Below are 68,044 nucleotides of genomic sequence, written 5' to 3'. Positions count from 1 at the left end.
TATTCTCCATTCTCTGTATGTGATCAGCTGCTTCCATGACTTGTGTCCTGTCCAGCTGTTGATTACACTAGCTATCCATCCCTCTTTTCCTCTCTTCACGGGCTCGGTCCTTAGTAAACCCAGCTGCGAGCCTCGGAGGATTCCCGCAGAGGCGAGAAGGGGAGCTCGGGTGACTCACATCGACTTGTAAATACAACGAAAACACACTCATTACAACGGTATCACTGCTATTACTACGAAAATGTAACGGATTTGTGTAAATGACAGTTGGTTGCGAAAGTAGAGCATTTTATTTTAGAGTAGCCTACTCGCGAGTGCGACGTGCTACCGCCATTCTCCCATCAACAGCCGCTGTGAGTGAGAAAATGAATGTAGCCTAGGACTGTCACATCAGCGCACGTCCGATGAGCACACGCGATTAATCTGGCGCGGGAACCCACAAAAGCTCATTAATTTTCACCTCTGCTCTGTTGTGTTTGAGTGTCTGACTTCGAAGGTGTCTGACTTTTTGAGCTTCTGACTTCATGATGGATGAGTCAAGAAAATAATACCCCCCGCATGACATGAAGATGAAGTGAGTCTGCTGTACAATAAACTTGACTATATTCATATTTTAACAGAAGATAGAGGCCTATAAAGGAGATGTTGGCAGCTAGCTAGCTAGCAGTATGCTAGCAACAGTGGTAGCTAGCTGGCTAAACTCTATCTACTAGCTAACGTTAGCTAGCTAGATACTTTCCCAGAATAGCTAGCTGGCTAGACAGAGCTAATTTAATTAATTGGACACCCTCGTTTTATAAATGGTTCAAACAATAGATAAACAACAATTTCTCAACTTTTCCTAATAAGACTAGTAAGCCGGCCTGTCTAATTCCATTTCATAACTTATCCTAATTGTTCTGCTTATCAAAACGTTGGAAATGTGTGTTTTGTATTCATAGGCATTAGAAGTCTTCTGCCAAACATAATGGCAGTAGCTCACACAGAATACACCCCTTTTCTTTGAAACCCACTTCTATCTAATCAGTTGCTACCTCTCAGATGGGTCCCTTGCCAATAGACCTGTTATCCTCTGGCAAAATCCAGAAATCTAATTTCATCTCATACAATCTAATGAAGGTTACTACCAGGAAACCACAGTGATAGTTCCAAGAAACTCAGGAAGCAAAATATGATAATGTGCACAGAAGCCCCACTTTCCAAACCCTCTAATCCTTTGATAGGTTTGTGCTGCTAACAATCACAATAATAATAATAATATGCCATTTAGCAGACGCTTTTATCCAAAGCGACTTACAGTCATGCGTGCATAAATTTTTGTGTATGGGTGGTCCCGGGGATCGAACCCACTACCTTGGCACAAGACTTGTCAAATCAGTTATAATGGCTATGATAACATATTGTATTGCGGAATATCCATTGAATACCAATGATTTAATGTCTATTACCATATCAACTACATGAAATACGTCAGACATGTTTGTTAATAGCCACTCAGGGTGAATACATTGTCAGTGATGATCCACAATGGTGCACAATCTGCTGAGCAACTACAGTAGATTGCCTTGTTGTTTGCTCCCCTCATTGCTAGTCACAGAGAGAAGCCCCGCTCGCATGCAAGGCCTCTTGGTGGGGGAACGAGACCAGCACTGCAATAATGAACAGCTCCAGAAAGACAAACGCTTCCAGTCTGGGAGAAGTGAACCCTGTTCCCCCTACTGCCACTGGTCAGAGCTCCACAAGAGCTCCATTGTTTTGGTGCAGCTCCCCTTTGCCATGGTTCCGCTGCCAGTGCCAGCCGGTTAAAGCTACCTTTAGCCAGGAAACAACCAACAGAAGCTCGCCTGCCACCTTTGGAAGCAGAGCTGTGCTGTGGTTCAGTTTATTCGATGAAAGGCCTGCTTGACCGAGAGCTTTGGCGAGCACATTGGAAATTGTGTGGGCCAGCGGGGATGACGTCTGTGTAGTTAAGATGAACGACTCGTACCGAGATCCTATTCATCGCTCCCACCAGTGTCTCTCCAGATCGACACTACACGCTACTAGAGGGTCTTTAAGATACAGCGACGCTCTCGTTATAGGAAATTAGAAATTCAAATGAGCTGTGCAGGCCAGGTTATTAGCGGCAGCAGGGAAAAAACCAAGCTAGCGTTAATTTAATAATTTCTCCAAACCTCTCAGCTGCAGGAAATGTAAGACTCTCCAGCTTTTTGGGCTGGCATCCTCCACTCCTTTCCATCTCCCCTTCTTTCTTTAGGGCCTATTTCTTTCCTTCCTGATGTCTTTCAGATCCTATTTAATACAGTCTGGAGGACCGCAGTCATCTTACTTCTTAGTTCCTGTGCTCCATCATTGACTGGTTCTGTCCCTCTAGGGGGGAACGCCTGCTGTGTTGCAGTGGGATGGATGTGGATTAATTCTGTCTCTCTATCTTACAGTCTGATCCAGGGAGATAGCTTAAACCCTGCTCTGATAGAGGCTATGTCCGAGGCAGGACAGTCGAGAGCCTGCCAGGGATTGTGTTGATTCAAAGAGGCATAGCATGGAAGGAAATCTGGTCGCCCAAGCTTACATATTGTAAACATGCCCTATTGGAATAGGCCTACTTTAAAATTAATCCTTCCTTCCTTCTTTGAATGAATGATTGATCTGACATGACTGGATGGATGAAAGCTATGTAGTGGAACCCTTGCTTTCACCTGTCCAATTAGTCATTGCTTTCACCTATCCAATTAGTGATAACTTCAAGGAAGGAAGTTAGGAACGAAGGATGTGTTTTTAAAGTATTCAAACAGGGCCCTTGAACACTTTCTATGTTGGATCTTATTTAGGGCACAATAACATTTATCATCCATTTCCCTTTGTACTGTGTACTTAAACGCCATTAGAGAGATTGTCTACGGTGCTCGTTTGGCACAGAAACTGTGTCAGTTTCTCTTCAAGGTTTCAGCTCCATTTTTAATGAGTGCAGAGGTGAGAGCAGTAAGCCCTATCTCCTCCCTGAAGGCGCGCTACAGCCCATTAGCGCCGTTAGCTCCACAGTAAAGAGAGCTCTGGAGAGTGGAGGGAGAAATAGAGAGATCCACAAACACACTGCCTGTAAGATTAAGATCTCTTTATTGGTCAATTGCACACATGGTCCAATCGAAATTTGGCTTCCGCTTTTATCCCAATACCGCCGAAAGACACACATACACAGACATATACAGGTTTTGGAGCTAGCCCCCTGGGTAACCACAGAACAGGGACCAGTGCTCATCAGAGCTCCCTCGTAATTTTCTGCCTCATTTGAGGCTTTTAGAAAAGCAATGGACACTCATTCTGTAGGTCGACTGCAACAGGAGACAGTGTTGTTAGCTACAGTCACTTCCTGCTCTTTCCTGGTCTCACTACACTTTCATCTATAGTTCCAGTTACCTTATGGCTCAGTGCTGTGTTACACCTAAAAGCCTGAGGGCTGGCTTCTTGCACTTGTCAAATAAAAAGCTTTGTACGTCACAGGAGGCTGCTGAGGGGAGAACAGCTCATAAATAATTGGCCAGAACGGAGCAAATGGAATGGCATCAAACACCTAGAAACCATGTGTTTGATGTATTTGATACCATTCCACTGATGCCGCTCCAGTCATTACCACGAGCCTGTCCTCCCCAATGAATGTGCCACCAGCCTCCTGTGTTGTACGTAGCCACGTAGTATCTGTTTGAAGACCACTTACAGCTGTAACAATAACAAACAGTTAGCGCAGCACTGCAACTGCAAAACCGTAAAGACAATGTACTAGCGTGCCTCAGGAAACAAATGGACTCAGATTGTCGACTCAAGACTGCATTAGCCCATTGAGTTAAAGCCTAGGCGTTAGCTTTGGGAGTTATAACTCATCTTCATTTTCCAAGCAAGGCGACTCATCATGGAAGCTGAACCAGCTCCACTATACATGGAATAAGGGTGGCTGTCTGTGCAGCATGGCAGCAGGCTATATAAGGACAGTAGGCAGTTTATCTTATCCGCAGCGAGGCCCAGCGCCAGACAGAGCTCTTTAACAGAGCCAGCTGAGGGGTCTGGATGAACTTAATCAGATGGGCCAGGCTACAGAGGGACAGCCAGACCATGCAGTTATTGTACTGGGTTCAAACAGATTTCAGTAACACTTTTAGTCTGGATTGACTTCATATCACTTTTAGTCTGGATTGACTTCATATCAATCATATCATAGTCATAATCATATCATAGTCAATCATGTCATAATCATATCATAGTCATAATCATATCATAGTCAATCATGTCATAATCATATCATAGTCATAATCATATCATAGTCAATCATATCATAATCATATCATAGTCAATCATATCATAGTCATAATCTTATCATAGTCAATCATATCATAGTCATCATATCATAGTCAATCATAGTCATAATCATATCATAGTCAATCATGTCATAATCCCATCATAGTCATGATGGTATTAGTCAGGCAGACTAGAGATAGGGGCATCTAAAGGATATTTGGATCAGAAGAGGTTGGCACATTATTTTAACCCTCTTTCATAAAAGTGTTGTAATACTGACTTACCAGATGTGTTTTAATGAATACCCTAGACCAGGGCTCTCCAACCCTGTTCCTGGAGAGCTAGCCTCCTGTAGGTTTTTGCTCCAACCCCAATCTAGCGCACCTAATAATTAATAATAATAATAATAATAATATGCCATTTAGCAGACGCTTTTATCCAAAGCGACTTACAGTCATGCGTGCATACATTTTTTGTGTATGGGTGGTCCCGGGGATCGAACCCACTACCTTGGCGTTACAAGCGCCGTGCTCTACCAGCTGAGCTACAGAGGACCACAATTAGCTGGTTGATAAGCTGAATCAGGTTAGTTAGAACTGGGGTTGGAGTGAAACGCTACAGGAGGGTAGCTCTCCAGGAACAGGGTTAGAGTGAAAACCTACAGGAGGCTAGCTCTCCAGGAACAGGGTTGGTGAAAACCTACAGGAGGGTAGCTCTCCAGGAACACCGTTGAAAAGCCCTAGACACTGATATATTATGAAACTTAACATCAACAGAACAGAACAACAACTGGAACTGTACAGCACATATTGTAAAGCCTTGGCTCCTAACCTAGGCTATACTATGGTCAAATAGAATCAATCCTCTCATTTCCATGGTCATAGTAAAACCCACTCCCCATCTGTAGTCATGTATAGCAAACACAGACCAGCTTAACTTCTGCTGCCCAGAAGTCAAACAGTGATTAGAGAGGCTACAGCCGCCTTTCCCCTCCAGTAGCCATGTATCGATTATCACCTGCTACCTCGACACGCAAACTCCAGGAAACGGCTGCATATTTCAACAGGGGCATCGACGGAATCTCTGACTGGGGGGTTCTGGAGAACCAGACCCCCTGTAGATGATGGAAGAGCAGGCAGGCAGGTGTGTGATTTGGAATGTGATGCAGAAGAATCAGAAAGAGATTAAGCCCAGTACTCATTGGAAGCCAAATGTTCCAACTGTACTAATGTTCAATTCCATCGACTGACTGAGAGTTCCATTTGGCTATTCAGTCTAAGGAGAAATACAGGCCTAGCACAGGGGAGGAAGCAGCAGTCCCTCTCCAGGTCTAAATGAGACAGAAAATACTGAGGGAGCTCTGATGAACACTGGTCCCTTTTCTGTGGTTGCTCAGGGAGCTACATCATGTTTGTGGAAGTGTTTCTCTCTTTCTCCCTCCACTCTCCAGAGGTCTTTACTGTGGAGCCAGCGTCATTAATGGGCTGTAGGGAGGAGATATGGCTCACTGCTCCGATCTGCACTCATTCAAATGAAGCTGAAACTTTAAAGAGAACCAGACAGACACCATTTTTTAACAGCACACACCTTAGTGCAGTAAACTAAGCACACCGTATAGTGAGGTGTTGGTGCTTGGATCAAAGAGATACCATATGATTGCTTATGATCTGTAACAGTCTATCCGATATGTAAGTTGTTGCGTGAATGTAAAAGGTGCTCCTATCTGGCCTTTCCTGACCTTAAAAGTTTTCAAACACAAGATGTCATCGAGCAGCATACGCTCTGTTCCCGGTAGAGGTTAAATTACAGAATCTGAATCCCTTGAGTGTTATGGAACACTGAGAGCCTTAAAATATAAACATGAAGTTCCAATGAAAATCAGGAAGTGATAGGAACTTCCACCGACAGGCTATTGATGACAGAAAAGTAGCAGAAAATTCCAACTATGACCTTCAGTGACTACGGAACCACTAGTCTACACTATTTAACTGTTGTACACATTCTAATATTTTTCATGATGACATTTGTAGAGTAAGATATGAGTGAAACCACATTCCTTCTCTCACAGTGTTGTTTAAACAGTCTACCTTTCGATAGGCCTACACCATGAATGAAAAGAATCTTGAATGGGGCTGTATTCAGCCAAATCACTATAGAAACCTCAAAGTTCCACACGGTGCAGGAAGTCTGTTTGTTTCCATGCCTACTGTTCATGTGAGCCTTAACTACCATAGAACTGAAATGGGGCAGATCTAGAATGGTCATTCTCATTAATTGAATGCAGTGTTCTGTGTGGAAGTTTATAATTCAGTATGTTTTTCAGTGCAAGAATGTAGTTGGCTGACATTTTGGTAGGTCTGTGTTAAATCAAGTGGAATTTGTAGCCATGTCTGTTTTACCTATTTCTAGCCTCACCCCTCTCATTTTTGGCCTCTTTCCAGACCTGCTAAAGACCTGCCAGAAGCACCCCTGGGAGATAGAACTTCTGTAAGTATAACGTTTTAAAAACGTTCTATTTAAAGGATAGTTCACCTCAGTGGTGCCAATCTTTCCCATTCATTTGAATCCTGAGACATTTAGGCCACATTTGAGGCCTGACAAACTTTGGCTTTGGAGAATGAACTATCCCTTTAACTGGAAGCCACATAGGCCGTCCTATGAGAGTAAGGGAGGGGTGTGGAGATTGCACAGTGCTGTCAACCCAAACGCTGTTTCGCAGCCTGACCAGAGACGGAAGAGAGACATCCCACTCCCAAATCGTTTCTGGTTCATATACAGTCAATGAACTAAGCAGACCCAGCTGCTGTCGTATTGGTGTCTATGGGAGAGCCACCCCTTAAGCAGACTGGACTGTGACCATTTTTTTCAATGGTAAAGCCTGAGTAATACATCTTCTTTTATCCACAATCTTTGGCCTGACATGAAGTCTGGTAGGGACTGACAAAACTGGACTGTGCACTGACACAGAAAGCCCAAGCTTGGGGATTGTGACCTTATGACAGTTTTCTTTCCTTGTGTATGGATGTTGTGCACTGTCGTCTCAAGCGTCTTCCACTCCACAGACAGACTGGATGTGAAATGCCTACTTTGGTATTTTTTGTATTTTATTAGGATCCCCAATAGCTGTTGCAAAAGCAGCAGCTACTCTTCCTTTAGCAAGCTGGGTTAAATTGTAGTGTGCTCAGTCGGAGTGGGGAGTTATCAATTAAATCTTTTTGGTAGTAGACCGGTTTTCTGAACAGTAGGTAGCTTCGCTTCTTATTTCGATAAGTCTGGTTGCAGCTTTCGACAAACAGCCCTGTAGATAATGTAGCCTGCAGTAGATCTACATTTTCTTAGTTGTCAATGCTGCAGAAGTGGTTGTTCCTTTCACCATTTCTATGGCAGGTTCAGAGAAATCAGGAGTTCTCCTTCTCTTGGCCATGCCGTCAGAGGTGGGACTAGAGGTTCACCACTAGTGGGTGGATAAAAACCGTTTAGCTCCGTTCCCAACCCTCAAGCGTAGGATATTGGATTAGGCATTCCATAGCTACTTTTAAAAAAACACCCACCCACAGGAGAGCATTGCTACTGTAAACTTTATACAGTGGGTTTGAATTAAATATACAGTGAGGGAAAAAAGTATTTGATCACCTGCTGATTTTGTACGTTTGCCCACTGACAAAGACATGATCAGTCTATAATTTTAATGGTATGTTTATTTGAACAGTGAGAGACAGAATAACAACAAAGAAATCCAGAAAAACACATCAAAAATGTTATAAATTGATTTGCATTTTAATGAGGGAAATAAGTATTTGACCCCTCTGCAAAACATGACTTAGTACTTGGTGGCAAAACCCTTGTTGGCAATCACAGAGGTCAGACGTTTCTTGTAGTTGGCCACCAGGTTTGCACACATCTCAGGAGGGATTTTGTCCCACTCCTCTTTGCAGATCTTCTCCAAGTCATTAAGGTTTCGAGGCTGACGTTTGGCAACTCGAACCTTCAGCTCCCTCCACAGATTTTCTGTGGGATTAAGGTCTGGAGACTGGCTAGGCCACTCCAGGACCTTAATGTGCTTCTTCTTGAGCCACTCCTTTGTTGCCTTGGCCGTGTGTTTTGGGTCATTGTCATGCTGGAATACCCATCCACGACCCATTTTCAATGCCCTGGCTGAGAGGAGGTTGTTCTCATCCAAGATTTGACGGTACATGGCCCCGTCCATCGTCCCTTTGATGCAGTGAAGTTGTCCTGTCCCCTTAGCAGAAAAACACCCCCAAAGCATAATGTTTCCACCTCCAGGTTTGACGGTGGGGATGGTGTTCTTGGGGTCATAAGCAGCATTCCTCCTCCTCCAAACACGGCGAGTTGAGTTGATGCCAAAGAGCTCGATTTTGGTCTCATCTGACCACAACACTTTCACCCAGTTCTCCTCTGAATCATTCAGATGTCATTGGCAAACTTCAGACGGGCCTGTATATGTGCTTTCTTGAGCAGGGGGACCTGCAGGATTTCAGTCCTTCACGGCGTAGTGTGTTACCAATTGTTTTCTTGGTGACTATGGTCCCAGCTGCCTTGAGATCATTGACAAGATCCTCCCATGTAGTTCTGGGCTGATTCCTCACCATTCTCATGATCATTGCAACTCCACGAGGTGAGATCGGAGCCCCAGGCCGAGGGAGATTGACAGTTATTTTGTGTTTCTTCCATTTGCAAATAATCGCACCAACTGTTGTCACCGTCCCACCAAGCTGCTTGGCGATGGGCTTGTAGCCCATTTCAGCCTTGTGTAGGTCTACAATCTTGTCCCTGACATCATTGGAGAGCTCTTTGGTCTTGGCCATGGTGGAGAGTTTGGAATCTGATTGATTGATTGCTTCTGTGGACAGGTGTCTTTTATACAGGTAACAAGCTGAGATTATGAGCACTCCCTTTACCTGTATAAAAGACACCTGGGAGCCAGAAATCTTTCTGATTGAGAGGGGGGGTCAAATACTTATTTCCCTCATTAAAATGCAAATCAATTTATAACATTTTTGACATGCGTTTTTCTGGATTGTGTTGTTGTTATTCTGTCTCTCACTGTTCAAATAAACCTACCATTAAAATGATAGACTGATCATTTCTTTGTCAGTGGGCAAACGTACAAAATCAGCAGGGGATCAAATACTTTTTTCCCCTCACTGTACATATTAAGCCACAAGAATGTTATCAGCAGGGTTTTAATACTCAAGTGCTGCCAGTTGATAAGGCTTGCCTTGTGCTACTGATAGAAGTTTGTTCCCATAAGATGGATGAAGGTTGCTCTGACACAGGCTTGCTAGTGTGTGTAGATAGTGTTTAATGTCAGGCAGTAGATGGATAACAAAGTGTGATGTGAATGGGTCAAAAGGTGACATGAAATATGGTCTACATACAGTACTACAATGAGTGAACAACTAGCAGTGTTAGTTGACTCCATAATGAAAGCAGTGCTCATGGTTTAAACTGAGTGAGGAAGTGGAGAGAATCTCCAGGAAGGATAGGAAAATAATGACCTGAAGATCTGTTGATGCTGTGCTTATTCTGGCAAGTCTCCAAGTTACACTGAGCTCTGCTGTGCCAAAAAAAAAAAGTACAAGGAAACGTGCAAGCACACACACACAAACCATTGACACCAAAGTGGGAACTGACTGAAAGTTTATTTATATTACTGTTAAAAACATGTATAAAATTGGTCCTGTTCCAGAAACAAGGCACACAATGTCAATGTCTTGGTTCATCATTGCGATCTCAGGGTTTTAGTATCAAGCATTCCCTATATAAAAACACATCCAAATTTTACAGAACTTAAAATTCCGAGCAGCAAGACAACCATGCAAGAACTTGAGCGATGCAAACTGGATGCTTTCTAGTAGTACGTCTCCCTCTCCACCCAACCTAAAACAGAGAAGATAGAAAACAGGATTTAGAGATCAATTACCTCTGTCAAACAGGTGGACTAAGGAAGGCTATATCGTACATAAACAATGATCATGTTAACTATCAGTGTGTGGTTCAGATGATCACTGAGGAAGATAGTCAAGTGACCGACATCTTTAACATCAACTTCGTCTCTGATAGCATACCGGTTTAAATCACACCAAATGCATTTTATAAAGCCCTTTTTACGTCAGCAATTGTCACTGGAGTGGATTAGACTCCCAAACTTGTCCGTGTCCACTGTCTTGCACTGACTAGTGCATCGGAAAATTAAGCTGCTGCTTAAAGATTTAGACTTTGCTTGTTTGCCAGATAGGCTACCTAAATATGCAGCCTTACTATCTTCCTGAGAACAAGGGAAAAGCTTGTGGTTTTGAGAGCCAAACTGAGGACCTTAGGACTTGTATGAACAAGTACGGCAGATAGTCACAGTAATAACTAAAGGGATTTAGCCTCACCTCCTGGGCTGCGTCGGATGATCAGTTTTCGGATTTCATCATAAATAAAGATGAGGAGAGAGTATGGGAAGGCGCAGAACCACCAGCTGGGTCTAAGGAGAAAAGAAAAACACAACATAAAACAAAAATAACAGATCAGAAATGACTCCAGACCGGAATACACCAAGAACAGATGTTAGTATTTTAAGCAACACATAGATAAGCTTAATAGAAGTCCTAGGGTTTAGTCTTTATTGGAAAAATTGTTTTTGGTTGTACAAAAAAAACAAAAAGAGATGAAGTGTACCCAACTGTAGGGTCTTTACTTACTTGAGTGGGTACATTCTGAGAGCGATTCCCATTCCAGGACAGTAGGACAGGAAGGCGGCCAGGGCTGTCTCCTCAAACAGGCCAAAGATGAGAATCTTGTTCCTGAGGTGGACAGAAGCAGCATTTAAATCGTCCTTTCTTTGACAACAAAAACGAACAACAGCCGATGCTCTTCAAAATGGCCACTGAACTCACCTCATTCCCTGTTGGAAGACTGAGTTCCTCCTGGTCTTACAGATGATCAAGTCGGCCCACTGTACAACCACGATACTGGCGAAGAATGCTGTGTGGCAGGTGAACTCCACAATCTTTCTCTGTTCATAAGTCTGAGGGAAAGAAAGTCAGCAACAGAGGGAGAAACAGTCAAAACAGTCAGCTAATCATCTAGAAAATCAGACCAATCAACTAGGCTTGTGAAAACCACATTGTTGTCTGCATACTCACCCACTGCTGGCCATAGCTATCCTCCAGGTCGTTGCAAAATTTGTTGTCCCAGTCCACACGGATACCTAGCAGTCTGGAGGGTAAGAACCCGTTCTCAGCAAGGATCACAAAGTATGTGAAGAACCCAGCCAAGGCCTGGATCATACCTGTGGAGAGATGGGGAGACAGGATCAGATGGGTGCATTTGTATCAGATTCTGATTTTGCATTTGTATGTCATTCTGTCTGTTGGTTTTTCCATGTTGCACCAATCTCCATAAATAATTAAATAATTGATTGTCAGATACACCGGATAGGTGCAGTAGAATGTGATGTTTTACAGGGTCAGCCATAGTAGTACGGCGCCCCTAGAGCTAATTAGGGTTAACTGCCTCGCTCAAGGGTACGTCGAGAGGTTTTTCACCCTGTCGGCTCAGGTATTCGAACCAGCGACCTTTCAGTTACTGGCCCAACACTACAGTGATTACCAAGGAGTATCACATTGGTGGGAGACGTTCGCGACCCATGATATGATGCAACAGCAGTATGTGAATGCTGTCCATATCAGTGTTTCCTCTTAAGGAAAGTCCTGCTCACATGGAAACCTCTGAGTTAAACCTATTTTTGTCTCCATCAGCAAAGTGGGAAACTCTTTGAGCCAGAGACATCCCATCATCACTCAGAGACCCCTTCTCTTATCACCAGGGAGGCGATTTCTGACGCATACCCCACTCCCAGCTAATCCCAAAAACACCCAGTCAACTTAAAGAGTCTATAATCCACTTTGAGGTGTATGAGATGTTCATCTAAGAATGAAAATACTTTGTTTTGCGCAAGTCAGGCTTTGTGAAAAGGGGTCTTACCGATTTGACCATAGGCTATGCTGATAAGTCTTTCGTTCACCAGTTTGTCTGTTTTGGAGTTTCTGGGCTGTCTCTTCATGATGTCGCTCTCGGCAGCTTCGTAGGCCAGAGAGATAGCGGGGACCTGGAAAGTTGAGGAGGATTTTAAGAATTAGAATAAAGCAGAACGGTAAACAAAGAATTAGAAAAAAAATTCTTAAAAATTTACAAAATCCTCACCATGTCAGTTCCCAAGTCGATACAGAGGATGGTGACGGTTCCTAGGGGCAGTGGAATGTTGGCGATGATGAAGAAGAGGAAGGGTGTGATTTCTGGAATGTTACTGGTCAGGGTGTAGGCGATGGACTTCTTCAAGTTGTCAAAGATCAGACGACCTAGGAAAGGTACATAACGTTAGTGAAAATAATGCATAATAGACGGAACCCCAAAAATTCTAAATCCACTGAAATGCTGCGTCTACCTTCTTCGACACCAGTCACGATGGAGGCAAAGTTGTCATCTAGGAGGATCATGTCGGCAGCCTGCTTGGAGACATCCGATCCAGAGATACCCATAGCAACACCGATGTCAGCCTTCTTCAGAGCAGGAGAATCGTTCACACCGTCACCTGTCACAGCCACAATAGCGCCCTGTTGATAAGGAGGAAAGGTGTTTGAGTCTAAGGAGAGACAGGAGTCTAGAGAGAGAAAACTGGTAAACACATTTGTAATTTTAAAGGAATTTATCTACGCTACATTCACTCTGTTTACTTCTCTTGTGAGATAGGCCTAGTGTCTTTAAGTTGAGCTGAATATTACCTGGCGCTGGCAGCCCTCCACGATAATAAGCTTCTGCTGAGGAGAGGTTCTGGCAAACACAATCTCTGTGTGATATTTGAGGATGTCGTCCAACTGTTCAGCGCTCAGGTCCTTGAGGTCACCGCCATGGACCACACAGGCCTTGGCATCCCTGAGAAGAATTGACCCTTTATTTATGGGAAATCCCATTGAAATGAAGACATTTCTATAATGTCTACAAGAGCTCATGAGAAGGCCTTCAAAACGGAAAAATGTTGCGAAACTTTCCAACAACAGAACTTAAATACTTTTTTTGTATTACCTGGGGTCAACTTCGTTGACTGGAATGTTCAGACGAGCAGCGATGTCCTCAACAGTCTCGTTTCCTTCAGAGATGATGCCCACACCCTTGGCAATGGCCTTAGCAGTGATGGGATGATCACCAGTGACCATGATAACCTAAGGGAAGGAAGGGAAGAGGAGTGGTCTGATCACAGTGGCTGCTATGTGTATTGACTGAAGAGTCTTGTGTCACGTATTACATTACCATACCTTGATTCCAGCACTCCTGCACTTGCCCACAGCGTCAGGCACAGCAGCACGGGGAGGGTCAATCATGGACATTAGGCCAACGAAGCACAGATTCTCAGTTGGGAAGTTCACCTCTTCACAGTCAAACTGGAAGCCCTCAGCAAACTGGTCATCAGGGAGCTGGAAATGACAGAAACCTAGAAGGATACAAAATGGTAAAAATGTGAATTGAAAAAAGGAGCAAAAGCACAATTGTACAGCTCACATTGGATCATTTCACAACACAGATGGAATAACAAAAAATACAGTAGTATTGACTAGTGATGACTGAAATCAATGACTATTACCCAGCACTCGCTCTCCCAGACCACCCAGTTCCATGTAGGCGTTCTGGAAAGAGTCTTTCAACTCATCATCCAGAGGCTGTTCTTTGCCCTGGATCAAAATGGTGGAGCAGCGGTCCAGGATCCTCTCAGGGGCTCCCTTCATCACCAGCAGGTGCTTGGACTCACCCTCATTCTTGTTTAGGTGAACGGAGAGCTAAGGGATACAATTATAGGGGCAGCCATTTTAAAAACAGATTACCAGAATAGGGATAACCATTTTGATCTCTTTGCCAAAAGGAAGGGTGAAAGACTTACAGTGAAACATATATCCTTATTTAGTGTGGCAGGTTGCTACCCTGCCATTGACCTACCTGATATTTGTTGGTGGAGTTGAATGGGATCTCAGCGACCTTGGTGTACTGGTCTCTCATGCCTTGCACAGACCCACAGCACAGCTCGATACACTTCAGCAGGGCAGACTCTGAGGCATCACCAGCCACATCTCTCTGCGAGGGGGAAACAAGTAGGAAGATGAAGGGACGTGGTATGCTGCTGGTGCACACTCTCTTTCACACACTAGCACCTCCGAGGACCCGAAGTATCCTTCCATGCCCCAAGACATTAAAACGCTCTCCATCAATTTAAACAGATTTTATAAGAAGGACATCTTTGTAGATTGAGCCTGGTAGAAGAAGACAGACGGTGACAAAGAGAAACTGAAAGCAAGGGGTGGAATTAAGTGTGATAATCACAGCTAGTCCAAGGCGAGATGATTAACGGAGAGTGGAAATGAGAGGTTATATTCCAGGGGATTGCAAGGGCTGAGGCGATACGAGGCACTCAGGCGACACGGGGGACCCAAGGGACAGGGGAGGAATTACATAAGGTGAAAGACAACCCTGTTGTGCCTTTTCAGCAGCTTTACATGATGAACTCCTTTCGATAGCTCCATGTGTATACTGTTGTCAATTCACTCTGGGGAAATGGAACATTAAAAAAAGACTCACTTTAAGGATAGGAATACCGCTCTGTTCTGCCAGGAAGACGGCACGGTTACACAGGCCAGCGACTCTAGCCAGGGCAGCCCAGGTGGCAGAGCTCCTGTCGAAGGAGGTACCGCTCTGGTTCTCTGTGGTGTCAGCCTCATGGATCTGGTTGTCGAACCACATGTGAGCCACGGTCATTCTGTTCTGGGTCAGGGTTCCGGTCTTGTCAGAGCAAATGGTGGAAGTGGAGCCCAGGGTCTCCACAGCTTCAAGATTCTTCACAAGGCAGTTCTTCTTGGCCATACGCTTGGCAGTCAGAGTTAGACACACCTACAGAGAAAGGCAAAAGTCACTTAACATGACTGTCAAATAAAATTGGCAATGTACTGGTTTTTGGAGCCATATGTGAAGTGTTTGAAAAAAGCACTCCCGAAAGACAGTACTCACAGTTACAGTGGCCAGGAGACCCTCAGGCACGTTAGCGACAATGATTCCGATGAGGAAGATGACAGCCTCCAGCCAAGAGTATCCAAGGATGAGGGACAGGACGAAGAAAGACATGCCCAGGAAGACGGCCACACCAGTGATTATGTGGATGAAGTGCTCAATTTCAATGGAGATTGGGGTACGTCCGACTTCCAGGCCAGAGGCGAGGGTAGCAATACGACCCATAACAGTGCGGTCACCAGTGTTGATGACAATACCTCTGGCAGTTCCTGCAGGAAATAACAATCATATTTACTACTGTTGAACAGCACAGCTGACAGTAATTCAACCTCAGAAATAGTTGAAATTCTGTATACAGCTACAGGACTTCATCAAAGCTGGCCCAGTCATGGTTTGTTTTCTTTTATTTATTTGTCAGGGACCATGTACAACATGCCCTTGCACCATATGTAGCTAGATAGCTAATTTTCAACTGTAGTCCCTGGGAAGAAAACATTTTATTAGGTTTGTTTCTCATCTGAGCAACTCTGCTCTGTTAAAGTACCTTCAACACAGTTGGTAGAGAAGAAGGCAATGTTCCTCGTCTCCAAGGGGTTGTCATTGGAGAAATCCGGAGTACGTGTCTGGGGCTCAGATTCACCAGTGAGGGAGGAGTTGTCCACCTGAGTGGGGAGAGAGAATAAGATTAATACAATAATGAATGGCACAGACGTGGGCGGAATGTGACGTATTTGAAGCAAGGGGATTTTAAAGTACCCACTTTGCAGCCGCTGGCAGAGATGATTCGCAAATCAGCGGGAATCCTGTCTCCACCTTTCACCTCCACCAGATCTCCAACCACCACTTGTTGAGCGTTGATGTTCATCTTCTCACCGTCACGGACAACCAGGGCTTGCTACAAGGCAGAGGATAACAAGATTCATCTTTAGATTTAACAATAAGAAAAAAATACGTAAACATAAGTGTTTCTAAAAACAGGTAGTACCTGTGGGACCAGGTTCTTGAAGGAGTCCATGATCTTTGAGCTCTTGGCCTCTTGGTAGTAGGAGAAACATCCAGTGACAATAACGACAGCAGAGAGTACAACACCCAGGTACAACTGTGTGGGACAAAGATGCAGAACGTGTTAAAATTAAGTAAACTCCCCACACAAACACCAGTACAAAAGTTCTACAAAACCCAAGCATCATCTGCTTCCAATTCCATCAATGTCAATTAAAATCAACATTCTTCATCTTAGATTCTTACGTTATCATTGGCCGGCTCATCCTCCATGGCTGCCTGGATTCCGTAGGCCAGGAAGCAGAGGAGAGCGCCAGTCCACAGCAGCATGGAGAACCCGCCAAACATCTGCTTGCAGAACTTCACCCACTCAGGGGTAGTGGGAGGAGGGGTCAGGGAATTGGGGCCATCACGGGCAAGGTTCTCGGCAGCCTTAGCACTGGATAACCCCTGAGGAAAAACAACATTGTTTGTGTTACGTTACATGTTGAGGCCTCAAATTAGGATGCTGTAGGATGACTTTATTTTAAAGGAATGGGTGCTCCCCTCCCACCCAATCTTTTAAGGTGATACCATTATTGACCCTTGCTATAGTCAGGCATATCTAGCCCCCCCTTCTTGAGATTCTCTTTTGTGCCACATGATAAAGGAGAGGAATCAAATTGTCAACAATAATATCTCTCAGTGGTAGACAGACACTACAGGGCCAAGTCATAACTCTAATTTCACATAAGGCAGAGAACAGAGAAACAAGTCAATGGGGCTCTGGAGAGAGTCGAGGTGCTGGCAGTTGCCAGGCAACTCGCTGCAAACAATGAAAACAGGGCCATCTCCTCTGCTGGGTTTGAGCGCATCCTAAATCTGGGCTGAGGTGTTACGAGCCTGCTGCTTGTGAATTATTCAAAAGGACCGCTCGGCTGCTAAGCTGTGCTACCAAGTTTGGAGGCGGTAAGCTACTATTCAAGAGTTCATTTGCATGGATGTAAAAGGGGGATAGTATTGCCTCCCCTCTGATCGCCTTGGATGTTTTTCACGTCCAATTCTATGATAAACCGTGGAAGAAGGGGGTTAACAATTGGAAGAGATCCCAAGAGTCCGAAACCCATAACTTGAGCAGAACTTTTCAATTAATAATTGAAACTATACGAATTGAGGAGAACCGAGCTGAATTGGTCGATAAGCAACTCATTTGTTAACAGAAAACAGTGCAGGGGAGATGAATGAATCGTCAACTGAAATGAAAATGAGTAATGAGTGAAGCGCCAGACTTACCCTACTAAGGTCGGTGCCGTATTTGCGGTTGAGCTCATCCAGGGTCAGTTTATGGTCATCCTATTGGACGGAGATTAGGAACATGTCACTGACAATCGTATTGCACTGAACCTCTGCACTCTGAATGCGTTCGGACACTTAACGCCAAGGTTTTCATGTTTACTCAAGATTGCTATCAAGATAAACATACAGTACATTACGTGCGTCTCCAATCTTGACACCAACACATGAGTTACCAAGACTCAGTTCCTGAAAGACATGATGAAAGTGAGAGAAGCCGACTCACCAGATCAACTTCCTTTTTCAACTCATCCATGTCCCTCTCCTTCTTCATGGCCTTGGCATTCTTCTTCTTGCCTCCCTGCTCAGAGGTCGCCGCCAGCTCATACTGTTCCCGTCCTTCCTACAGAGAGAGGGCGAGAAGAGATTGTTAGGAGAGAACATCAAAAAATATGTATATAATACAAACAAAAAGGTAGAAAGAGGCCATTTAGAGCTCTGCATGAGAAAATAAAATCAACTCATGCTAAAGCCACTGATGCAGAATCAGTTTTCATAGTAATGTATAGTTTTCCATAGTGCTTCAGAGGCATGCATAAAACCCAAGTCTGGGGGCCCACTCTTGAAAGATAACTCATTGAGTCAATATGAGAGACTCACACATTTGAATAAAGGATAAAATGCTACTTTGTTTACAAATGACTTACCAGAAGTCACCCAACGACTTGTGGGATATTGACGTAGCATTGTTCTACTGAACGTAACCCCAGTTAACATTTACAAAACAAACGTGACCTAGACAGGTATGGTGCAACAGGTGCAAAGATAGTCCAAAGGGACAATGGCCACAACTATCACCTGGTAGGCTTTCACCTTTTAGCGTCTATGACCTGTGATAGATAGCCCAATTACTTTCACTACTCAGCAGAAGAAAGTCAGACGTTTTAAAATGGCATCTGTCTGAAGATCATGAGGAATGCTTAATGAACAATCATGGTCACAGAATGTCACTTTGCTCAACTGCATCAATAAGAAGACCTGTGGGAGGGGTGGGGCTGAGGGTAATTTCAACATATTCCACTGTAATCCGGGAATGTCAGACTATTAGGCTCTATGTCACAATACCTTGTCCAGAATAGGGGTAAAATGAACTCTCCATAGGGGAAAAGATGCACACCATTGGCTCTGTTGTCTTGAGTACACACAGAACTTTCTTCTGGAGTCATCTCATTGTGAAAGTCCAAAATAACCCTGGCGCCTCACCTTCTGCAAACAACACATTGTTCATTCACTCTTCCCTTTCTCCATTATCAACCTGTCACTTTTGCGGAAGAGGACAAAGACCTGTTGAAGAATGCTCGTCGGCTAGACAACTGAAAAGGGGAGGGCGTTGTGACACTGTACCAGCCAGGTGCGGCAACAGGATAATGCACAGTACCAGATAAACATCGGTCAGGCAGTTAGCGATCATAAATTATTCAGGTTATACTGGTGTTCAGAAGTGTTTTGGCTGTGGAGGAAAGAGCTCTACATGCTTTTCTTGATTTGACCCTATGGGGTTACACAAAAGCTGCTTGACTGTAAGGAAGACAGTTCCTGGTTCAGAATGTGATCCCCAAGTCACAGGGGCATGACTGATTATCAAACTTTGTTTGGTTACAACTGAATCCAACATAAGGGGTCCTACTAGTTTTTTTTTGCTGTTGGAACACTAAAGGGTAGAGGTGGAACGACAAGTCCTGCTGGCGTCTTCCGGGCCCCCTCAAGGAATCTGTTGTCGCAGTCCCCTGTGGTCTTTCTATTAGTTGACAGGCACATTGACTTGCCCTTCTTGGAAAAGCACCCCCCCCCCCCTTCCTACTAATACTATTTAGAAATATCCCTTTTACTTTCCCAATATTGTACAGATCAGTTATTACCACAATGAAGCGAGGCTGCTGCTTTGAAAGTATTACTCAGCTGTCTTTCAAACTTAACAGGAGGCTACTGCACTGAAAACAGGAAAGAAGCGTGGATTTCAGCAATGGTGTTGAATCTCTCACAATACCGATCACGCAAACACAACAGTTGTCCCGCTACAAGCCTGAGAACAATGAGGCTTTGTACCTCTGTTTAGGATGAAAAACGGGGCAGAGAAATATCTTTAGAGTGACTTTATTCTGGACACAAACTGTACAGTCACAGAATTTATTCAGACCCTGTTAGCAAAACACTTAAGATACCAGTCTTACCGCATTCTTACGTGGGATTACTGTAATGATTTGATCTGGGAGTGGGAGCAACACCACTGTGGTAAACAGGCCTTGGGTCTGCATGCCATTTTCCCCATAGTTTAGGGTAGTATATTCAACTGCGTAGTCGTTGTTCTCATTAACGTTGCATATGGGAGTGAGTGAGTAATAAGTCAGGGAGAGAAAAAAAAAAGAACGGTGTGTGAAAGAGAGAGAAAGTACGTAGGGTGGGTGGAGAAGGGGGTGAAGCCGGCAAGACTTCCCTTTCAAAGAGGACAGAACGAACCAGTTTGAAAGAACGACAACCGTCCTCATAAAAACAACGGCGATAGACATATTATTATTATAGAACAGAGCCTCAGTGAGACGAGGGGCCTCTCACTTTTACGCTAAAACAACACCACCGCCAGCTCAACAAAAGTTCATAAGAGACGGTCGAACGGGTGCATATTTTACAGCCAGGGTCGAATTCCTGTGAACACCATTCCTGGTTCTGTTCCTGTACGTGTGCCAAATACAAAAGCTGCTCACTCAAGCATATTGGCTCCTCCTCACCCTGGGACTTTGCCCCGTTGCTACAGGCGACATAACCACACCTCTCAGATATCTGAATGGACAGAGTCACGTGTTACTCTCCTCCCCCTTTTCTCTCCCTCTTCAGTTTAGAAAAAGTACATTTATTCACAAGAAACATGTTTAAAACTCCCACCACGTCCTCTGGAAGAGTCACTGTTCCCAAACAGAACAAAAGATGGTGAATGCCAGTGTTTCTCCTTAAGACCCCAGGAACCACAGTTAAAAGCATAATACAAATCAATGGGATGCAACTTCCTCGATTGCGTTGTGAAATGTAGGTTAGAACAGAACGCACGTGGCTATTGCGAAATGCCGATTGTGAGTAGGCCTATGTGAAAAATGTTTTTAACAAAAGTATTTTTTTTAAATTCCTCGGCAGTTGGAACAATAGAAATTACCGTGGAGGAAACTGAACGTGTAATACTCTCCATATTGTTTAGGCAGCTAAGCTAAACCGGAGCGCGCGCACGCAGAGAGAGAGAGACTGTCACAGAGATGGGGTGGCGTGTGACAAAAGGGATGCCTAATACATAGTGACCGTTGAGCGGAAAGAATGTTAAATCCTCAGGGGAGAGAGAAAGAGAGAGCGCAAAATAGAGGAGAGAGAGGATGAGCAACCAAAAATAAGAAGAGCGCTAGGGAGCGAGAGATCGCAGGTCTCTTGGTTCCACAGTGGACCCCTGGGGGGAATGAATGATCAGCTGAGGCCACAACCTGATAGCAGCTCAGAGGTGGAACACCGGAGAGAAATAAAGAAGTCCCCAATTACACCGCCAAATAAAAAGGCCTTGTTTTGGACATATTCTAGACCTCATTTGTTTACAGTGGAGATTTTCCACAAGCCACTTTCCATCGCACTCAGTGGTGGAATTTTTAAAACAATGACCCCCCCCCCCCCCCTTGATGAAAAATGTTCGAGAAAATAAGTGGAAAAACAAAGAAAGAATGCCCCCTAATAACGTTACAGGAAAACGGCCTTGTTTTCAGATCATCACAGTTTATTTTGAGAGATGGAAACAATAGCCATAGTATTCAATTTTGGGAAGGAACTTTTGTGCGTTCCAATTTGTTGACAGTAAGCAGTTGTATCCCATCATGCCTCTTGCTTTTCCATTTCATTACAGAAAAGTGAGAATAAAGCTGCATTTTTACTCCACTCAATCAGTTCAGAAAAATTCAGCCAGCTCCCCTCTGAACTGGAACCTATGAATGATGACAATGCAGCAACTGGTGCCTCCCATCTTCACAGCAGTCTCCCTTCCTTCCAAATACCTCACCACTCTCTTACCACCCCTTGCTCCCTCCATCCCTATACCACCCTCATTCTCTCCCTGTACCCCTCACTCCCCCCTCTCTCATGCCTCTCTGTGGACTCCTGGAAATCATTAGTCCGGCTGTTCAAGCATCTGTGCCTATTGCGCGTGTACTGGACCGGAGAGAAGGGGTGGGCTCAGAGTGTTCACCACCATACAGGGAAAGAATCAAAAACAACACTTGGAGGTTTGCTGCTCTGCATTCACATCATAAAACAAATCTGTCTCTCTAGCCACCCCTCTCTTACTGTAGCTGTGAATGCATAATTGAACACTGTGCCTGTATAATCAGTTGCCCAGCAGGGAGTGGCGAGCCTTTTATATGATGCGATTACCCTCCCCGATATCCCACCAGTCTGCCATACAGTAGTCAATACAGTACCCAAATATAGGAGTCACAGGTAGCTGTAAAAAACTACTAAATAATAAAAAAAACATTTATAAAAAATAAAAATCACTCCAATAATTGATACATTTTCCATCACCATAAATTGCAGGTAGTTATTTTGACAGGTGTGATGACAAAAACTATATTGCCTTCAAGAGAGAGGAATATACAAAAAAATATATAGTGTATTGAACATCATTGGAGCAACTGGGTGATTTGATTTGTCTTGGACCGATTTGTATCAAATTTAATACAAACATTTTTTTTAAAGCAATCGCTTTCATTAATAAATAAGGGGGCTGTAGTTGATGTAGGTATTCCCAAATACACTTTGTAGGCCTATCTTTCTGAAAAGTTAACATTCACAGACTGTAGGCTAGGCTACACAAGAAATGTCATACACAACCATATGCCAAATCCTTATGCGACCATGTAGCCTTCAGGAGGAATACTTTATTTTTATTTTTTAAGAGATTTTGTAGGAGCTCAAATGTTATGAAGGGACAGTTCGCTATTTCCCCCCCCCCCAGAGTCAGATGACGTCGTGGATACCATTGTTAGGTCTCTGCGTCCAGTATTACGAAAGTTAGAGGTAGTTTCGTGAGCCAATGCTAACTAGTGTTCGCGTGTTCCCATAGACTTCAAGTCATTGCGCTAACGCTAGCAATTTCCTTCAAACTGAACGCAGACATAAAAATGGTATCCACGAGTTCATCCGACTCTGGGAAAGTAGATGAGGACTTCGTGCTAAAAATCCAGAACTATCCCTTTAAGCAGCCACGGTGACTTATTCCAACGTAGGCTAGCTACATAAAAATAAACAACTACATTCGTTCAACGACCATGAAAAAGAACTTTGGCGCATGAATGATATTGTGACAGTAGGCTGGACTACGGTTATTATTCAAAACAGAGACTTTCGCAATAACCTACAGTCGCAACTACATTTAACCAATTGATTAGGAATCTGAATATTACATATTTCTCATTGATTAACATACAATTCAGTCAAGCGGGTTACAAGTCACTATGAAAGACTCATTGAAACAAAGACCACTTCTATTTAGAAGTGTGCTACAGGCTCTGGATGACCGTGTATCTCAAAGTAACAAGTCACAAGATAGCATGTCTGACCCCACTTCCCGCAACTCGAATTTAAACAGGCCACGCTACATTTGTAGCCACCTTTGTGGCTGTTTACTTCGATGAAAAGAAACATTGTATCAATCTTCAAACTTCTCTTAAACCGCCAATTCTATCATCGCAGAGTTTACAAGCTTTTCTCAATGGCGACTAGATCCAACCTAACCAACCTGTGGATCTTCAGTATCAATGTAAAAAGAACACGTTTTTAACCCTAATTGACACTCGATCAAGACACTGTATGAAAGCAACTTTTGTTCAGCCTACAAAATGCGGAAGTCACTTTCCCATCGCAGGCATTTTGAAAAAATGCGGCCATCTACGTACATGTGATAATTTGAAAACAACTTCGTTTTGTTTTCAACAACCCCCTGTATTATAATAATAAAAACTCCATACCACTTTAGTAGCCTACAATTAAGAATAGCGTAAATTAGGCTACAGTAGAATTTCATGGAGGAGCTGGAATGTGAAGATGGAAAGAAAAAGCGCACTTACTCCACGTCCCATGTTTGCAGTTTTGTGGAGGAAAAAAACGTATTGAACAATCAAATCCCAATTTACTTAAAACGATTTGAAAAATGTATTGCCCCAGGATGTGCCCTTATCCACACGTGTCACTCCTCCCGGACACGCATCCAAGCTCCCCGTCTCATTAAAACGTCCAATACTTATATACAGTGTTCTTTCGATCGTGACGTCTGCACTTTTTGCCATGGTAACATAGAATGGAGGGGCGGAGTCCCCATTATTGAACGTTTTACGATTATCGGCCTTCATAAAGTACGATTGAATCCATGGCGTGACAATGGACTTTAGTCTCTGTAACTTCAAATATTTCTGAAGGAAAGTCACTTGTTTTCTTCTGTGCAGGCTTATTCATATCAGGATGAAATCTCTGTCAATATCTCTCACCACTCCTATTCATAATGGGTACTAGCCTATCCTCAATCCTCTTTAAGAATATCTCTACATTTTTTGTTTGTCCCTTTTCTCTTAATTTCCCCATAGATTTAAGAATGAACATTATTTAAACACACGCACACATACTCACTCACTCTTTCTCTCTCAATCGCTCTCTCTCCCTTCATTCAACTTATTTTAACCTCATTTATGGAAAGCGATCATTTCAATTTAAACTCCATCACTGGTCTTTAGGAAGTTTAAACTAGAACGAACCAGGCCGTTAAACCCCGGAGGATGTAAACTTCCCTCCTGACCCTGTCATGAACACTTCGTGGACAATGTGACCTTGTCAGAAGAGTAATGGAAGCCTGGAAGATGGCAGGTTGTTGCATCTACAAATTATTAACTCTTTAACTGTGGCATCATAACCATTAACCCCGTCTCAAGGTCCTGTTTTATGTCTTAACTTCACCCTTCAGTTCGGACTCCAGTAGGAGTGCTAATCTAGGATCAGTTAACCTTTTAGATCATAGTGAATAATATTATATGGACAGATCCTAGATCGGCACTCCTAGTCTGAGTTGCTTTGTGGATACAGGCCCAGGTATTTCACGGCAGAACCGGACAGAGGCAGATTCAACCACATATCTATAGCTCACTGTAATTAGTGTAGCATTCTACTTGTGTGAGGTAGAATAGAATAGAAGAACACATTTTTATTGTCCACCCAAATATCAACCTTTCCCTTTGGCTTCACCCTACAATAAGACAATCTACATTTTTAAAAATAATTAGCATTACATACAAACTCTAATGAAAACACATTCACTCAGACACTGACATTTCCACCACCAGTGACAGGTCAACTAAAGTCGAAGAAAAACCCTTCGAAATGCTAATTATATTGAATTTAATATTTTTATACACAAGACTTTGCTTCATGATTTATGCCGATGTACAGTATCATCTAGGGCTTGTTGTACCCAAGAAGCTGCTTGAAAGCATTAGCATGAATTCTACTTGGAGAGACTTGATGGACAGATGGACAGACAGCAGCACACTCAGGCACAGTGTGTGTGTGTGTGCATGTTCAAAGACAGAACTAAAAATATCTCAAATTGTATATACAAGCTGTGAGCCCGATCCTATAAATGAGTTGCCATGGAAACTATCACGTTCCTGTCGCTGCGGAGCGAGCGAGAGGACGCGCCTCTCTCTTTATCTGCATAAAGCCCCCTAGTGGGGAAGAAATACCAGTCAACACGTTGGTCTCAGAGTAGGATGAAGCTGTCCCTAGTAGGCCTATAGACTGATCTAAGTCAGCTTTGCATTTGACCCATACACAAATCCAAACAAATCCAGGCTTTCTTTCATATAACAACACCATTGTTTTGGTTTAAGTTGCTCCCTTTTCACTGTATGCATCAAACAGCAGGTGATAATATGTTATTTTTCAGTCGGTACTCTCGGTACAACACAACTATGGGGAGTAGCACTCTCGCGACTTCGATTGAAGAAATAAAATCACGGCTGACAAGGCCAATGAAATCCGCACCTCGCTGGAAGCCTCGGCTTCCACAGGTAATAAGCCCGAGGTTCAGATTAATTCCTTCAATTCTTCTGCTCTTCACCTCGATGTGAGCAGGAACGATTCACGCTACTAAAAACAAACATTTTTGGAACACAAGACAATCTGACTTTGTGGTAGAGTGTGCTCACACCCTGGACATTGTGTGCTGGAGTTTTGTATTTGTTCTCCTAGCTTCTTGTAGCAATGAGATTAAGATGGCTAACAAGCTGGGTTCGGGTCGCAACAATGCCTGAATGAATACAAATATAGTAATGTTTGTTGTCTTGTATGTCTCGGCTCGGTGCATGCTCGGACGGTGTCAGTTACAGTTGCTTGCCCGCTTCCCCTAGTCCACGGCGCCGGTTCTCTTGACAATCGTATAGCATTCTTGAGGGGGCTTGGTCTTTCCGATAGTGACTTCCTCTCCCGGGTGCCCGTACCTCGGCTGAGTCTGAGTTGCGGGATGCGGAAATGGATTGGGTCTTTGGTCGGAGCAAACTTCTTATCTGTATGTCAGTGGTGGCGTACATCAAGCGATGGGGGGAGACTCAGTCTCTTCCTCTTAATCTTGGGGCTCGCTCCCTATTGCTGGGGAGAAGTGCGTGCACATGCACTCTCTTAGGGCAACGCATGTCCCCGGTTGCCTCAACTCAGGTGCAGATCTTCTATCCAGGTGGGGCCCTCTCTCTCAGTAGTGGAGGCTACACCCCTGGCTGGCTTCCCGAATATGGGAAATGTTGGGCAGGGCCGACGTAGATCTTTGTGTGTCACGATAAAATGTGCATTGTCGTCTCTTTATCCGTATAAGTGGCAGGCGTTGGGGCTTTTGTGCAAAATAAAGGAATTGTTTGTTTTCAGAGTGCACATGGGGACATTTTAATGTCCCTACATGAGCTTTTTGAGCAGGGTTGGTCATTCTCCACTTTGAAAGTGTTCATGGCGGCTATTTCAGCGTGTCATGTGGGAATTGATGGCGCCACTAGCCCTTGCGGTGTGGTTCCTAAAAGGTGTGTGCCGTCTCATACGGGTTTCTAAACCTATTTTGCCCATTTGGGATTTAGGTTTGGTTTTGGATGCTATGTTTGAGGCCCCCTTTTGAACCACTGGAGTCTGTGGATCTGAAGATCCTCTCCTACAAATCCTCCTTGCTCGTGGCCCCTGGCGACTCTAAGGTGACGTTGCATCCTAATGGCGCCTTCGCCCCAAAGGTCATGATTATGCCCTACAGGTCTCTAGCTTTGAGCTATTTCCCTTTTCGCCTCCTCCATTTGCTCTGAGAAGCAACTGCAGTTACATGCCTTGTGTCCAGTACAATATTTGCGCACGTACATTGAGCGGACCCGGGATATCCGGTTATGTGACCAGCTTTTTGTCTGTTTTGCTAATCCAGCTCAAGGCTCTCTAAGCAGCGTCTCTCCCATTGGATTGTGGAGGCTATCTCCCTGGCATATGGCAGCCAGCAAGGGGCAACAGTTACCTGGCGGTGTACACACCCACTCCACTAGAGGTCTGGCAGCATCTTAGGCATTATTTAAAGGGTTGACTGTGGGGGATATTTGTGCTGCGTGAGTTGGGCATCACCACACACTTGGTGGTTACAGCTGGGACAGGAAAGGGTATGCACAATACATGTGGTAGAGAGGTCAATGGAACTTGACCAAAACAATGGAAATGTAATGGAAACGTGTGGGGGAAAGATGCTGTGAGGGAAAGATCCTGAATCTCCTCATTGCCCCCCAGCAAAATTAGCCTACATTTAGGCTATTGTTTATATGTGTATTTCTCACTATTTTGAGGTAAAAATCTGAGTACAATCTTGTTTGGATGTCAACCCCGATACATGTTCATGTCATTATCACCAATCCACTGCATTACAGTTAAAAACGACTTTGGCTATTCCACTGATTTCTCTATGCTAGCTATGCTACCAGATTATACGAATGGGAGTTAGCATTTAGCAGTCACGTCTTCTAAACCTGAAAATGGACGACTCATAAATGTTATGCAGCGAAAACAGCCCAATATATCCAAACTGGCCTGTTACAATACATCAATCATGACAGATTTGATGAGTATCCTAGCCTAGCAGTTAAGCTCGTTGGGCCAGTAACTGAAAGGTTGTTGGTTCGAATCCCCGAGATGTCTATGTGATAAATCTGCCGATGAGCCCTTGAGCAAGGCACTTAACCCTAATTGCTCCTGTAAGTTGCTCTGTATAAGAGCATCTGCTAAATTACTAAAAAGTAATGTAAATGTCGATTTGTTGAATGTGTGCCAATCCCCCATGGTCTGCGTTCCATTGTCCTCTTTACCGGATCTATACCCAGACTACTGCATCTTGCTGGGTCTGCCATGGGCCATTTCATTTGGTATCCGTTGGTATAAAAGTTCTACCTGTTTATGTCATAAATAGTTGGTTTTCAAACACTATGAGATTTGCGGTGATGTGGAGAACAAGAACATACCCTCCCTCTGTCTAGAAACTTGTTGCAGGTTTTGAAAATCACTGTAAAAATAAATAAAAATAAAGTTTAATCATGGGTTTGAACCGGTTCAGGGAACAGAACAGAAAACCGGAAAAAAAACTAAATTTTTCGAGGAACATCTATACTGTTCTGGAACAGAACCGTTATTTTGAAAGCATGGTAACCAGTTAATAACGTTATTTTACGTTCCGGGCATTTTCAGTCTCACAAAAAATGCAACAAAGCGCCTATGCAAAGCCCTCACTCTGTCACTCAGAAACTTATTTCAGTGTCTGCCTGCCAGCTGAAAATCTTTGCCAGTGTGTGTGTGTGTAGGATACCTGCCCATCCCCCTCCGAAGTATAGGTTACTGTAGCCTACTGACATTACAAGCGTGATTCAGAATTAGGGAGAGAGATTTTTTATTAACTTTTTCAATGCTAGTTAAGGATACTATAGTTATCACGTTTCACATTGGATTTATTAACTACAAAATTGTATTTCTGGTGCCGCTCTGCACACACAAGCTTGTTGGTGTCACACCCTGGCTCTGGGACTCTATATGTTGAGCCAGGGTGTGTTCATTCTATGTGTTCTGTTTCTATGTTGGGTGTTCTAGGTTGTGTATTCTATGTTTGCCTGAGTGACTCCCAATCAGAGGCAACGAGTGTCAGCTGTTGGCTGGTTGTCTCTGATTGGGAGCCATATTTATACTGTCTGTTTTCCCTTGGTGTTTGTGGGTTTTTGTTCCGTGTTCGGTCATTGTCACCGTGGACTTCACGAGTCGTTTCTTGTTTTGTATTATGGTTACACTTTAACTAATTAAAGTATGTTCGTTCAACACGCTGCGCATTGGTCTACTTCTCTCCCAGACGATCGTGACAGAAAAACCCACCATACTAGGACCAAGCAGCATGTCCAGGAGCAGGCAGACTGGACATGGGAGGATCGCCGGCCATGGAGTGAGACTGACGAGAGGCAACCCCAAAAATTTTTTAGGGGGGGGGCACACGGCATGGACGACGGGGCTGACGGAGGCAAAAGAGGGGCGGATTCTGGAGGCCACCAGGTTACGGATACACCGCCCTGTACGTCCTGTGCGGATGCCTCACACAGAGTGTGTGAGGGTAGGCATTCAGCCAGGACGGGTTGTGGCCGCTCTTCACTCCAGGGCTCCTATCCGTCTCCACAGCCCGGTTCGGCCTGTCCCTGCTCCACGCACCAAGCCTACGGTGTGCGTCGCCAGCCCAGTCCGGCCAGTCCCTGCTCCACGCACCAAGCCTACGGTGTGCGTCGCCAGCCCGGTCCGGCCTGTCCCTGCTCCACGCACCAAGCCTACGGTGTGCGTCGCCAGCCCAGTCCGGCCAATCCCTGCTCCACGCACCAAGCCTACGGTGTGCGTCGACAGCCCAGCCCGGCCTGTCCCTGCTCCACGCACCAAGTCTAAGGTGCGCGTCGCCAGCCCGGCCCGGCCTGTTCCTGCCACTCGCACCAAGTCTACGGTGCGCGTCGCCAGCCCGGCCCGGCCTGTTCCTGCCACTCGCACCAAGTCTACGGTGCGCGTCGCCAGCCCGGCCCGGCCTGTTCCTGCCACTCGCACCAAGCCAGGGGTGCGAGTCGTCAGCCTGGTCCAGCCCGTTCCTGCTACTCGCACCAAGCCAGGGGTGCGAGTCGTCAGTCCGGTGAGGCCCGTTCCTGCTACTCGCACCAAGCCAGGGGTGCGAGTCGTCAGTCCTGTGAGGCCCGTTCCGGCTCCACGCACCAAGCCAGGGGTGCGAGTCGTCAGTCCGGTGAGGCCCGTTCCGGCTCCACGCACCAAGCCAGGGGTGCGAGTCGTCAGTCCGGTGAGGCCCGTTCCGGCTCCACGCACCAAGCCAGGGGTGCGAGTCGTCAGTCCGGTGAGGCCCGTTCCGGCTCCACGCACCAAGCCAGGGGTGCGAGTCGTCAGTCCGGTGAGGCCCGTTCCGGCTCCACGCACCAAGCTAGGGGTGCGCGTCGTCAGCCCGGTCCGGCCCGTTGCTGCTCCACGCACCAAGCCAGGGGTGCGCATCGTCAGCCCGGTCCGGTCAGTTCCTGCCTCACGCACCAAGCCAGGGGTGCGCGTCGTCAGTCTGGCACAACCCGTGCCTGGGTCATCGGTGCCAAATCAGGTACCGCTCAACTGCTCCACAACGGAGCTGAAGCTAGCCGCTCCTGCTACGTCCAGGTCAGCTCCAGCCAGCGGGGCCAGACCGGACCAGGGGCGCTATGGGGGGTTTATTGGAGGGTGGTGGGCAAGGCCGGGGCCGGAGCCGCCGCCGAGGAGGTGTGCCCACCCAGCCCTCCCCTGTTTTGCTCTTGTTGAGGCGCGGTCGCAGTCCGCGCCTTTAGGGGGGGGTACTGTCACACCCTGGCTCTGGGACTCTATATGTTGAGCCAGGGTGTGTTCATTCTATGTGTTCTGTTTCTATGTTGGGTGTTCTAGGTTGTGTATTCTATGTTTGCCTGAGTGACTCCCAATCAGAGGCAACGAGTGTCAGCTGTTGGCTGGTTGTCTCTGATTGGGAGCCATATTTATACTGTCTGTTTTCCCTTGGTGTTTGTGGGTTTTTGTTCCGTGTTCGGTCATTGTCACCGTGGACTTCACGAGTCGTTTCTTGTTTTGTATTATGGTTACACTTTAACTAATTAAAGTATGTTCGTTCAACACGCTGCGCATTGGTCTACTTCTCTCCCAGACGATCGTGACAGTTGGCTAGCTAGCTAGCTAGCTCTGGTCCAACGTTAAGCCAACTCTCGGAAGTTCAAAGACATTAAAAGTTCCTTCATAGAAGCCGCTCCTCCGTAGGTATAATATGTGGTCCTGATTCAGATAATGCATGTCAAAACAAGATGCCCAGCGCTTCAAGCCAAGCCTCCTCCTCCACCCTCGATTTCTCTCTCTCCACCCGCAAAATTTCAGTCGCATCTCGCGCCCTACACTTGTCTGTCCAATGCATGTAAATAACTATAGCTTGCCTGCTCCATAGCAAGCTGCTCTATCCACACTGATTGGTGAAGTCATTTAATGTTGAGCTAAATGTTTTTAAAAATCTATTTCCGACGTTTAGAAAGGAACAGAAAGGAACAATGTAAACCGTTACTTATTTTTGCTTTGAACTGGTTCAGAACTTTATTTTGCTGGTCGGAAACAGTGTAACAGAACAGGAAACATTTTTCTCTTTTCAGAACCAAACGATTGGAAAGTAATTTTGGTTCCAACCCCTGCTTTTAATCCTACCCTGTGATGTCACAGAGCATTTCCTTAGAACCTTTCTTCTTATATTTTTAACCGCAGATCATAGAAACGTGCCGTTTTCACATACAGTATGTAGACACTGGTATGGTGCTGGAGATAATGAATATGAGGTTGGAAAGTTGTAATAAAGCCTGTAATAAAGCACTACACTTTCCATGAACCCATGTCTCATTCAGAACTGGATAATAAAGCCTGTATCCAGTTTGGAGCTTTCCTCGTCCAACAATGGACCTCTCTCCTTTTCCTTTGTATCCATTTGTACTGTCCATCCCTCCTGTATCATTCAAGGCCTCAACTGAGACCACTGATTCTCTGGTCTTTGTAGACTTAGTGGTGACCATCATCTCACCCTCTCTTAGTTCTAGCCCCCCCAAACCCCCACTCTCTGACCCCCATTGTCCAAGACAGTGTAAAATAGTTGCCAGTGACTGGGTGTACTTTACAGGAAAGTAAACAATGTAGAGATAGCACAAGAGAGCGGGCCCAGTTTATTATCACTAAAGCCCAAGGTTGTGTTAGTGTGGTCAATAGTGAATACTATTCAGTCAGACAGGCCCTTAAGATAATTGAGGATAGGGGCTCAAACAGAGGAGAGAGGGTAATCAAATACGGCCAGATGGAATCCTTGATTAATAGCTTTAGCATACCAATACCTTTACACCATTGTGTGCATGTGTTCCGTATGACTCGTATGATTTTGAAGCCGTATTTGGCTTGACTTGAATGGATTTCACATGTTTGTTTGCAATGTTTTCATATTTCCACCCTCTCATTGTTTGTCTGGCCTAGTAATCATATGTAAAAATGGTCAGCTAACAGATACCATTACCGAAAACAACCTATATTTACTTAACATACCCTCAACCTTGCTGTTGTCAGCATCAAAACAAAGCAATAATAATAAGCCATTTAGCAGACGCTTTTATCCAAAGCGACTTACAGTCATGTGTGCATACATTTTTACGTATGGGTGGTCCCGGGGATCGAACCCACTACCCTGGCATTACAAGCGCCATGCTCTACCAATTGAGCTACAGAGGACCACTGAATCTGTGGCACAGGCCTTGTGTTTTCTATCTATAACCATATGGAGGGAGTTTTAGAATGTTATTTTAGGTGTTTTGGAATCCTACAGTTCAATGAGGGTAACAGTGTTCAGAATTTCAACAGAGAATAACATGTGCAATACCAAATTCTCAAGGGTTTAAAGGCCCAGTGCAGTCAAACACTCGATTGTCCTATCTTTTATATATTTTTCCACACTATGAAGTTGGAATAAAACTGTGAATTTATGAAATAATGATAATGCCATTTTAGTGTAAGAGCTGTTTGAAAAGACTGCCTGAAATTTCAGCCTGTTTTGGTGGGATAGAGTTTTGGCCTGCCTGGTGACATTACCAGGTGGTAAATTAGTTAATAGACCAATAAGAAAGTAAATAACAGCTAGTTTTCAGTTTTCCCCACTCAGACGACTCCCAGACAGTCCTAGCAAAATTCTTGGTTGAGAAATTGCTCTTTGCTTAGAAGCTATTAGTTTCTTTTTGACCATGTTCATTGAAAACTATCACAGTAAGGTACTTAATTGTTACCCAAAAATAATTTGATATTGAGATAAAAACGTCTGTGTTGGACCTTAAAAGTAACTGTGAAGTTAAAATCTAACTTTTAAAAGTTAATATTCTATTAACTCACACCCAAATAACCTTGTTGACTCGTTGTATACTCACTCATATCTGTGGCCAAAGCATAAATTAGAGAAGAAAAACACACAACTACCCCCCACCTCAAACAGACGGTTTAAAATATGCTTGCTATTTCCTCACATACCATGACATCACGTTGGCATATTGGCTGAGCTGGCCAATCAGTGTAAGGGTTGGGGTGAGGTGTGACCCAGGTGCGGTGCAGGATATACAGTAGGCAGTAGGCAGAGATGGTGAAACAAGGATCTTTGCTGGTGGTCCCGAAGCCAAAATACAAAATAACGGACTTATCAAGATAAAAGAAAGGCGGAGAAAATAAGTCAAAATATGAAATACTGTCCCGGGCGAAAGACCGGGGCCGGGCGATGCCTGCGGTTGGCCTGATGTTGAGACCTGACCGAGGCCCGTTAAGCGCCGCCCGACGCGCAGCGTGGGCCCACTGAACCCTGATGGGGAGAAAAGTCCAGGAGTCTCTGGAGTTGGGGTTTTGGTTCCGGCTCGCTAGCACCCCTCCCGATACTAGCGAGCCCTCCCGTTTCCCGGCTTCTCCGGGCATGAGTCGCAGTGGTGACCTGCCTAGCCGCAGTACAGGCAACGGCCCTGGCGCAGACACCTCTGCCTCTCCATCCTGGACAAGCGCGCAGCCCCCAGCTGCATAGCCTCCTCCTGAGGTGTCTCCTCCCTGAATCGGCGGAAAGCCTCCAGGTTGATAGGGGATCGCGAAGGCGCGCCTTGCATCATCCCTCTCTCATGCGCCCTCTCACAATGCAGATTGTCTACCCGCACAGAGAGTTCGACGAGGTCATCCAGTCGCTCAGGCAGCTCCCTGAAGAAGAGTTTGTCCTTCATCCCCTCCGATAGCCCCTGGGCGTAAAGGACGACCAGGGCGGCCTCCTCACATCCTGCCTCTCGAGCCCGGGTCCGTAACTCCACGTAGTAGTCCGCCACCGAACGGTCACCCTGCCGATAGGCCATGAGCCACCTCCCAGCCTAGTGCCCCGACACCACTCGAAAGGTGTCGAACACCTTGCGTAGCTCCCGGGTGAATTGGTAGGAGTCGGCGCACGCCAGAGTTTGGCTCTCCCACTCCGCGGTAGCCCAGGAAAGGGCCCGACCCGTCAACAGAGTGATGATGTAGGCTACCTGGCCCTGCTCCATCGGGAAGGAGGAGGGTTGTAGGCTGAATACCAGGGAACACTGGGTGAGGAATTCCCTGCAGCCCTCTGGACGTCCGTCATACCTCTCCGGAGATGGTAGTCGGGGTTCCCGCAATGTCGCAGGCGAGCCTGAAGACGCCGCTGCCGCGGCTTCCGCTCCACCGGCTGCTGGGGCTGGTTGTGTGTCCACCAGGCTCTGCACGGCGGATGTAAGCTGGCTGAGATTCTCGGTGGTCTGCTGCAGGCTGCGGTCGTGTTGGTTCAGCAAAGCTCTCTGTGTTGCCAATGCACTCTGATACTGTGCTGCCTCCGCTGGGTCCAAATTGGTTCCGTTTTCTGTAAGGTTTGGGGTGAGGTGTGACCTAGGTGCGGTGCAGGATATACAGTAGGCAGTAGGCAGAGATGGTGAATCAAGGATCTTTACTGGTGGTCCCGAAGCCAAAAAACAAAATAACGGACTTATCACGATAAAAGAAAGGCGGAGCAAATAAGTCTCCAAAAACCGTCTGACAGCCAAAATATGAAATACTACCTAAGACTGAAACAAATAACGAAACAGGGAGAACACTTCTCAAGTACCTGTACATAGATCTCCGATCAGACACTGAGCAGTACCGCTGGACATAGAGAATCTAGCAGAGAAAACTGAGCAAGGGAACACAGGGAAGTGAGGGCATAAATACACAGGTGAACCGATAGACACAGGTGACAACAATAGGATGATGATTAGTCCCGACTGTGAGTGATGAGGTGCCTAAGGTTGTCGGAGGATGACACCTAGTGGGTCGCTCCGGAACTGCGACCCCCTCCTGTAACAAATCAGCTGTTTAATATTTTCTTTTGTTGGAGTACGCCCACACTATTCAAACACAGAAAAGCTGCCTTTTAATATACTTAAATACAATTTCTTGGAAGGAAAAACTATTTCACTCATATCGTAATTAATGATAAGTCATATTTCATAGAACTATACAAACACTAGCCAGTTACTTTAAACAAATAAGATGCAACTATAATAGGTTATTTCTCCCATAGATGAAACACAATCTAAGCTTACATGTCTTACATTAAATCCAACACATAACCAAATAATTCAGACAACAAAAAATGAATACAGTCTTAAGCATTAGTGCTGAAGTGATGTTTATTCCAAATTGCATTATCACAATCAAGAACTCCTCAATGTAGCTCAGTGCATCATCGCAGTGTTCATTGAATGAAATGGTAATGTAGCAGATTGAAATGTAGTGTAATGTTGTTGGTTGAGATGCAGCAGCAGAGTGACATTGAGTGATCCTGGGGATAGCCTCTTTGTGTCAGTAGTAGGTCTCCTGTTCCACCCAACCTTAAAGAAGAGAACATTCAGAGAGAAGAACAACATTTGTTAGATTTCATCTCGCCACTGAAAATCTCCATGAGACAAATTAAATAATTCGGCATTCCCAATCCTACATGCCATTGTCATGTTATTACACAATAATTAACTTTGATGTAAAATTGTTGACGTTATCTTAACAGCTTGTTTTCGTCCATAGTCTCTGAGCACTTACCTCCTGGGTTTCGTCGCAAGAGGTATCTCCTACCCTCATCATAGAGGAAGATGAGCAGAGAGTAGGGTAAGGCACAGAACCACCAGCAAGGCCTGAGGAAAGAGAGAAGAGAGAAGGAAGGAGAGAAGGAAGGAGAGAAGGAAAGAGAGAAGGAAAGAGAGAAGGGAAAGAGAGAAGGGAAAGAGAGAAGGAAAAGAGAGAAGGAAAAGAGAGAAGGGAAAGAGAGAAGGGAAAGAGAGAAGGGAAAGAGAGAAGGGAAAGAGAGAAGGAAAGAGAGAAGGAAAGAGAGAAGGGAAAGAATAAAGATATTAAATTGAGCGTAAAACAGGGCGGTAATGCGCCTACAGGGCCCCTAAATGTCAAATGGTGTTTCCTCTCTTGGTTGGGCAGTAAACCCCATTACACTTCAGCTAACTAGTGAACCCCAACTGATCCTGAGGCCACAGTAGTCTCCGCCCATTGTAATATACATCCATTTTACCACTCATCTTTTAAAACAGTGGTGACCTTTGTTCCAAGCTGATATACAGAAGAGAATCTGATGGGTCTACTCACTTGAGTGGGTACATTCTGAGGGCGACATCCATTCCAGGGCAGTAGGACAGGAAGACAGCCAGGGCGGTTTCCTCAAACAGTCCGAAGATGAGAATACGGTTCCTGAGGTGGGAGGAAAAACAAAATAATAATAGTGGTTAAATTGCTGGCTTGACAGTCGCTGGACCCGGGTTTGAGTCCTGGTTCTCTACAATATACTTATACTGTACATTTGTATATCCTCTCTGTAAATTCACTCTTACTCTTCAGTTTTATGCACACTTTATCAATTTTGTGAAATTGCTCTGTCTGTATTCTGTCTCTAATGCTGTCTATTGCTAACAGCACCATATCACTAAGTACAATGCTGAGTATGTGTAAATGTACTTGACGAATAAAGCTGATTCTGATTCTGGTGATGTGAGCAGAGGTCAAGTCAAGAGCAGAGTAGTGAAGATCAATCCTAAGAAAAAACCTCTTAGGACCCAGACCTAGACCAAGACCACAAAGATAGATGTGTGTACTCACTTCATTCCCTGCTGAAGGATAGAGTTCCTCCTGGTCTTACAGATGATCAAATCGGCCCACTGTACAATTACGATACTGGCAAAGAATGCTGTGTGGCAGGTGAACTCCACAATCTTTCTGCGCTCATATGTCTGAAGGATGGATTGTAGACCATAGAAAGAGAGAGTGTGTAGAGAGACATATGGATAAAAACAAGAGAGAGAGGACATAATTATTACATTGTTACATTACAGTAGTGACGATTGCTGACTACTCTGTTACCAAATATGCGGTGAGCCTGTGCGCCAGCGGCAGTAGTGGCATCCACAAGAGGGTGCTGCACAAATGGTAGTTCTGGAGGACTAGTAGCAAGCTATCTATGAAGACCAAAGCACGGAGAAGACGTTAGGGACTGTGAGGTGCACTGCTGAGGCTACGGACCTGTCTGTCTGAATCCCTAGCAGTGACTGAGATGCTCTGTCTTTCTCAAGACCATCGATATTTCCTCTGCTGACTATCTGAAATGCAAGCTGTGCAACAACCCTGATCCGTGATCCCATCCATGACTTCTCAACTTTCTTGATACTGTATCACATTTACTGATTTATTTTGTTATCTTGAATTTCCTTATATATAAGCAATTCAGCTTTTAGCTGCCATGTATACTGGAATAAACTAAACAAAAAAATTGGGAGAGAGATTGAAAAAGCTCTCATCGAGAATTTATGACATCAAAAAAAGGCCAATGCTAATCCGTTAGTACAGCAAAAAGCAGAGCGGTGTTTGTGTACTGACCCACTGCTGGCCGTAGCTGTCCTCCAAGTCGTTCATTAACTTGTTGTCCCAGTCCACACGTATACCCAGCAGATCCATGGGCAAGAACCCGTTCTCAGCCAGGATCACAAAGTATGTGAAGAAACCGGCTGTGGCCTGCATCATACCTGTGGAGAGTAAAAATGAGGAGAGTATTTTTGTCAATGAAGAGACATTGATCAGATTGTTAATGTGCTATGAAACTGACTGGTCAACATACAACGCAACAAGACCCAGTAAAGGTAGGCAAAACAGAAGCAGGGCCAAATTAACGCCTTACCGATTTGACCGTAGGCTATGCTAATGAGCCTCTCGTTCACCAGTTTGTCAGTTTTGGGGTTTCTGGGCTGTCTCTTCATGATGTCGTTCTCAGCTTCTTCATAGGCCAGGGAGATAGCTGGGACCTTGAAGGTAATGATGGGAAAGATCATCCAAATTAGAAACATTTTGTTGGTAACTTTGATTTTAGTTCAAAGACCTTCCAAACAACCTCTAAAAAAATGCATTGTTCTTCATAATGCACCAGAACACAAGATCAGATTGTTCACAAAGGAGGAGTATCCACATCTGAAAGACCCACCATATCAGTTCCCAGGTCAATACAGAGGATGGTGACAGTTCCTAGGGGCAGTGGAATGTTGGCGAGGATGAAGAGGAGGAAGGGTGAGATTTCTGGAATATTACTGGTCAGTGTGTAGGCTATGGACTTCTTCAAGTTGTCAAAGATCAGACGGCCTGAGGGGAAATAGAGGATGGGGGGACGGGATAGTCAGGGTGATGAGAGAAGGATGGAAAAACCCAGCAGATTGATGGTCATCGCCAGAGCTTCTCTTACCCTCTTCAACACCAGTCACAATGGAGGCAAAGTTGTCATCCAGGAGGATCATGTCTGCAGCCTGCTTGGAGACGTCAGATCCAGAGATACCCATAGCAACACCAATGTCAGCCTTCTTCAGAGCCGGAGAATCGTTCACACCATCTCCTGTCACAGCCACAATAGCACCCTGTGGATAAGTAAGAGAGGTGTTTACAGATGTTAGAAATTCCAAAAGTAAGATGCAATCATCCTGACTGACTCATGAGCATGCATTAATTAAATAAAATAGTACCTGACGCTGGCAACCCTCCACAATGATCAGCTTCTGCTGAGGAGAAGTTCTGGCAAACACAATCTCAGTGTGATTAGCCAAAATGTCGTCCAACTGTTCGCCGGAAAGGTCCTTCAGCTCTCCACCGTGGACAACACAGGCCTTGGCATCTCTAGAGGGTACAAAGATGGAAAATAAAAAATACAAGCTAAATATAGGGGCTTGTATTGGTATGTTCTGATGATGCCCCCAAAAGGCTAAATAAATGTTTCTGTCACTCCTCTTTAAGTGTAGATAGTATGATGACATACACTGAAATGATCCCAAACAAACTGCAACATACCTTGGATTGACCTCAGAAACTGGAATTTTCAGACGAGCAGAAATGTCCTCAACAGTCTCGTTTCCTTCAGAGATGATGCCCACACCCTTGGCAATGGCCTTAGCAGTGATGGGATGATCACCAGTGACCATGATAACCTAATGGAAGGAAGGGAAGAGGAGTGGTCTGATCACAGTGGCTGCTATGTGGATTGACTGAAGAGTTGTGTTTAGTGTGATAATGCCATACCTTGATTCCAGCACTCCTGCACTTTCCCACAGCGTCAGGCACAGCAGCACGGGGGGGGTCAATCATGGACATTAGGCCAACGAAGCACAGATTCTCAGTGGGGAAGTTCACCTCTTCGCAGTCAAAGTCAAAGCCTACGGCAAACTGGTCATCAGGGAGCTGGAAATGGCAGAAACCTGAAAAGGACACAGAGTCAGTGACACGCTAGAACCAATCCTGCATGTTCTAGACCAGTCAGGGTCGAACTGCATTGCGGTCGCAAATAAATAAAGAGTACAGATTATTGTATGGGACAGTATACAAATGGTTTTGAGAAAGATCATTTTAATATATTGTTTATTTATGGAGTAAATATTTTTATTGATTTCTTTTCATTTTGAAAATGTAATGAATTGAAGGTTAGTTGTTGATGTAAAAATAGACATTTACCAATTTTAAAGCGGCAATCAGCAGATGAAACAATAACAAAGCGGTCTCCACACCCCTGGTTCGGTAAAAAGCTGAGGGATGGGGCTGGAGAAATGATACCCCTCATAGACAGAGCTATAGATGCAAGGATTGACCATCCATGATATCAAAATGATTTTGACGCTATATAGTGTTTGTTTACATTTACTTTGTTTACAAACATTGGGTTATTTTGGGTTATGATGGTTTACGACAGTTAAACTAAGCTCATGAGGCATTTATTCAATGGGTACTTATCAATAATTTACAAGTCAAAAAATGGATGTAGCAACTCGAGATTGCCACTTTAAGGTTATGTCATTAGATTTGGGGTGGGGTCACAATAAATTCTGGTGGAAAAAATGGGGTCCCCGCTGAAAAAGTTTAAATACCACTGTTCTAGTCTGTTCATTCAGTCCAAAACCTTTGAATGCATATTATCCCATATTGGCGTGTGCCCTGTTACCGAGCACTCTCTCTCCCAGCCCTCCCAGCTCTTCGTAGGCGTTCTGGAAGGCTTCCTTCATCTCGTCATCCAGAGGCTGTTCTTTGCCCTGGATCAAAATGGTGGAGCAGCGGTCCAGGATCCTCTCAGGGGCGCCCTTCATCACCAGCAGGTGCTTGGACTCTCCGGCCAGGATGTTCTTATGAATGGAGAGCTAGGGGCGAAATGAATTGGTTTTTGATCAGATGACACCATGAAGAGAGTTTAAATTTAAATTAGCAGGCAATGACCAGTGAGTAGCCTACAGTGCCTGGTAAACTAAAGTTCTGGCAACTTATTGGATGTCGATACAAAGTGGCATTTCCAAGCTGATTGAGAAAAGCCATCCATCCTGATTTTAAGTCACACCACCTTCTACAACTCAGTTTAACCCTTTGTTAACCCACAGATACTACAAAGAGCGCATGTGGTTACCTGGTATTTGTTGGTCGAGTTGAAGGGAATCTCAGCGATCTTGCTGTACTTTTCTCTCATGTCTTTGACAGATCCGCAACACAGCTCGATACACTTCAGCAGGGCAGACTCTGAAGCATCACCAGCCACATCTCTCTTGAGGATTGGTACGTTGTTCTGTTCTGCCAAGAAGACGGCGCGGTTGCACAGGCCAGCGACTCTAGCCAGGGCAGCCCAGGTGGCAGAGCTTTTGTCGAAGCAGGTACCGCTCTGGTTCTCTGTGGTGTCAGCCTCATGGATCTGGTTGTCGAACCACATGTGAGCCACGGTCATTCTGTTCTGAGTCAGGGTTCCAGTCTTGTCGGAACAGATGGTGGAGGTGGAGCCCAGGGTCTCAACAGCTTCGAGATTCTTCACCAGGCAGTTCTTCTTGGCCATACGCTTGGCAGTCAGAGTTAGACACACCTACGATAGAAAGCCATAGCAGACAGTTAAAAAATCAACAATGAGACAAAATAAGTTTTGTTGTTAGGACTAAAGTTTTTGTTAAACATGACTCTTCATCGGTACTCACAGTTACAGTAGCCAGGAGACCCTCTGGCACATTAGCGACGATGATTCCAATGAGGAAGATGACAGCTTCCAGCCAACCATATCCCAGAATGAGGGAGAGGACAAAGAAAGACACGCCCAGGAAGACGGCCACACCGGTGATGATGTGGATAAAGTGCTCAATCTCTTTGGCTATAGGCGTCTTCCCACCCTCCAGACTCGTGGCCAAGGTGGCGATACGACCCATTACAGTGTGGTCACCAGTGTTGATGACGATACCTCTGGCAGTTCCTGACAAAACATGGAGAATATGGTTTAGAATAACAAAATGTCTTAGCGATACATTTAAAGTTATTTGAACTATTCAATCACTACGGCTAGTTACAGAAGTTATTTACCTTCAACACAGTTGGTAGAGAAGAAGGCAATGTTCCTCGTCTCCAGGGGGTTGTCATTGGAGAAATCCGGAGTACGTGTCTGGGGCTCAGATTCACCAGTGAGGGAGGAGTTGTCCACCTGAGTGGGAAAAGAGAATTGCATCAATACAACATTGAATGACACTAAAGGTGTCCGCATGCTTCCCATCCGAAACAGTTCAGAACAGCTTGTCATATATTATGACGACATTTTGAGGCATTTTTATTCGTTTTGGTCTTCAGCAAGTTTTTTGGGGGCTGTTCGTGCACACAACATTTTTCTCGAGGCCAGCCGAAGTTCGGGAGCCGAAGTCTACGCCCCTTCGTCGGTCATTGGTCAACAGTAGGAATTCCTCAATGAAGTGTTTGTTGTTGTTCAACGATAGACGACTCGTTTTCATGCAAATTTTTTCACTTGAGAAATACTGCACAAAACAGCTTAGTTAGATTGTGCGACTAAGATCTCCTTAGCAAAAACTACAACATTTCAGACAGATTTCTTGAATTATCTTACATTAATTCTGACTATTTTGAGAAAGTGTATACTGCCTACGGTGTCTCAAAATGGACAAACAGTACTATTGGTCTTTTAGGTATTTTAAGGGAGTATGCGAGCACACTCGTTCGGTTCGCCTAACTGAGTTCGGACCGAAGTTTTTGGAAGGCTACGTGTGTGACACATGATCTTGGATTGTAAAGTACCCACCTTGCAGCCGCTGGCAGAGACGATACGCAAATCAGCTGGGATCCTGTCTCCACCTTTCACCTCCACCAGATCTCCAACTACCACTTCTTCAGCGTTGATGTTCTTCTTCTCACCGTCACGGACAACCAGGGCTTGCTACAAGGCAGGTGACAGGATTACAATCCGTAGACATGACAATATAATCAAGTTCTTCTCAGAGGTGTTTGAAAAGGCAGAAGTCTAACCTGTGGGACCAGGTTCTTGAAGGAGTCCATGATCTTTGAGCTCTTGGCCTCTTGGTAGTAGGAGAAACAGCCAGTGACAATCACGACAACAGAGAGTACAACACCCAGGTACAACTGTGAGGGACAGAAACGAAGAGGCAGAAAGACTATGAGACTATTACGTTACGGTTAAGTGAGAAAACCCTTTCAGGCACTGGAGGCATCGTAGTTTTTGTTAAGTCTAAAATTATCTCAGAATTCTATGATTCTCACATTATCATTGGCCGGCTCATCCTCGGAGGCGGCCTGGATTCCGTAGGCCAGGAAGCAGAGCATAGCTCCGATCCATAGCAGCATGGAGAACCCGCCAAAGAGCTGCCTGCAGAACTTCACCCACTCAGGGGTAGTGGGAGGAGGGGTCAGGGTGTTGGGGCCATCGCGAAGAAGGATCTCCTTAGCCCGAGCTGAGGTTAGACCCTGGGTGGGGGAGGGATGAGAGAAAAGGAGAGAGGGAAAAGGTAGAGTGAAGGGAAAGGAGGAGGGAGGGAAGAGGGACGAGCAAGAGGTAGAGTAAGAGGTAGTAGAGTGATTACCTATGGAACTCAAAACTTCCCCCTCCCCTTGTGTCAGCAAGAAAATCTGTCAAGCTAACCCCCCCCTCCCCCACACACACACACACCACCTCGCCCCTCATCACTACATAGTGCTTTCAATGTTCCCGTGTGAATGTGGCCCTTGTAGTGGAAATTCTGCTTAATCCCTGGATCAAATATCAACAGATCATTATCTATGCTCCATCACCAAAATAGTGTTTAACTGTTATCCTTTCCACACAAAATAATGTTTAGGCCTGTCCTAATTGTACACCACACAAAGCTGAAGATATTGCACCAATTGTGTGCCCTGCATTAGGCCTATCCAATGGCTTGTTTAAAATGGTTCATGTGTATCTGACTTGTTGTCACACATATGGAAAAAGTCTCATCCATATGCACTATGCACCGTTTTAACTTGTGTTTTTATGTTGTGTTTTATGTTGTATTTACTATGTATGCCACTTTCCTGGCCAGGGCTCACTTGTAAAAGAGACATAAATCTCAATGTGACCTCTGGTTAAATAAAGGATTAAATAATAATAATAATAATAATAATAATAATAATAATAATAATGTGAAGGGAGTCACACTATCGGAAAATATATATTTGACTCCAAACTCTGTGTAAACTTTAGGAAGATATAGATATGTTTCATATGCAAAGATTCAGTGGTAGATAGTTCTACCTACGATATGACCTCGTGCCGTAACCTCCATGACCTCAATACTCTTCAAATTACAGTCAGCAATAATCCTTAGGAGCAACAGATCCAACTGGTTGTCAGTTTAAAAGGCACACATGCACACACACACATATACACTCACTCACCCTGGCTAAGTCTGTGCCGTATTTCCTGTGAAGTTCATCCAAGGTCAACTTGTGGTCATCCTAAATCAGAGAGAGAGAGAGAGAGAGAGAGAGAGAGAGAGAGAGAAAGAGAAAGAGAGAGAGAGAGAGAGAATGAAAGAAAGAAAGAAAGAAAGTTGCTTGTTGAACTAGGGAGTTCTCTCAACTTTTCCCCATGGCGAAAGTATATGCAGAACATTCATAGTTATGAAACACATTCCTCAAACAATTTGAAATGATCCTAGGCATGATAAGGTCATGCTGCATCGAATTTTAATATAAACCATAGATAAGTCATGCGTTTCTGTATGACGGATGGAATTGTTTGGTTCACATTCCTTCCCTGAAAGAGTACTGCACAGTGCACACGTACGTTTTTATTCTCCTGCATGTTTAAAAACAAGTTGTTTCCAAAGATAGGCTACTGTTCCTCTAAAGTTTAAACACAGGCTATTGGGGTTTTAAAACGGCCTCCAAGACTCACTGCAGAGTAATAGCAAGGAAATTCAAATGCAGATGAGTACCCAAATACAAATCTAGAAACAAAAGAGCTTGATGCACATTTGAAAGGTTGTATGCTGCATATTTTCTGGTCCACAGAGACTAATAGGCTTCCTGTTTACTTAAGTATTTTCTTGCAGAAAATAATGACATTTTTTATGCTATATCATACTATTTTAATAATCTCTGGGACTACGGATTAAAATAATTTTTGCAGCCAACTCAAGTGCTTTGATGTGAAAATTGCATATGGATTAATGTGCATTGTTCATGTCTACTAAATTCGATTAATTGAATTAGTCAATTAATACATAACCAGTTTTCCTCACCAGGTCAACTTCCTTTTTCAGATCGTCCATGTCCTTCTTCTCCTTTGCTTTCTTCACCTCCTTTTTACTCTTTTTATTTCCATTGTCCTCTGAGGTCGCCGCCAGCTTATAATCATCTTTCCCCTTCTGTATGTCAAAAGGTACGTTAATGATGAGAAAGTGTAAACTATCAATGTGCCTCTTTCCTAATCAGGGTTTAGATAAGGAGTACATTTAGAACTTCATAACATGTAGAACTTTATAAAACAAACTAAGAAGCAGCCATGAACCGAGGGCTAAACGTTTAATATGAACTGCAAAAAAACAACATATTTTTTAAAGTTGAAAGAACACAATATAAGTAAATCCAAATCCTGATACTCAAAAGTGTAATCCAGACTTACTCCAAGCCCCATACTTGCACTGCTGTCCTAGGACTCTCAATCCCAGTGGTTTGTAAAGAGAATATACTTGCTCCTTATCCTGAGAAACTCCACCTGTTACACGTCTACGTCTCTCTCTCGCTTTCTCGACGTCTCGAGGCACCCCAGAGCTCCCTGGATAGCTAACTCAGGTTTGAATATATTTATATACCCGACTGGTTTACCTGCCCAAGGGGAGGTACACAGGAGGAATGAGGCAGGTGAGTGGAGAGGGGGCTGAGGATGGGAGGGGTTGGGGAGAAGGAGGGGGATCTGTGAAATGTAATTTATTTATTTATTCAACCTTCACCTATACAGCTTGGTCATTTTGACGACAAGGCCCCTGAAAGAAAGAATCTGTCTGAACTTGACAGTAATAACATTGTGTAGTGGAATGGAAAAGAAGTTGACAGTAATAACAGTGTGTAGTGGAATGGAAAAGAACAAGAACAATGAACGAATAAAGATAATTTTCTTTCTCTCTGCTGTACTTACTTTCTCACTTGTTGGTTGATTGAAAGAAATCCTGCACCTTTGAAGCTAAATAATATCACGAAAAGCTGTTGAAGTGCGCATAGAGAACTGTGTTTGTACATTCATTCTCACACATGAAACATAAGTTGCCAGTATAGAAACCAAGGCCATGAGCCTTTGTGCGGTGGCGTGTTGGTTGTTGCAATTATAACAAACAATACTGACTTTGACCCAGAGGCCATCTTATCCGCCTTCCAACTGGACAACGTCACAGCACATTAATTCCTTGACCTTTGGTGTCACATGTAAATCCACAGGTTAAGATGGAGGCTGTGGGGAACTGTGCATACCCTTGACACACAGGGAGCGGTTGTCCTTCTGGAGGCAGGGTGGAGGGCCGTGGGTGTCTATTTAGTAAACGTCTGGCTGTTTGTGGTTGTCAGTCTGTGGGTAGAGGCGGGCGGTAAGAGAGGTGGGGGGGGGTGTAGATTTCACATTTACATTTTAATCATTTAGCAGACGCTCTAATCCAGAGCGATTTACAGTTAGTGCATACATTTTTTTTTTCATACTAGATGTATAACACCAGTTAATTAAAACAATAGCAACATCAAAACTTTTATGCTTTATTAAAAACACAACATTATCAGATAGACTCTATTCATTTTACAAAGTTAAAAGTGCATACCTTTAAAGTTGGTAAGCCATACTCTCTCCTAGCTATACATTAAATCGGCAATATGATAATTATTCCATAGTAGCCGTTATACCTTGTGGATGGAAATATAGAGAAAGAAATAATTACATGATAGATGAATAGATGGAAAAAGAGAGAGAGTTTGTGAAAGAGTGTGTGTGTGCGTATTTTAGAGATATGTCAACTGTACTGCGCCACCTTTTTTATACACGAGGGGAGGTCCTCGGGACAAGTTAAGTACAGGGTTGTCAAATGATTGAGATGAACAATAGTTAACCAAAGTGCCAAGGTTTATTAACATAGAGGGCACACACAATGGATTAGCAGCAGGGCAAGAAATACTACCAAGTTTTCAAGGCTCAATCCTTGCATGTAAAACGCTTCAAGGAGAATATCATGCAAATGTAGATAAAGTATATTCACAATCGTTTTAAGATAATACACTTGTGAGAAAAAAAAAACTTTGTAAGATAGCACACGTGATGAAACATTCTTTGTAAGATAGCATACTCAAGATGAAACACTCTTTGAAAGATAACACACTTGTGATAATTTTCATGCTAAAGCACACACATGAATTCATAAGAGTTGCCACTGCTCTCTAACCAAAATAGCCCCCCAAAAGACAACCAGCCCTGGAGGGTTCTGGGGAAGTGGTGACAAAATAAGACAAATATACAAAAAAAACATATAACAAAGACAGTTGAACTAGTCCGACTGCCAAAGCAACCCCAAATATTTTGCCTGAATACCAGCTTCTCAACAAAAAAATGAAATCCTACCTACCTAATGTAAGGGACACAAACTAACATTAAGTAACGTTTTGCTAATACTTTCTTCATTCTCGATTCGGAAGAAAAGCGTATCTTATAAATGTCTGTTCAGTTGCAGGTGGTTCTCCCAAAACCAGAGAATATTTTAAAAAGTTGATCAAATCCAAGTTTTGCACGTTTTCCACCGAGTGAGGAGTTCCCTCGCCATTTTAGCTGCCAGACATCTAGCATTTCCCAACATCTTTGCAGGAACTAGTCATTTCTATGCGACGCGTCCATGGCCACGTGTAAAAGTTGATGACACCGCATCACACAGTGCGACCAAAACAAAGATTTAAACACATGCATGAGGCATTTCTCTCTCAATACAAAACGTGGATTTTTCCTATCTTTCTGAATATTCTCTGGTTTTTGGAGAACCACCTTCAACTGAACACAGACATTTATAAGATACACTCTTCTTCCTGAAGCGAGAACGAAGAAAGTATCGGCAAGAACAGGTCCTCGTTTCCCAGTTGCGATGTAACTTAAGCGTTACGATGATCGTACCAGATGCATCATTATTTACACTATTTAACTTTTTAAGTGTTTCCTCAAACAAGCACGTAGAGAGAACGTTCGCTAAGTGCGTCGTTAGACAATGTGTCGATACTGATAGGATCGAAAGACAGGCAGCGCTGCTCTCGGGTCAGCTTTCTCCATTCAAATATTACCTTAACATTATAATTATTCCACAATACTGATGACGGATCAGCTCCTAGAGAGAGATTAGCACCTATGGCTACAAACAGGCTAATGAGATGGCTTACTATGCTTACCCAATAATAATGCACTAAATCACAGGTTGGGCCCATCATTGTGCACGTTTTCACACATCAGGAAACACATTGAGGCAAAAATTTCAGACAGTAGCCTAGTCGCAAAATAGAACTCAATTGATTGACCATAAAATAGATTTCAATATGATTGAAATAGCCTATATAGGCCCATGTAGCCTATGTATCTTTTAATGCAGTCATCTCAGTTTTCATTTGAAGCATTAATTTATCCTTCACTTGTTTGTAACTATTGCAAATACTTTGGACACTTTGTATTTGTAGTCAACTTCGTTCTGAAGTTATCAGCAGTCACAGTCAGATAGATAGAATCAAGATGTTTAGGCTATGTTTAGCGGAGATCTTCTATGAATAAAGTGACGCGGAACGGCAAAAAAGCATCTAACGAAGCACTTTGGCTGCTCTACGTGTGGTCTGGATCACTCGTAGATGTGCAAAGGTTTTTAAGAGCCACTTTACTAATGAAGGCTATCGGAAACACCTCGGCGACTAAAGATACATCGTAAGAAGGTTCTAACGATGATCTTAACTCTACAAAGGCTCTGGGCAACAAGGCCCTGGTTAGTTGAAAATCTGCTTCCAACCCTTTCTACTAGCCAAGGTATAATGGCAACTATGGCAGAATTCACATATCGCTAACTCTCTCCAGGCCTACGCAACCAACAAAACGGTGTCAATGCTGCGTCTCGCAGACAACGTTGATCCTGTCTCAAAACAGCGGCGAACACGTCACTGAAACACAAATCATCGTTTTACATGGCTGTCGTATACTTTAGCAAGCGGTAAAACATTCACAGACCAACAAACAAAAGTTAGCTTACCCAAAGTTCGACTAACTTTGACAAACACAGCCAGCATGGGTGAACAGTGATGTGCACCGTCCCTTGTCCTCCGGGTCGGAAACAAAGCTCCCAAACAAAGGTATTTATGGCATTGCTCACCTCATCTCATACCAGCCCCTAGGTGCGACTGACTACAGAGACAAGGGAGGGGAGAAAGACAGAGAGAAACTGTGTGTGTCAAAGAGAGACCTGTTCCATATTTAGAGCAAACATGATCAGTGTGTACGCTTCTTAGAGGTGACCCCTCCCTGCATTGTGGACAAACAAACACAAAATTGAACTGGCACCTGTATTTGAAATGCTTGAGCCACATCCGCTCTCACCGTTTCATTTGTTGCTACCCAGATAACTGCAAAAGAGGAAAGTTCTTGGAAAACTGACATTCAAAGCTGATGTTTATGATTCTGAGACATTAGCATTAGCACAGGGGCCTGTTTTCATATGTTTAAGACTCCAACCGTGAATAGTTTCTGTTTTGAGAGGTAACTCTGCAATGATCCCTCAACACCTGTGGAATTCCAACACTCACTGACTAGAGAGAAAGGGGGAGAGAGAGGGGAAACACACAACTGCACATAACTTCACACACACATCACTGTGGATGAGAACAGTGGGCCCTGGATAGTCCTGCTCTTCTCCATCTTACTTTGACATGGCTTTGTCCTCTACCCAGACCTGGACACAGAGAGATGGGGAGAAAGAGGAACGGGGGGTGTAGATGAGGATGGAGGGATTCAGGACAGAGAGAGCAGGGGAAGAAAGACAATTGTAGAAGGAAGGAAAGAGGAAGAGCGGTTAAGAGCTCATCACAGTGTAATAAAACCTTATTGCTCTGAGGCTTACACACACAAACGCGCACACACACACACACATACACACACACACACACATACACACACATGCACCCTAAACAGCCTCTTTGATTATGTGGGATTATTGTGGATTACACAAGGTTAGACCACTATGCATTTGTACCAGTGTGAAGGACCTAAACCAGGGGGGATTCATATCCGGGCCTAGAGGTCTGAGCAATCAACCCGTCGGCCATTCACAATCTCTCCATTCCTAATCCCACAGGGATACACATCTGGCCAATCCAGCCACAGTTTACTGTCTTGATTAGAAGCGAGTGAGGGAGAGGAGGGGAAATTAAAGGATGTGGAGAGACATGCATTAGGGAAAACATGAGAGGAATTGAGAGAGAGACCCAGGTGTGAGAGAAAGAGAGTGAGACGGAAGAAAGAGATGGAGACAGAGAAATAGGGGTGGAGAAAACGAATAGAGAAAGGTGGTAAGAGAGAAAAAAGGAGAAAGAGAGAAAGAATGTCTACTGGTCTCTGGTGGGTGTCCCTGTCTCCTAGTGAAGCTGTCATGTGACCAAGCTCAGCGTCTCTCACGTTTCTCTACCACAGGATCACATCCATCATCACAAAGGGAGGGAAATAACTAAAGAAAGTTTGAAAGAGAGAACGGAAGAAGCGAAAGGTGGAAAAAAAATCAAGAAGGGAAGTAAACAGAAAGAGAGCAAGAGAGAAATACTGAAAGTTTAGTAGATAAAGTAAAAAACAAAAGAATGAAATAAAGGAGAGAGAGCAGCAGGGCTCTGCCAGTACCAGCCTCCTCGCCTGAGCTGAGACTTGGCACCACAAACAAAGAGCCTCTGTCCAAACCCAGAGAGGGCACACACACAAACACACACACAGTCACACACACACACACTATACACACTTGGTGGCCTGCTGAGTGTGTATGGAACAGCAGGGGAACACTCTGGGGATGTCATGGGGAGTCAGACACCAGAAGTCTTTCTCTTCACTCATCACTGAGTCCTGAGTAACATTGAGAGCTCACACACACACACCTACTTTTGAAAAACTAGATTATTACTTCTTGGATTACTTTTAAATTCAGAAACAACTGTAGCAGAGATTTCTGGTACATCTTTCAATTGGGTTCACACACGATTTAGAACTTAATGTTTGTTATTGTGCATGGTTAGTTTGAATAGAGATATTCAAAGTGTAACATTTGACCGATTTTGAAGAAATATATAATTGTTTCATAAATTTTTGGGGGGGATTAAAACAACAGCAATACAATAAAAAACAATATGAATGGCCGCTACCATCAGAGGGTGCACTCGCCCCCACCCTCCCCGAAATGCCGTCAGAGCGAAGCCCCCGCCCACGGCCTAAAGAGATTTTCCAAGGGCGGGAAGGACATAGTTAAACCAAAACAACAAACATACATAACTAAACACAAAACATCCCCACCCTCACTCCTGATTGGAGGAACTCAAACCTTAACTTTATGCTGTGCATGTGTGTATGTATTTACAACCCTCATTAATTCCAACCTTCAGATCAACCCATCTTTCCCAGTAAATCATAATTCTACCATTTCCTCTTGCAATACATCCCTCCATTCTACCATGGTCTCACTAGGGACTTGAACCTCCCCATCTCCAAAACGAAACATTTTACCCAAGAGCACAATGATATTTCCTATTGACTGACGGTCGGTGGTCCTTCAAATCCCCCAACAAAACAGTTTGCAGATCCAACCACTCCCTGATATTATGACATAGCAACCATTCCTGGACCTGACTCCAAAAGCGAGCCACCGATGGACAGTACCAAAAGGGATGCTCTATTGATTCTGTTTCCACGTGGCAGAGTCTGCACCGGTCTCACTGTTCAATGCCCTATAAAATTCTTTTTGTAATGAGAATTTTTGTATAATAGCTTAAATTGAAAAGAATGGATTGATGCATCAATTATGTTTTGTATATCAGTTCATAAACCTGATACCAAGGTATTGGGACCATGAAGATCTGTTCTCAACTATCTTTAATTTTATGCGCCATAGTTGTCAAACCTCTTGACTGTAAGTGAAACTGATACATTTTACTATTTATATTGGTCATTTAAATGTTTTATTGGTTGCAGACAAACTAATTCATTCCTTTCTCTTTTAAGTAATTGCCTCTTCCATTGTTATGGCGGCGCTGCAATGAGTTGGTTATAATTTTGTATTGAGCATACATCTCCATACAACTTGATTCATTGCTTGTATGACATAATTTTACCATCGTTGTATACAATGTCATTCATAAACATGATACCCATATGCATTCTCTCTGGTTTATCCTCGATCAGTACATTAGGAGTTTAGCCATATTATTATTTGCTGTAATATATATTCTGCCTCTTCTGGAGGATGTGGAATTGGAATTGAAGCCAACTCTGTAAGGCTATATTTAAGAAGGAGGATACTTTAAACAGGGTTCCATTGTCAATCCACCGGAAATTGATAGTTTTAATCTGTATAACAGCAAAGAGACCCTTTTTAAACATTGGAATTGCCTCTCTTAGTAGCCTACTGGAAAACCAGTTTACATTTAGATACAGTTTCAGTATAATAGAAGCTTTAAGAGAAAGGTTTAATGCTTTGATATTTAATCGTTTTAGCCCTCCAAACTCATATTGATTATATAATTATACCCGTTTAACTTTTATAAAAGTGTCCTCTGTAGTTATGTGCCTTTCTTTGTTTACAACCACTCACTGTTTCCTTGTTGAGATTCAATTGGCACAGTTGCCATCTTAGAGCAACAGCAATGAGAAAACAGTCTGGTTGTATTTGATTAACATTAATTGAAAAGTATGGATTAGAGCAAACAAAGAAAGGCACACAACTACAGAGGACAAACAGGTACAAGTTAGGTGTTTCATAATTTACATTTTGTAAGTATTGACCTTGGGGGAATCGATGTAGTCGGAGCTAGATTCCACAAAAGTCTGGTCTCTGCTTCACTCTTTTGGTGGAGTCATCAGAAACTAACTTCACCATGGAGTGGAGTTTAGTCCGCTAGTTAAGCCCAACGTTAGCTGGCTGACAGTGACACTAAGTTAGCTAGCTAACTAGCTAGCAAGCTTTACGTTAAGGTTAGCTGGCTGACAGTATATATACAGTGGGGAAAAAAAGTATTTAGTCAGCCACCAATTGTGCAAGTTCTTCCACTTAAAAAGATGAGAGAGGCCTGTAATTTTCATCATAGGTACACGTCAACTATGACAGACAAATTGAGAGAAAAAATCCAGAAAATCACATTGTAGGATTTTTAATGAATTTATTTGCAAATTATGGTGGAAAATAAGTATTTGGTCACCTACAAACAAGCAAGATTTCTGGCTCTCACAGACCTGTAACTTCTTCTTTAAGAGGCTCCTCTGTCCTCCACTCGTTACCTGTATTAATGGCACCTGTTTGAACTTGTTATCAGTATAAAAGACACCTGTCCACAACCTCAAACAGTCACACTCCAAACGCCACTATGGCCAAGACCAAAGAGCTGTCAAAGGACACCAGAAACAAAATTGTAGACCTGCACCAGGCTGGGAAGACTGAATCTGCAATAGGTAAGCAGCTTGGTTTGAAGAAATCAACTGTGGGAGCAATTATTAGGAAATGGAAGACATACAAGACCACTGATAATCTCCCTCGATCTGGGGCTCCACGCAAGATCTCACCCCGTGGGGTCAAAATGATCACAAGAACGGTGAGCAAAAATCCCAGAACCACACGGGGGGACCTAGTGAATGACCTGCATAGAGCTGGGACCAAAGTAACAAAGCCTACCATCAGTAACACACTACGCCGCCAGGGACTCAAATCCTGCAGTGCAAGACGTGTCCCCCTGCTTAAGCCAGTACATGTCCAGGCCCGTCTGAAGTTTGCTAGAGTGCATTTGGATGATCCAGAAGAGGATTGGGAGAATGTCATATGGTCAGATGAAACCAAAATAGAACTTTTTGGTAAAAACTCAACTCGTCGTGTTTGGAGGACAAAGAATGCTGAGTTGCATCCAAAGAACACCATACCTACTGTGAAGCATGGGGGTGGAAACATCATGCAAAGGGACCAGGACGACTGATCCGTGTAAAGGAAAGAATGAATGGGCCCATGTATCGTGAGATTTTGAGTGAAAACCTCCTTCCATCAGCAAGGGCATTGAAGATGAAACGTGGCTGGGTCTTTCAGCATGACAATGATCCCAAACACACCGCCCGGGCAACGAAGGAGTGGCTTCGTAAGAAGCATTTCAAGGTCCTGGAGTGGCCTAGCCAGTCTCCAGATCTCAACCCCATAGAAAATCTTTGGAGGGAGTTGAAAGTCTGTGTTGCCCAGCGACAGCCCCAAAACATCACTGCTCTAGAGGAGATCTGCATGGAGGAATAGGCCAAAATACCAGCAACAGTGTGTGAAAACCTTGTGAAGACTTACAGAAAACGTTTGACCTGTGTCATTGCCAACAAAGGGTATATAACAAAGTATTGAGAAACTTTTGTTATTGACCAAATACTTATTTTCCACCATAATTTGCAAATAAATTCATTAAAAATCCTACAATGTGATTTTCTGGAAAAGAAATTCTCAATTTGTCTGTCATAGTTGACGTGTACCTATGATGAAAATTACAGGCCTCTCTCATCTTTTTAAGTGGGAGAACTTGCACAATTGGTGGCTGACTAAATACTTTTTTTCCCCACTGTATACACTGAGTGTCCAAAATATTAGGAACACCTGCTCTATCCATGACAAAGACTGTCCAGGTGAATCCAGGTGAAAGCTATGATCCCTTATTGATGTCACTTCTTAAATCCACTTCAGTCAGTGTAGATGAAGGGGAGGAGACAGGTTAAAGAAGGATTTTTAAGCCTTGAGACAAATCAAATCAAATCAAATCAAATGTTGTTTGTCACATGCGCCGAATACAACAGGTGTAGATGTTACAGTGAAATGCTTACTTACAAGCCCTTAACCAACAATGCAGTTTTAAGAAAGAATACCAAAAAAAATCACACAAAAAAAATACAATATAAAATAATACGAAATAAAGGTAACAAATAATTAAAGAGCAGCAGTAAAAATAACAATAGCGAGGCTATATACAGGGTGTACTGGTACCGAATCAATGTGCGGGGACACCGGTTAGTCGAGGTAATTGAGGTAATATGTACATGTAGGTAGAGTTATTAAAGTGACTATGCATAGATAATAAACAGAGAGTAGCAGCAGCGTAAAAGAGTGGGTGGGGGATGCAAATAGTCCGGGTAGCCATTTGATTAGATGTTCAGGAGTCTTATGGCTTGGGGGTAGAAGCTGTTTAGAAGCCTCTTGGACCTAGACTTGGCGCTCCGGTACCGCTTGCCGTGCGGTAGCAGAGAGAACAGTTTATGACTAGGGTGGCTGGAGTCTTTGACAATTTTTAGGGCCTTCCTCTGACACCGCCTGGTATAGAGGTCCTGGATGGCAGGAAGCTTGGCCCCAGTGATGTACTGGGCTGTATACACTACCCTCTGTAGTGCCTTACGGTCGGAGGCCGAGCAATTGCCATCCCAGGCAGTGATGCAACCAGCAAGGATGCGCTCGATGGTGCAGCTGTAGAACCTTTTGAGGATCTGAGGACCCATGCCAAATCTTTTCAGTCTCCTTAGGGGGAATAGGTTTTGTTGTGCCCTCTTCACGACTGTCTTGGTGTGCTTGGACCATGTTAGTTTGTTGTTGAAGTGGACACCAAGGAACTTGAAGCTCTCAACCTGCTCCACTACAGCCCCATCGATGAGAATGGGGGCATGCTCGGTCCTCTTCTTTTTCCTGTAGTCCACAATCATCTCCTTTGTCTTGATCACGTTGAGGAAGAGGTTGTTGTCCTGGCACCACACAGCCAGGTCTCTGACCTCCTCCCTATAGGCTGTCTCGTCGTTGTCGGTGATCAGGCCTACCACTGTTGTGTCATCTGCAAACTTAATGATGGTGTTGGAGTCGTGCCTGGCCATGCAGTCATGAGTGAACATGGAGTACAGGAGGAGACTGAGCACGCACCCCTGAGGGGCTCCCGTGTTGAGGATCAGCGTGGCGGATGTGTTGTTACCTACCCTTACCACCTGGGGGTAAAGCTGTGCAAAGCTGTCATCAAGGCAAAGGGTGGCTACTCTGAAGAAATATAAAACATATTTTGATTTGTTTAACACTTTCTTGGTTACTACATGATTCCATATGTGTTATTTCATAGTTTTGATGTCTTCACTATTATTCTACAATTTTGAAAATAGTTTTTTTTTTAAATAAGAAAAACCCTTGAATGAGTAGGTGTGTCCAAACTTTTGACTGGTACTGTATATATACACTACAGTTCAAACGTTTGGGGTCACTTAGAAATGTCCTTGTTTTCCATGAAAACATTCATGAAATGAGTTTGGATAGGAAATATAGCTAAATGCATAGGAAATGTAGTCATTGACAAGGTTAGAAATAATGATTTGTAATAGAAATAATAATTGTGTGTCACGCCCTGACGTATGGAACTCTTGTATGTTGAGTCAGGGTGTGGAAATCTATGTGATGTATTCTATATTTGTGATCTAGGTATTGTGTTTCTATGTTTGCAGGGTGTGATTCCCAATCAGAGACAGCTGTCGCTCATTGTCTCTGATTGGGGATCATACTTAGGTAGCCCAGTTGCCTACTATGTTTGTGGGATCTTGTTCCTGTGTTAGCCTTGTATTGTGTATAGCCTTGGACGTCACGGTATGTTGGTTTGTTTATTATTTAATAAACATGTTCTCATCGCACGCTGCACCTTGGACTGACCCGTCTCTCAACGATCGGGACATTGTGTCCTTCAAACTTTGCTTTCGTCAAAGAATCCTCCATTTGCAGCAATTACAGCCTTGCAGACCTTTGGCATTCTAGTTGTCAATTTGTTGAGGTAATCTGAAGAGATTTCACCCCATGCTTCCTGAAGCACCTCCCACAAGTTGGATTGGCTTGATGTGCACTTCTTACGTACCATACGGTCAAGCTGCTCCCACAACAGCTCAATAGGGTTGAGATCCGGTGACTGTGCTGACCACTCCATTATAAACAGAATACCAGCTGACTGCTTCTTCCCTAAATAGTTATTGCATAGTTGAGCTGTGCTTTGGGTCATTGTCCTGTTGTAGGAGGGAATTGGCTCCAATCAAATGCCGTCCACAGGGTATGGCATGGTGTTTCAAAATGGAGTGATAGCCTTCCTTCTTCAAGATCCCTTTTACCCTGTACAAATCTCCCACTTTACCACCACTAAAGCACCCCCAGACCTATTGCCTCCACCATGCTTGACAGATTACATCTTTACATTTTAGTCATTTAGCAGACGCTCTTATCCAGAGCGACTTACAGTTAGTGAGTGCATACATTTTCATACTGATGGCATCAAGCACTCCTCTAGCATCTTTTCATTTGGTCTGCGTCTCACAAATGTTCTTCTTTACGATCCGAACACCTCAAACTTCGATTAGTCTGTCCATAACACTTTTTTCCAATCTTCCTCTGTCCATTGTCTGTGTTCTTTTGCCCATCTTCATCTTTTCTTTTTATTGGCCAGTCTGCGATATGGCTTTTCCTTTGCAACTCTGCCTAGAAGGTCAGCATCCCGGAGTCGCCTCTTCACTGTTGACGTTGAGACTGGTGTTTTGCGGGTACTATTTAATGAAGCTACCAGTTGAGGACCTGTGAGGCGTCTGTTTTTGAAACTAGACACTCTAATGTATTTGTCCTCTTGCTCAGTTGTGCACCGGGGCCTCCCACTCCTCTTTCTATTCTGGTTAGAGCCAGTTTGCGCTGTTCTGTGAAGGGAGTAGTACACAGTGTTGTACGAGATCTTCAGTTTCTTGGCAGTTTCTCGCAGCTGTGCTAACATAATTGCAAAAGTGTTTTCTAATGATCAATTAGCCTTTTAAAATGATAAACTTGGATTAGCAAATACAACGTGCCATTAGAACACAGGACTGATGTTTTCTGATAATGGGCCTCTGTGCGCCTATGTAGATATTCCATTAAAAATCAGCCGTTTCCAGCTACAATAGCCATTTACAACATTAACAATGTCTACACTGTATTTCTGATCAATTTGATGTTATTTTAATGGACAAAAAAAATGCTTTTCTTTAGAAAACAAGGACATTTCTAAGTGACCCCATACTTTTGAATGGTAGTGTATATAGTGAACATAGCTAGCTAATTAGACAGTAAGCTCCATTAATTTAATCATAGTCATTCTTTGTTGTGTTGAACATTTCCCTTATCCATAAGCTACTGTAGCTAGCTAGCCACCCTAGTCTGACCTCAGGTTAGCTGACATAGCTAGCTAGCGAGCAGAAGATGCATTTTTTGAATTTTTACATTGTAATTTCAGAAAATGTCCATAATATATCTGCAGTAATACTGGAATGATAGTGTTTCACAGTAATACTTCAGTGTTGTGATTGGCTGTGATATTCGCCTATTGATTTCTCCCACCGGGCAGGCAAAATAAGCTGTTTTGGCTTTGTGGCTGTGATTAATCTAGTGGAAACTGGGGCAAGGGCCAATGTAGGGCAAGCGGCCAATGTAAGAATCAACACTGTTCTCTCAATTTCTGTTTATGTGAGAAAACAAGCACTGAATAGTGTAGGGAATCACTGTACTAAACTGTCTAAATCACTGTGAAATATATTTTCAATAACAATATGGTGTTTATAGCTGTTTGAAGCTGGTGGACCCCAACCGAAAGTAAAAGGCTCAAGCGCATGTCTCTGCCATGTTACAGGGGAGGGGGAGATTTGTTTTGAATGCAGCCTTGTGCTGTTGCAATTCAACTAGATTCCACATAGTGGAGAAATTCAGAGAATTTCTATGTATAGCACCTTTAACATAATCAGTCATGCACATGCTGTCTACGCCGTTTATCTCTGGATACATCGCTGCTTGTGTTTTTCCGTGTGTCCACTTTAATCACTCCTGTCTTTCGGTCTGTCTTTCTGTTTGTCTTTCAGGAACATGAATCGGAGGGAGGCAGAACCCCACTGATGAATGCAGTCAGAGTACTGTACAGTACCTAATCAGCAAAGGTGTGTCTCTGCTCCCCCCCTGTATAACATCACACAAAATCACACAGGAGACATCTGACACATTGCATTAGTGATCTAATATTATCACTTCTGTTGACAAAGAGTGAATGTTAAACAAGAAATGGAATAGTAGGGAAGAACCACCCAGAGCATTGTTTATCAGTTCCTCTTGTCCACACCTGGACATGGTGCACTTCCTGTTAGAAGCTGGGGCTGACAAGATGCACACAGCACTCATGGAGGCTTGTATGGTGAGTACACACACAGACAAACACACAGGCTGCTGTTGGACAGCGGGGCACAGGTCAACATACCTGTTGACTCTTTTGAGTCTCCGCTGACGCCGGCATTCTGTAGGGGACATGTAAAGCTGGCTGCCCTGCTGATGGAGAGGGGTGCCAACCTGGAGGAGGTCAACGATGAGGGATACACTCCACTCATGGAGGTTGTACAAGAGGGCCAAGAGGAGATGGTGGCGCTGCTTTTGGCAAGAGGTATGGGCTTCTCTCTCTCTCTCTCTCTGGGTTTGAATTAAACCAGTGCTTTTGTTTAGAGATTTTACATACCATATTGACCATCCAAGCTCAGTGTTGAGGCAAAATATGAAACCCTGCATATGCGTTATAAAGGTTTTGTATAATTTCAGCCAGTAGTTTTGAAGGTAGCGCTTATGAGCCAAAAGGGGTCCCCGAAAATTGTGCACAATTGTGTATAACGTCATCCATTTTCTATGGTATGTTACTTCCTGTATAAAATGTGTATGTGCTTAAGATCCCGTTCAATCTCTTTAAGTATCATTTGATGTCTCATTGTAGAGCACTTGTGAGCATAGCTTTTTCAACTGTTCTTGTTTTTCACATCAATACATCTAGCTACAGCATTCTCAAATGTTATAGAACTTAGTCTTATGTACAGAGTGGCGGTCACACTCTCCTCAAGTCGTGTCATTACAGACTGAAAACGTTCCAAGATTTTAACCCCTGCAATTAGGAGGAAAAAATTTGAGCATGAGGGAAACTAAGCTTCCTCCTCGCTGGCCCTGAACTTTCAAACAGCCAATTTGGTCGGCAGTATGTCAAGCCCAAATTCGGGTATTTTACAGTCCAATTTCAGGAGCAACGTATCATTCTGAGGGTCTGGTTATTTGAGCATGCCAATCATTTCCAGATTTGATCATGACATTAAAAGCTCGTAGAATAACAGAAAGTGCCATGACATTTTAGGCGTCAGGTTGCTCATGTGGAATGGAATAAAGTTGAGTAGTACAAGTAGTTTACAACTCATGTGTGCTTGTACAGGGAATGTGTGCGTTTCTATGGGTGTGTCTGTGTGTCAGTGTTCATTTCGTCAACAATAACTATGACTAGAAATATGTGTCAATTACCTATTTTTCCTGACGAAAACGAATGAGGATAAGGAAGAAAATGACATGGGAAAAAAACGATAACTGCAACGAATTAGTTTTCAATTTAGTTGACGAAAATGTGACGAGACGAGAATTCCAGGTGAGACTAATGGACATTAACTTTGACATGAAGCTTATTTTCATCTGTTTTGTCCAATCCTAAGCATGCATGCAGAATATGTCATGCAATCCTCTCATTGGGCAGAATGAACTTCTTCCAGTTGGCTGTCTGGGGCGGTCACTTCAGTCGCTCATCAATCTTTTTAACTGATGCGCAGCAAGCCAGGACACTTAAATTGTAACTAACTTAAACTAGATATATGAGGGGTTGGTAGGCTTAGTTCGACAAGGCTATCTTAATGTGCACATGATGGAAGCTAAAGGTAAATATGAATTATCTAATGGAGAGAAAAAAATGCACTGGCTAATATGTGACTAAAATGACTGTGACTTAAACTAGAGTAAAATAATCCAGAGTTTTAGTCGACTGATAATAACTAAAACTAAGAAGGATGAAATTACTCAGATGTGACTAAGATTAAAACTAAATCTAAAAATAGCTTTGTGTGTGTGTGTGTGTGTGTGTAGTCATACTGTACCATCAGTTTGTATTGTGTATGTGGGTGAATGTGGGCTTCCTGTGTGTTTGGAATAGGTTTGTATGAATACGTCACAGCTCCCCATACACACAAGCCTGCTCATCATTGGGGAAAGGCCGACTCTGTTGTTGGTGGACAAACAGAGAGAGAGAAAGAGAGAGATCTGAAGCGCTTCTGAATTATTTAATAAAAGTATACAGAACTGAAAGAGCACACACACACACACACACACACACACTGAATTAACTGAATGGGGAAACAGTGTGAATAGACTAGGCTGTCTGACACATACAGCCATCAATACCCTAGTCCAGTGAGTAATGTCTGAGTGGTGGGAGGCATGTTAGTATTGCTGCTGCAGCAGGAAGGTCAATGAGGAATGTCAAAGGCTCAGAGTTTACTGCAATTACAATATAGCAAACAAAATGTTCAGAATCAAAGATTTAACTCTGGAGAACTTAATTGATATACCCCTATGGAAAACAAAGCTAAGCATGAGAGATGTGTTGGAAGTTTGTCTGCTGTCCTGGATGTCAGGATAGTTGAGAAATTGTTGGGCATTGTTTTGTTTTCGGTAAAATAAGGGCCAAATCAGTGAAAATGATGTAGTGAAATGTGTTTATAAACCCATTATACAGTAGACTATCTATAGACCAGTGAATTATAGACCAGTGACAAGGCTGGTCACATGGAGGAAGGAGAGAGAAAGATTAAAAGAGAGAGAGAGAGGAGAGAGAAAGAGTGTGAAAGAGAGAGTGAGAGGAGAGAGAATTGAAAGGAGAGGCTGAAAGGAGTGAGGAGACTAGAGGAATAAAGAAGGAGAGGAAAATGAATGGGGAGAAGGAGAGAAAAAAAAGAGGAGTGGAAAAGTTTGAAGGGGAGGAGGGAGGGGGCTGGCCTTCTCTGGTCACATGACCTGTCTGACCTTGCTGTCCCTTACAATCACTCTTTTTGTCTTTCTTTAACCGTCTTTCTTCCCCCCCCACCACCCCTGTCTATCTTTGTTCCTCACCAGAACAAACTGAAAGGGACCTCTGTTCTCCTCACCTCTCTCTTCTCTCTCTCTCTCTCTCTCTCTCTCTCTCTCTCTCTCTCTCTCTCTCTCTCTCTCTCTCTCTCTCTCTCTCTCTCTCTCTCTCTCTCTCTCTTTCTCTCTCTCTCCTGTCCCTCTCTCTCTCTTCTCTCTCACTCTCTCTTTCTCTGGCTGTTGGCAGAACTGAATGGAGGGACTCTGGTGTTACGCAATACTGCTTTCTGTAGTGCCCCCACTCTCCTCTGTCAGTGACACTAACTCACTCAATTTCCCAATAGGCAGGTGTATTATAAGCCCTGCCCCCTCTTCCCAAATTCCATTCTTTGCCTCTTCTCTCCTCCCCTCCTCTCTGTGACTGGAGGGATGGTCCTTCCCTTGGGGCCCTGGTGTTCCCTCATGGAAAAATACTAGAAAAACGGAACACTGTGAACTAAGACACGCATGCATGCACGCACGCACGCACACACACAAACATACACACACACACACACACACACACTGTGACCTCTGTCTTATTACCGGACAGGGACAGGACATCACAGAAAGGGTTGTGGTGAATAGTGAGAAAGAGAGAGAGAGAGAGAGAACAAAAAAACAAAAAAGAACAGGGAGAGTTTTTTAACCTCCACAGTGATGTCCCCCTGAGTGACATCTGCTCATGTGATCACTTCATCGCTGTTTGTCGTGTGTGTGTGTGTGTATATGTTTTATCCTGTGATGATACGCCTTTGGGGGGAGGGGAGGGGATTTGGGGGGTGGACACACACAAAATGCACACTTGGGTTCAATAACACTCAGGACAACAGACAGTAGCAACAGTATGCTACAACATCCTGCTGTACAGAGTCCTTAAGAGGTGTTGTTGATAGACATACACAGGGCTAAATCCTGCTGTACAGAGTCCTTAAGAGGTGTTGTTGATAGACATACACAGGGCTAAATCCTGCTGTACAGAGTCCTTAAGAGGTGTTGTTGATAGACATACACAGGGCTAAATCCTGCTGTACAGAGTCCTTAAGAGGTGTTGTTGATAGACATACACAGGGCAAAATCCTGCTGTACAGTATAGTTCTTAAGAGGTGTTGTTGATAGACATACACAGGGCTAAATCCTGCTGTACAGAGTCCTTAAGAGGTGTTGTTGATAGACATACACAGGGCTAAATCCTGCTGTACAGTATAGTTCTTAAGAGGTGTTGTTGATAGACATACACAGGGCTAAATCCTGCTGTACAGTATAGTTCTTAAGAGGTGTTGTTGATAGACATACACAGGGCTAAATCCTACTGTACAGTATAGTTCTTAAGAGGTGTTGTTGATAGACATACACAGGGCTAAATCCTGCTGTACAGTATAGTTCTTAAGAGGTGTTGTTGATAGACATACACAGGGCTAAATCCTGCTGTACAGTATAGTTCTTAAGAGGTGTTGTTGATAGACATACACAGGGCTAAATCCTGCTGTACAGTATAGTTCTTAAGAGGTGTTGTTGATAGACATACACAGGGCTAAATCCTGCTGTACAGAGTCCTTAAGAGGTGTTGTTGATAGACATACATAGGGCAAAATCCTGCTCATACACTCCATGGCAGAGAACAGCAGACATTGCAAACGTCTGCTCTCTCTCTCTCTCTCTATATATATATATATATATATATATATATATATATATATACAGTTGAAGTCGGAAGTTTACATACACCTTAGCCAAATATATTTAAACTCAGTTTTTCACAATTCCTGACATTTAATCCTAGTAGAAATTCCCTGTCTTAGGTCAGTTAGGATCACCACTTTATTTTAAGAATGTGAAATGTCAGATTAATAGTAGAGAGAATGATTTATTTCAGCTTTTATTTCTTTCATCACATTCCCAGTGGGTCAGAAGTTTACATACACTCAATTAGTATTTGGTAGCATTGCCTTTAAATTGTTTAACTTGGGTCAAATGTTTCGAGTAGCCTTCCACAAGCTTCCCACAATAAGTTGGGTGAATTTTGTCCCATTCCTCCTGACAGAGCTGGTGTAACTGAGTCAGGTTTGTAGGCCTCCTTGCTCGCACACGCTTTTTCAGTTCTGCCCACACATTTTCTATAGGATTGAGGTCAGGGCTTTGTGATGGCCACTCCAATATCTTGACTTTGTTGTCCTTAAGCCATTTTGCCACAACTTTGGAAGAATGCTTGGGGTCATTGTCCATTTGGAAGACCCATTAGCGACCAAGCTTTAACTTCCTGACTGATGTTTTGAGATGTTGCTTCAATATATCCACATAATTTTCCTTCCTCATGATGCCATCTATTTTGTGAAGTGCACCAGTCCCTCCTGCAGCAAAGCACCCCCACAGCATGATGCTGCCATCCCCGGGCTTCACAGTTGGGATGGTGTTCTTCGGCTTGCAAGCGCCCCCCTTTTTCCTCCAAACATAACGATGGTCATTATGGCCAAACAGTTCTATTTTTGTTTCATCAGACCAGAGGACATTTCTCCAAAAAGTACGATCTTTGTCCCCATGTGCAGTTGCAAACCGTAGTCTGGCTTTTTTATGGCGGTTTTGGAGCAGTGACTTCTTCATTGCTGAGCGGCCTTTCAGGTTATGTCGATATAGGACTCGTTTTACTGTGGATATAGATACTTTTGTACCTGTTTCCTCCAGCATCTTCACAAGGCCCTTCGCTGTTGTTCTGGGATTGATTTGCACTTTTCGCACCAAAGTACGTTAATCTCTAGGAGACAGAATGCGTCTCCTTCCTGAGCGGTATGATGGCTGCGTGGTCCCATGGTGTTTATACTTGCGTACTATTGTTTGTACAGATGAACGTGGTACTTTCAGGCGTTTGGAAATTGCTCCCAAGGATGAACCAGACTTGTGGAGGTCTACAATTTCTTTTCTGAGGTCTTGGCTGATTTCTTTTGATTTTCCCATGATGTCAAGCAAAGAGGCACTGAGTTTGAAGGTAGGCCTTGAAATACATCCACAGGTACACCTCCAATTGACTCAAATGATGTCAATTAGCCTATCAGAAGCTTCTAAAGCCATGACATCATTTTCTGGAATTTTCCAAGCTGTTTAAAGGCACAGTCAACTTAGTGTATGTAAACTTCTGACCCACTGGAATTGTGATACAGTGAATAAGTGAAATAATCTGTCTGTAAACAATTGTTGGAAAAATTACTTGTGTCATGCACAAAGTAGATGTCCGACTTGCCAAAACTATAGTTTGTTAACAAGAAATGTGTGGTGGTTGAAAAACTAGTTTTAATATCTCCAAGTGTATGTAAACTTCCAACTTCAACTGTATATACTGTATTCTATTCTACTGTATTTAGTCAATGCCACTCCGACATTGCTCGTCCTAATATTTATATATTTCTTAATTCCATTCTTTTACTTTTAGATGTGTGTATTGTTGTGAATTGTTAGATATACTGCACTGTTGGAGCTAGGAACACAAGCATTTCGCTACACCCGCAATAACATCTGCTAAATATGTGTATGTGACCAATACATGTTATGTTATGTTATTTAACATGCACACAACCAGTACCCCCTTTCCATTCTATACATAAACACACACATATGCAAGCAAGAATGCACATACATACGCTCCACTTACACATCGTAAGATATTTGCTACCGCTGTGCATTCCAGACCATAATCTCTAAAGCAGGGGCTTTCGGCATGGGCGGAGGTTGCCTAGCAACAGTGAACGGTTGGTCAGGGTTGGATGGGCTAGCTTAGGTTCTTCTTTCTAACCCCTCAGGTCGATTTTTGGTGGGGATATAGAAATATACACACGTGCACACACACACACACACACACACACACAAACACATGAAGGAAAGGAGACCAAGCGAGGAGGAATCCATTATTTCAGACCGCTGAGATGCTCCCTCAGTGAAGTCCTCAGGGAATGGACAGATGGGATTGTAACGTATTGGAACATGGCCGTACTGTCTAGTGAGAAAGCCCTATAGGGACCAATTTGAGGCAGAAATGAAGACAATCATATTTAATGGGAGTTTTCCTGGGGCCTATTTTAACATTAGTGTGCAGAGATGAGTTGAGAGGATCGGCCTGTCTTCTATATCACTGGGGGCTGAAGGTTATTCTGTGGGCCGTAGCACTAGCATTGACACATCTCACTGGAAATCAATGAGTTCATCTGTCTGCCTACTGCAGACACTTCTCTACTAATCACCTCTCCTTTCTCTCTCCATTTCTATCAATCTTTCTTGCATATTCCTCTCTTCATCATCTTTTTCTCTCATCTCCATTCTCCTGCTGCCTGTCCCTAGGGTCTCCTTCCTGCTGCTTGTCCCTAGGGTTCTCCTTCCTGCTGCCTGTCCCTAGGGTTCTCCTTCCTGCTGCCTGTCCCTAGGGTTCTCCTTCCTGCTGCCTGTCCCTAGGGTTCTCCTTCCTGCTGCCTGTCCCTAGGGTTCTCCTTCCTGCTGCCTGTCCCTAGGGTTCTCCTTCCTGCTGCCTGTCCCTAGGGTTCTCCTTCCTGCTGCCTATCCCTAGGGTTCTCCTTCCTGCTGCCTGTCCCTAGGGTTCTCCTTCCTGATGCCTGTCCCTAGGGTTCTCCTTCCTGCTGCCTGTCCCTAGGGTTCTCCTTCCTGCTGCCTATCCCTAGGGTTCTCCTTCCTGCTGCCTGTCCCTAGGGTTCTCCTTCCTGCTGCCTATCCCTAGGGTTCTCCTTCCTGCTGCCTGTCCCTAGGGTTCTCCTTCGTGCTGCCTGTCCCTAGGGTCTCCTTCCTGCTGCCTGTCCCAAGGGTTCTCCTTCCTGCTGCCTATCCCTAGGGTTCTCCTTCCTGTTGCCTGTCCCTAGGGTTCTCCTTCCTGCTGCCTATCCCTAGGGTCTCCTTCTCATCAATCTACCGTTGCCATTTAGTCTCTCTCGCCACCATGGTCTTCCAATACCCTCATACTGTACCCCCTGGCCCACTGTTTCTCATGTGTAGACACACACATATACACAAACACACGCACACGCACACGCACACACACACACTGGTCATTTCACTACACCCTCAGGCCCACTGTTTCTGTTGTGGGGAGAATAGGTTACATGTCTCATTCGTCACTGACTTTGTTTTAAAGCTCAAACACGCACACACACACACACACACACACACACACACACACACACACATGCTGTTCCGCTGTTCCACTCGCCCCCCATCTTAACCCTCCATGTCTATGTGGTACCCATAGTAACCAACTTCACCACATCCCTCAGGTCCCATTCCTTCACTGAAACCCCCCGCCCCCCCTACCCACACACACATACAGACCCCACTCAACAGGCACTGCACAGATCCACTAATCTCTGCATCATATGGATGTGCTAATCCAATGACTCACTGAGCTGAGAGGAGATTGAGGTGATTTAAAGAGCAGAGGTTTGAGAGCGACATCGGTGAACAAGCAGATATGTGCTCTCTTACAGCACAACACAGCAGTCGGGGTTAGGTTAGGAGGACGCCAGAGCAATCAATGTCTTATTCACTGCTGCGGCTCACTGGTTCACACATCCTTGCAGGCACCATGTGAATTGAACATCCTTGCAGGCACCATGTGAATTGAACATCCTTGCAGGCACCATGTGAATTGAACATCCTTGCAGGCGCCATGTGAATTGAATGTGTGAGGTGTTGGTTACAAGCAGGGAGGCAACTAACCTTTTCCTAACTGACTGAAAACCAGCAGTCTGACAGTGGATGTATGACAGGAACAAGGAGTGGTTGTGTGAACTATGGGTAGCCTAACCAGAGATATAAACACTTGTGTTGGCTCCCTGAGCCTTTGGCTCAATGGGATAACAGTCTGGGGTGGTTCAAATCCTGTGGGTCCCATATACAGCTACACTGTTCCTTCTCATCTGTAAGAATAGAATAATAAGAAGAAGAGTGTGTGGGAGAGACACCTGGTGATAGAGATGAAAGGATCCTCACAGGGAGAAGGCAGGTTTTGGCGTTTCCACGGAGATGAGAGAGGAGGGACGCCAGGTGTTGGGGAGAATCTGCCTAACGAGTAGAGAGCTCAATCTCCTCCTCTCTCCTATACTCTCTCTGACTCCTCTCCTCTCTCCTATCTTTGTACCTCTTCACTAGTCTCCTCTCTTTTTCTCTCC

General features: G+C 44.0%; 2 protein-coding genes across 2 annotated transcripts; both read right to left on the bottom strand.

Moving 5' to 3' along the window:
* Window positions 1-9,934: 9,934 nt before the first annotated feature.
* Window positions 9,935-23,974, bottom strand: LOC311125835 (sodium/potassium-transporting ATPase subunit alpha-1). Its single transcript, XM_084199867.1, has 22 exons — window positions 23,775-23,974; window positions 17,912-18,028; window positions 17,626-17,685; window positions 16,600-16,803; window positions 16,337-16,450; window positions 16,112-16,246; window positions 15,896-16,013; window positions 15,352-15,620; window positions 14,926-15,234; window positions 14,290-14,424; window positions 13,940-14,132; window positions 13,614-13,789; window positions 13,384-13,520; window positions 13,083-13,233; window positions 12,746-12,914; window positions 12,505-12,659; window positions 12,286-12,409; window positions 11,445-11,590; window positions 11,196-11,326; window positions 11,001-11,102; window positions 10,692-10,783; window positions 9,935-10,191 (listed from the first exon to the last, which is right to left on the bottom strand). The coding sequence occupies exons 1-22, from the start codon at window positions 23,784-23,786 to the stop codon at window positions 10,163-10,165; spliced, it is 3,078 nt and encodes a 1,025-aa protein (XP_084055993.1). The 5' UTR covers window positions 23,787-23,974; the 3' UTR covers window positions 9,935-10,162.
* Window positions 23,975-35,467: 11,493 nt separating this feature from the next.
* On the bottom strand, window positions 35,468-45,909 carry LOC311125836 (sodium/potassium-transporting ATPase subunit alpha-1-like; the record flags this gene model as incomplete). Its single annotated transcript, XM_084199868.1, is given in 22 exon segments — window positions 35,468-35,699; window positions 35,905-35,996; window positions 36,460-36,561; window positions 36,967-37,097; window positions 37,741-37,886; window positions 38,039-38,162; window positions 38,339-38,493; window positions 38,594-38,762; window positions 38,868-39,018; window positions 39,190-39,326; window positions 39,418-39,593; window positions 40,331-40,523; window positions 40,784-41,227; window positions 41,337-41,605; window positions 41,713-41,830; window positions 42,437-42,571; window positions 42,661-42,774; window positions 42,913-43,116; window positions 44,065-44,124; window positions 44,913-45,038; window positions 45,809-45,831; window positions 45,834-45,909. Coding segments are annotated over 22 exon segments (3,174 nt in total). The 3' UTR covers window positions 35,468-35,670.
* Window positions 45,910-68,044: the final 22,135 nt, after the last annotated feature.

The sequence above is a fragment of the Coregonus lavaretus genome (assembly GCF_964263955.1).
Source record: "Coregonus lavaretus genome assembly, contig: HAP1_SCAFFOLD_533, whole genome shotgun sequence".
NCBI lineage: Eukaryota > Metazoa > Chordata > Actinopteri > Salmoniformes > Salmonidae > Coregonus > Coregonus lavaretus.
Note: the sequence above shows the minus strand (reverse complement) of the source record. Positions and strands in the feature narration are given on the sequence as shown.

What these genes read in the sequence shown, in the direction of transcription:
- LOC311125835 (XM_084199867.1), bottom strand. An exon ending in TCTGGGAGAGCGAGTGCTGG is followed by an intron (nt 13,790 to 13,939) that starts GTAATAGTCATT and finishes GTATCCTTCTAG; the next exon opens with GTTTCTGTCATTTCCAGCTC. An exon ending in ATAGCTATGGCCAGCAGTGG is followed by an intron (nt 11,327 to 11,444) that starts GTGAGTATGCAG and finishes TCTTTCCCTCAG; the next exon opens with ACTTATGAACAGAGAAAGAT.